At 53.8% G+C, this 70970-nt stretch overlaps 1 pseudogene; it reads right to left on the bottom strand.

Moving 5' to 3' along the window:
• Positions 1–46712: 46712 nt before the first annotated feature.
• Positions 46713–47850, bottom strand: LOC140642179 (glyceraldehyde-3-phosphate dehydrogenase-like; annotated as a pseudogene).
• Between the last annotated feature and the right edge of the window lie 23120 nt (positions 47851–70970).

Here is a 70970-nt window from a genome sequence, read left to right as displayed (position 1 = left end):
CCAGTCTGGTTCTCATCATTCCTCCTGCCCTCTCCTGACTTTCCAGGATGCAGTTTTACTTCTGTCCAAAGTAGATTCTTTACAATGTTCCATTGTAAGGTCAAATGAGAGCAAATCATCCTGAGGTCCTTTATTCTGAAAATGCCTTTTGTTTTGCCTTCATTGTTAAACGAGACTTTTCTGAGCACTCAGTTCTTTTATTTTCCCTGAAACACACTGAAGATATTATTGCCCCCCTTTTTTTGGGTGTCCTCTGTTGCTGTTGAGAAATCAGCCCTCGGTCTGATTGTGGCTACTTTGTAGGGAGTGTTTGCTTTCTTTCTTGATATTTTAATATTTTCTCTCTGGTATTCACCTTGCAGGTTTTGTAGTTTAACTATGTTGTATTTGAATGTGGATTTCTTTAAAAAAAATTCTTGTTGGGTTCTGTTAGATTGCCTGAATCGCAGGACTGGCGCCTTTCTTCTGTTTCTGAGAATTCTTATCCAACATCCCCTGTATTAACTCCTTCTAGAATTCCGATTAGTGTGCCCTCGCCACATTCTTTTCTTCTTAACCTGTGTTTTACATCTGTCATGTCTGTGCTACCTCCGATCTTCCAGCTCAATAATTGTTTCATCAGCTGTGTACACTCTGCTACAACCTGTCCATTGAGGTTTTTATTTCAATGATCGTATCTGTTATTTTTTTCATTTCTAGGACTTCTACTCACTTTCCAAATCCGCACCATTCTTTGCGAGAGTCTCTTGAACTGTGTGCAAATTTAAAAATGTTACTTCTTAAAGCATATTTCACATGCATACATTTTTATTGCAGCTTATGTAAATACGAGAGCTGCCCTCTTTGTGACGCGATCCTGCTGTTTCTGCTAGCTCTCACGCATGCCACCCACCTCTTTGTTTATTTTGTGAATTTTGACCGTAACTCATTTTTCTCTTGACTTTCTGCATGGGAATTACTTGAGGCCTGTGCTGAAGGTGCATTCTGTTGAAGAGAATTTGTATTCAATTCTGTTTGGGAGTTTGGGTTGCTACCAGCTTAGGATGGGATATATATATATATATATATTTTTTTTTTTTTCTTTTTCACATAGTTGGTGTGAATTCAGGCTGCAAAACCACATGGAGACTTGCTTGGGGTTCCAAATTATGAGGGCAGATTTTTATTTTCCATCCATTCAGCAGCACCAAAGTTGAGCCAAGGAAGATTTTTTTTTTAAATCTTTTTCTGAGGTCTTTCTAGGTCACCGTTGTATGGAGGAGGGGCCCTTGGAGGCCCAGCTTCCCGGTGGGGCTGTCTTATGAGACAGCCCCCTCCACTGTGGGCTGGACTCGCCTTGTCCCCAGAGCCCCAGGCCTGTACAGTCATCAGACTGAAAGATCGTGACCTTTGGTGGTTAGCAGACATCACTGAGTTCCAAGTGGGCTCCAGCAATCTTGTTTCATGCGTTGTTTGGTCTCTGAGGGGTTGTTCTTTCTTGCCCACTCAGCAAGGCATTTCTAAAGCGATGTTTAGGGCAATATTTTATTGGGCATGTTTAGTTGTTATGAGAAGGGTTGTTCATTTTATGTATTTGTTATAATTGTGTTTTCCTTCTCTCGTTTTATTGCTGTGCTTCTCTGTTCTTCTCTGTCTCCACTGTCATTCTGGCTCTGAGCCTCGTTAGCACAAACTGCCATAGATGTGATGTGTGTCTTTGCACATGGTAAGATCTCTGCAAAATATCTGGTGTGTTGTGCAAGGATGACTTTCACTTTACAGATGCCATTCAGTCTCTTCATCCCTGCCGCCCCACTCGGCGGTGTGCTTTAAGGACCTGCCCAAGCTGGATGCACCTCTCACTCATCTCTTCTCATTGCTGCTCAGGCCTCCATTAGAGGTGGCCACCTCATGCAGCTCATCCATCCCTATAGGAGAGACACTTGCATAAGATGGTGAAAAGGTCCTTTTGGTATTCTAAACCTGTTTTTTTCAGGGAGGGTGGAAATTGGCTTCGGTGGGTTAGGCCTTAGAAATACAGACACTTGACTCCGTTTCTTTAAGGTTTCTAATTGCTGGTTGAGCTTCTAGGTAGTTGAATGAGTGAGCAATTCTGATGGTGGCTTCCTCCCACGTTCTGAATGCCCATGGGTCTGGTTTGCCTTTCTTTTCTTTTCTTTTTTTTAAAGATTTTATTTATTTATTCATGAGAGACACACAGAGAGAAAGAGAAAGGCAGAGACACAGGCAGAGGGAGAAGCAGGATCCCTGTAGGGAGCCTGATGTGAGACTCGATCCCGGGACTCCAGGATCATGCCCTGGACCGAAAGCAGGCACGAAAACACTGAGCCACCCAGGAATCCCCTGGTTTGCCTTTCTGCTGTGGTGTCAAGTGCTTTCTGTTTCCTGCGGTTCTAGGAAATCCCTAACATAGAGACAGGTGCCCTCCTTTATCTTTCTCCATTTGCATTTGCTGACTTATACTTTAGAGAATACTGAAGTCACTTATGTCTACACAAGCAGGATGAGGCCTGATGGATTGGTGGGTCCAGTGGGGCCCATCGTGCATGGTGATGGGGTGTGCAGCGTGGGGCATCAGGCTGTAGAGGGGTGATGGAGCCTGCCTGCCTCAGCTTCTGCTAAGTTGTGCATGGTAACAACACATCCCCAACGCTGAGCTCATGACAGAAAGGTTTATTTCATGTTATATGTTGGCTGTGGATTGTCGGTGGCTCTGCTCCTTGTATCTTCATTATTCTGGGAACCAGTTAGAAGGAGAAGCTATTAATTTGGGTTTCCCATTCTTAAAACTGAAGGGAAAGAGCAGCAGAGCTGAGGAAACCATGCCATGCCCTTAAAGCTTCTTGCTCACACCTGATTGGCTAAAGCAAGACACAGGGTCCATGGGATAGGGGAAGACACACACATACACACCCCTCCAAGGGACACACTGAAGATCACATGGTGACAGTGAGGACAGAAAATACTTGGAAAACACAACGTACCCACAGAGGACCCCAAAGCTCTGGAAGAGTCATATCCAGAAGCCCCATATCTCTCTGAAGCCCAAGCGCCCCTGTGGCAGGACCCCCCCAATGAACCCTAATCCAGAGTAAGGACTTTCTGCACATGGACAGGAGTGGTATATCAGTGGGGACAGCCGGGAAAGGGCCCCAGGAGGAGATCCTTTGGGCTTAGAGCAACACTCTGTAGGGTTCTTCAGAGGAACAGAACCAATAGGATGTGCATGTATGTGTATATATATGGAGAGATGAAGGGAAAGGCTTATTCCAAGGAACTGGCACATGTGATTACAGAGGCTGGTGAGCCTGAACTCTGCAGGGTGGGCAAGCAGGCTGGAGACCCAGGGAAGAGCCAGCATCGCAGTTCAAGTCTGAAGGCTATCTGCCGGCAGAATTCCTTATTTGGGGGAGGTCATTCTTTGTCCTATTTATCCCTTCAGCTGATTGAATGAAGCCCACCCATTTTATGGAGGGCCATCTGGGTCATCTGCTTTACTCAGTGTTCACCGATTTAAATGTCAACCTCAGACAAAACCACCTTCACAAACGCATCTTAGTGTTGGACCAAATACCTTGCTCAGCTAAGCTGACACACACAATTAACCATCATGTGCTTGGATGCCAAGAAAGGTTGATTGGGGATGGGAGATGCTCTTCAAGGTAGGTGGTGCTTGGAGCTGATGGGACATATAGTCTCCATCCAGGCCTAGCAGTGAGTGCTTGGGGGCATGTCGAGTATCCCATGGTCACTTGTATTCTTGGCTGTCCTCTCTCCAGGCCAAGGTTCCCTAAAAGGCAGAGTGCACTCTTCCAGGAGACCCTGGACGGGTTTGCTCAAGGTCTCAATTGGCATCTTTTGTTAAATGTCCTTGCAGATTTTCTTAGAATCGACTCCGATCTTCCATCTGCTAAGCAAGCTTATTGCCCCCTCTCCCCACCCTGATTCATTATACAGGGATGTGCTGAGCATGCAATCTATGCAGGATGCTCGGCTAGGCCCTGGAGAGGATGAAGGCAGAGCCCAGGTCTTCCTGTTGGGGGGTCAGTATTCAGGGCCTCACTTGCCTCTGGGCAGCCCTGCTTCTCCTCCCTCCTTCCTCTGCACAGGACCAGCTTTGTGATGCAGCAGGAACTGTGCTCCTGGGGGAACCTGTGTGCCCCCCAGGACCGCTCTCTGCTCATTTGCATCTGTTCTGCTTGATGGGAGAGAGGGTGAGAGAGCACACGGGTTTCTTTTTTTTTTTTTTAATTTATTTATTCATGATAGTCACACGGAGAGAGAGAGAGAGGCAGAGACACAGGCAGAGGGAGAAGCAGGCTCCATGCACCAGGAACCTGATGTGGGATTCGATCCTGGGTCTCCAGGATCGCGCCCTGGGCCAAAGGCAGGCGCCAAACCGCTGCGCCACCCAGGGATCCCAGCACATGGGTTTCTGATCAGAATGGCTTTCACAGGACCTTTTGCTTACAGTTTCCCCACGTCTGTTCCCCATGAGGAGTGGAGAAACCTCCATGCTCCTGCCAGCATCAGAGGCTCTCGTGCCAGCCACCCACCTGCCCAGTGTCCCTTGGGTCAGTCTGGTCATCACCCCCATGTCAGCCGAGTGTTACTCTGGGTCTCGGATCTGCTGAGCTTTCCTGCTTTGCCAGGTCTTTCTCAGACTCTTCCCTGGGGCTGGATTCCCTTCTCTTCTTTACCTGGTAAATCTTATTCTTGATTCGCAAGTAAGTCCAGTCTCCTCGAGGAAACCTATGAAAGCCCAGGCGGGACGGAGCGTCCTTCCTCCATAGTAGCTGGCTGTGCTGTGTCTTCACTGTTTACCTGCATTCTCCCCTGTGGGGTCCTGGAGGGTGGGAGCCCAGTCTTGTTCTGTGTTTCCATCCCCACAGTTTGCAGATTGGAGAATGAATAGGCTGTCACGCCCTGTTCCCAAGGGCAGGAGGTGGGCTGCCAAAGCTCTGCCTCTCCCTCTAGGAACAGCCTTCTGGGGTGTAGAGAGCTCGGGAGTCCTGAGCACCAAGGCTGTGAGCACACAGTACCGCCAGGTGGGTTGTTTGCATCATGGCTGTGGGGCCTTGGGAAGATATTTATTTGTCTCATAACCACAGAAATAGAATCTCGTTTCCTCACTTACATTTATGAGTAAAATGTCTTCTTAGGTTGTTCAAAAAGGCAAGTTTTAGACCATTAGCTTTTTTTTATTTTACCTTTTATTGGAGTTTAAATAACAAGGTGAGTGAAGAGCACGGTGCAGGGTGATTATGAAGCCGTAAAGGCGTTTAGAGTGCTCACGGGGCAAGCAGCAAGCCCGAGTGCCAGGGGGAAGAAAGATCGGCTACATTGACTCAAAGCACAGCATTTATCGAACCTTTTCCTTTTAATGGACTAACTTGTAAGAACCAGGGGATCAACGTAAGGAGCCTGCACATTGGCCAGCAGCTGCTGCCCGGGGCTGTCAGTGGTTCTCAGGACAGAGCCAGCACCCGGCAGCGGCCAACACCCCACGTCTTCCGGAAGGTGCAGAATGGAAGCAGCACTGGTTGGTGTCAGGAATCTGGGATTCTAATTCCAGCTTTCCAGGTGTTGGCTGGGTTATTTGGGACAGATTCCCCTGTCCTGAAGGTGTGTCATGACAGGTCAGTAGGATAATGACTGTAACATTGCCTTGACAGTGGAAAAAAATTATACAACTGTCAACTATTACTTACAGAACCTTTTTTAATCACTTTCCTTACCAATACTAACATCTGTTGAATAAGAATACAGAAATGATAGAATTCAGGGCACCTAGATTAAAAATAAAGAATCTTGGATGTTTCCTGTTTTGTCTGCTTTTTCCCTTGTTTGAGAAGTCTTGCAGTTGGAAGTCTTGTTGATGACAACACCTGTGCTGACGTCTTGCCACCTGCAGGCAGCCAAAGTTCCCTTCAGCCTTGGTGGCCAGCTGGAGATGCATTCACTGTCTTTACATTTAGCTTTATGTGCCTCCAAGCGTTTGTCTCCTTTGTGCGTGCTGATGACAGTCCTGGGCAGGATGTCACCACTTGAATGGTGAATGTGGTCCAAGATGTTGGAGCTCCGAGATCCAAGTGGGACTGTGCACAGCAGTTTAAGGACTCTGTCTTACCATGAGATGCCAAGACTACTCAAAGGGGAGATGAGGTCTGGGTGACGGCTCTGAAAGTGAAACATCAAAACTCCAGTGTTCATTATGTCTGGGAAGGTATTGTGATCACAAGAGGGAGGGCTGGATTGCGGGGCCATGGGGGGCGGGTATCCATTTGGCGCGACCCTCGTGTGCAGATGCTAAGATTAGAGTAGGGGTGCGGGGGTGGGATGATGGCAGGAGGTGAGTGGGTTCTCGACCACATGTTTTACACAGATGTGGAGACACATCTCTCTGTGCCAGAGCTCTAGACTAAACCCAGAGAAGTTTGAGAAATCGATGTCTTGGGCATATGGTTGTGGTGGTCAGTTACATGGCAGTTTTTAGCATTCATTCATTTAACAGATAATTGCTGGGTCCTTCCTCCACCTGGTCACTTAGCCAACCAGGATGCAGAGATGAATAACACATGGGTGACACAGATATGTGAGCCAGTAGTTTCAAAAAAATGTGATAAATGCTCCAAACCAGTTCTAAGTGGAGCTAGTGATGTAGGCACAAAGGGAAGAGCTTGTTCACGTGACTCTTACTGAGCACCTACTGTGTGCTAGACACTGGAGCTGAGCAATGGAACAAACAGACACACATCCCTTCCTTCATGAAGTTTACAGTCCTAGTAAAGGAATAAAATCTATAGAAATAGGTTGATATATATTGAGGAGAATGCTGAAGTGAGGAAGGGGGACAGGAGTCAGGTGACTCTTAAGTGAGGTGGCCTCTCTGGAAAGTGGTCTATGAGTAAAATGTCAAGGAAGTGTCGGAGTGAGGCCAGGGGACATCTGGGGGAGAAGTATTCCAGGCAGAGGGAGCAGCAAGTGCAAAGGTCCTGAGGTGGTTGTGTACCTATGGGTTTGAGTCAAACCAAGGAGATCAGTGTGACTGGAATGAGTAAGCAAAGGGAAACGTAGGAGGAGTTAAATTTGGAGAGGTGGTGAAGGGCCGGGTCACACAGGGGATCTTGAGGTGAGGCAAGAAATTTAGGGTTCACATCAAGTGCTTTTGAAACCATTGATGGCTTTGAGCAGAATAATGATGTCATGTAATTTAACCTTTTTTTTTAAAGATTTATTTTTATTATATATATATATATAGAGAGAGAGAGAGAGAGAGAGAAAGAGAGAGAGAGAGAGAGAGAGAGAGAGGCAGAGACACAGGCAGAGGGAGAAGCAGGCTCCATGCCGGGAACCCGATGTGGGACTCGATCCCAGGACTCCAGGATCGCACCCTGGGCCAAAGGCAGGCGCTTAAACTGCTGAGCCACCCAGGGATCCCATAACTTAAACTTTTAAAAATAATACTTTGATTATGGATAAAAATAAATTAAAGGGGAACTGCCATAAGAGCATTGCAAAAATCCCAACAAGAAGTAGATGCGGCCTGGGCCAGAGTGACAAATGGTAGAATGGTGAGAGGTGGTAAGAGGTGGTGAGAGGTGGGTGGATTCCTGGTGTTTTGTGTTGAAGTTAGAGTCCATAGGATTGGCTGATGGATTTAATATGGAGTTTGAAAGATGCAGAGAAGCAAAGGATGTGTCTAAGTGTTTTAGCATGGGGGACCGGAAGAATGGAATGACCATTTATTGAGATGGGAGAACCCGGGAGAGAAGCAGAATTGAGGGTGCTGGATATTGGGATTTGGACAGATGACACTGGGTATGCCAGATTATGGCATCGCGGGTAGGTAGCTGGATACACAAAGCTAAACAAACAAATTTGGACTCATAAGCATGTAGATAGGAGGTAAAACCACGGGACTGGATGAGATCACCCAAGTACTGAGTGTAGACAGAGCAGAGGAGAGAGCTCCAAGAACTGAGCTGTGGGCATCCCAGCACTGAGGGTTCAGGAGCCACAAAGAAGTAGCAGACACTAGAGAAACAGGAGGGAAATGAGGTGATTGTGGACTCCTGGGAGCCAAGGGAGGAAAACGAGTGAAGGAAGCATGAGTGATCGACATTGCACACGCTGCTGAGGGGGCAGGTCCGCGAGGATGAGAACTGCCCACTTGGCTTAGCCACGTGGAGGTCACTGAAGACTTTGCTAAAGGTCATTGTGTTGCAATGATGGGAGTAGTGGAAGCCTTGCTGGGAGAGCATTCAATGGAGAAAGTGGGAGGAGGGAAGTACAGGCAGCAAATAGAGATGCTCTTCCAAGGTGTTTCACTACAAAGGGAAGCTGAAGAGGAAGTGGAGACAAGAGAAACTTCTTTTGTTTTTAATGGGAGAAATAGTAGCATGTTTGTGCGCTGATGGAGACGATCTATATCTAGTAGGACAAGGGAAAATGGCGATCCAGGAGTAAGACTGAAGAAGTGTTGGCGTTGTATCTTTTTAGGTTTGGGTGTGTGGATTCCGGCGGGGGGTGGAGACGTTGCCACAGCCAGGGGCGAGGAGCATGGGCACAGACACCGGGGATAAGGGAGGAGGCCCAGCCGCGGATAAAGGGAATGTTCAGCTTTGGAGGCAGAGCTGATGGCAGGTCTTTTCTGAGTGCTTCTGGTTTCTCAGGGAGGTGCAAAGCAAGGCCATCCACTGAGAGGGAGGACTAGGGGAGGTGTTGGGGGTTTGAGGAGAAAGGAGGAGGTAAAAATCATTGTCTAGGAAAGCAGAAGAGAATGAACAAGGCAAATATGATAGAAATTTGTGGGTAGTTTAAGAGTCCACATACAGTCTGGGTCCAGAATTGAAAGACCTGTCGACAGGATTGCACACTTTGTTCCAGCCACACTCCCTGAGAAAGTGCAGGCGTCAGTAGGTAGATGGTCGGATGTGATCAGAGACATGGTTTGGCCCAAGTGACTAAGGTACAGTGGAAGAGGGACACGGGAGTAGAGGGTATATATTCCAGGGAATGGTTATGGCTGAATCGTGAAATATCATCTGTGTAGACACTGAGACAAGAGCCAAGATCTTTGAGGAGGAAGAGCTGGTGATTGGGGCACAGATAGATAAGGAACAAGGAGAAGTGGCAGGTGGGGGAGTCTGATGAGTGAAATCCACTGGTGTATTTCGCAGAGAAGGGAGAGAGAGTGGCCTGGAAGCTGTAACGACAAGCAAGAACATATCTGCTTCACCTCTAGGCCCGGTGTCACAGGAGGTTATATGTTTTTCCCTGTGTGAAGGGGTAAGCGGCACTGGAGGGAGCTGGATCCTAGCAGAGGAGTCCGAGATCACCAAGTGGACATATAGGATGGCCAGCTTCCTGGGGCAGCCTGGATTTGCTGGAGCATCCTGGGAAGAGCCTGGGCTTTGGGCCCGGTCAGGTTTGGGTCTAAAACCCAGATCTATCAGTTATTATGAATAAATCTGGATAAGTTACTTAGTATCTCTGGCTTTCTGGTTTCTCATCTGAAAAAGGTAAATAATTTCTCCTGCCTACAATTGTTACAGATGGTAAAGAATAATGGGCACTCATTTGGTGGCCAGTAACTATTTTTTGGTAGCTTTTACTTCCTTCTTGGGACCAAGTTTCTTCATCTATAAATGTATGATAATACGTATTTGGGTTGTTGTGTGAATGAGATAATGTACTGTAAATTTTCTGGTGCACGAGTGGAACTTAGTAATTTTTGAAATTAGCATTGGGGCACTTGGGTGGCTCAGTCAGTTAAGCATCTGACTTTTTATTTTGGCTGGGGTCATGACCTCAATATCCTGAGATTGGGCACTGCGTCGGGCTCTGCACTGGGCATGGAGCTTGCTTAAGATTCTCTCTCTCCCTCTCCTGCCTCTCGCCCCACCATTTTCTCTCTCAAAAGTTGAAGTTCGCTTTAACGTTTCTGAAATAAATCACTATAAAACAGGGATAATGCATGTTCCCGTGGAAAGTTCTCCAAAGAAATATTGTTTACCTTGGTGCATTCTCACTTAACTTCACTTTCTTAACTAGCAGGTAGGAGGGAGGGAGGAAGAAAACCCACAAGGCAATTTTGAAACCGGCTATCATAGTTGTGCTCGACCTAATTGCAATAAAATTGGAGTTGATTTAATTATCAGCATTTAGAAAACTAAATTTTGCTCCATACATGTGTGTTACATGGAGATCCAAAAGAACTCCGAGTTTCAGTAAGTGATTAGTTCATTATGTAGACTAATTGCTTTTACAGTTATAAATAAATTCAAAATATCGCAGATTTAAAGTACACACCTGTGCACTAATTGCTTTTCTGAGAGCTGTTTCCATGGCTGCAGAGCAGACATACTGCCTCCCACAGATAGGACGGTACAGGTGGATCCCAGAGATGCACATGAGAGAGGGCACGTTAATGCCGGGGCTTCGGCAACAATGAGCTTCAGCACCACAAGTCTCTGGACACCACCGCCCCCCACCCCTCCAAGATGCCTCAGTGATTCAGAATTCCAGAACATTAATTACGTCTGAAAAGGGTTTAAGGAAAAAAACAACAAAAAACCCCACCCAACTAATGAGGACCCCAGGCCTTAGAGACTTTAAGGAGCATCCTGAATGCCCCACAGCAGATAAAGCAACAATATGGAACTGGCGCCCTGGTTCATTGGATTCCAAATCTTTAGCTCTCTGTACAATGGCAATTGGTGGAAACAATGCTTTCCTGGGAACATTTTTAAAAGAAACTAATGACCAAAACTCTGAATGCTTTAGTTAAATATGTGCATTTTAAAAAGCTTGCTTCTGCCTGAATTTGCATAATGGTCCTTTCCCACAGGCGAAAGTTACCTTTTACTCTGTTTAATAGACTCAATGTTGCATTATTAACAACCATATGCAAAATGATGACCTCAGGAGGCTCTTTCCCCCCCAAATGCCTTCTTCCCTGATTACTCACCTGTGACCTCTGTGGCCGAGTCAGCTTCCTAATGGGGCTGTAGCATTTCCTTGGTCCAGGTGTCTAAATGGAGCCTCGTTGTCAGATGAATCCCCAGGGCTGGGAGAAGAAAGCCTGAATGAAGTGGAATGACCTTCCTTTCCGAGCCTTGTGCACACACAAGCCCTTTCATCAGAGTTTAGCACAAGGAAGGCCATTTCTTTTCTTTTTTTTCTCTTGAAACAATTTCAGACTTACAAAAAAAGTTGCGGAAATAGTCCCCTTCTCTTACAGACCCTATTCCAGTTTCTGCAATTGTCTGAGTGATTTCCTTCAATGACAAAAGAATCCAATCCAGCACCATGCACGGCAGCCTCTTGTCATATCTCGTTAGAACCTCTCCGAACAGTTCCTTAGTCTTTCCTTGACTTGCAGACCTTGATGTTTTCTTCAGATTATAAACTAGTTATTTTATAGAATGTTTGTTAATTTGAGATTGTCTGATATTTCCTCATGATTAGACCCCAGTTGTGTATCTTTGTTGAGGTGTTGCATATGCAATGTTGTGTACCTCTCACTACATCCTATCAGGTGTCATGTGAGGGTGATTTCTACCATTATTCCTCTCATCCCCTTTCCAGTTAACTGCTGCTATGTAACAAACCACCCCAGCACTTAGCAGCATAAAACAACCACTTAATAAACTTTCTGTGTATCAGGAATTCAGAAAAGGCTCAGCTGGCAGTTCAGATCTGGAGTCTCTATGTGGTGGCAGTGAAATTGTGACTGACAATTTTTATCTCTCTCCAGCTATAGTCTTGGGATGTCTCCATGCGGGCCTGTTTGGACTTTTCCAGAGCATGCCATTCCAAGGTTGTTGGACTCCTGACATGGTAGCTGACCTCCCTGGAGAGCGTGTTCTAAGAAAAAAAGGTGGAAATGTGTGACATTTTTATGACCTTGCCTTAGGCATCACTTCCATCATACTTTTGTTAGTCAAGGTAGTCACATAGACCCATCCATGTTCAAAGGGAGGGGATAGACCTCATCACTGAGTGAGAAGAGTGTCAAGGTCATGTAAGAAGAACGTGTGGGATGGGACATATTGTTAGAGGCATCTTTGGAAAATATAATCTGTCACAAATTTCTGATTAAGACATGGTCTGACAGGTTCCTTTTCTGTAAGGTTTCTGTTGGTTTGTTGTTGTAATTTATAAACATTCTGTGGGGAGATACTATGAGGCTATATGAAATACCATTTCCCCATTCTACTTTCACCATGAGTTTTTAGCATTGTATTGATGTTTCTTGCTTGAGTTACTTATCACTATATAGGTTGACAAAAGCTGATTTTCTAATTTTATCATTCTTTCTAAATTTATTATTTGGCAACCTTCTGTAAGAAAGAAATTTCTCTTCTCCTTATTAGTTAATTAATTAAATAATATCATTATAATAGATACTGATGAATACTTGTTATATACTTATTATACAGGCTCAGAAGTTTCAGTGCTATTCAAAGGATTATATGTCACTATTACAATATACTTTGATGTTGACATTGTATCAAATTTGGTCAGTGGGAGCCACTTCAAGCTGGTTTTTGTGATTGATTGTAATAGCTTAATTGAAGTATAATTGAATATTACCAAATGTTATAATTCACAAAATATTATGAATATCCATATCCTTGTATACATCTTTGCATAGATACATGCTTGCATTACCTCTTGGACAAATACCTAGGGGTGGAATGATGGGATCATATGGGTTCAACATTTTCAGAAATGGCCAAACTGTTTTCATAGTTTTGGTTCTAGTTTCTAGAGATTTCCATTCCTCTACAGCATCCTCAGCACTTGGGAAAGTTAGTCTTCTTAATTTTAGCCATTCTAGTATTTGCATAGTAGGATCTCGTTGCGGTTTTTAATCTGCGTTTCCCTGATGACAATGATGCTGAGCATCTTTTCATGTGCTTACTTACCATCTGTATATTTTCTTCCATGAAGTGTTTGTTGTTGACTTCTTAGCATTTTTTAAAATTAGGTTTTTCATTTTCTTGAGTTTTGAGAGTTCTTTATGCATTGTGGATATATGTCTCTTGTCTAATATATGAGTTACAATATTTTCTCCAAGTCTGTGGCTTGTCTTTTCATTCTCTTAAGAGTGTTTTTCAAACAGCAGAAAATTTAATTTAATTTAAATTTTTTTTTTTTTAGATTTTGCTTTCAGTGTTATAGCTAAGAAAACAGCCTAATTTGAAATCACAAAGGATTTTTTTCCTTCAAGAGGTTTTAGAGTTTTCAGTTGTACGTCGTGTTAATGTTTGCATATGGTGAGGGGTATGGATTTAAGTATATTTCTTTTCATATGCATATCCATTTTTTAGCACCACTTGTGAAAAATTGTCTCTTCTTCATTGAATTACTTTTATATCTTTATAAAAAAATCAGCTGTCCACCTAATCATGGGTCCATTGAGCTTATTTCTACATAATTCTGTTCCACTGATCTACTTGTCCAACTTGTCAATACCTTGTCTTGATTACTGCAGCTCTATCTTAAGTCCTGAAATCAGGAAGTTTCAGTTGCCCTACTTTGTCCTTGTTTTGCAAATTTGTTTAGTTGTTCTAAGTCCTTTGAACCCCCATAGAAATTTCAGATACATTTGTCAATTTCTAAAAAAAAGTGGCTGTTTAAAAAAAAATAATTGGCATTGTGTTGAATACATAGATCACTTTGGAGAAAGACTGACATCTTAATATTGAGTCTTTCAGAGAATGAACATTGTATATCTCTCTGTGTTTGTCTTCTTTAATTTCTCTTGGCAATGATTTATAGTTTTCAATTTGTAAATATTTCCTATTAAGTTTATTCCTAGGCATTTCATATTTTATACTACTGTACATGTTATTTTTTTATTTCAAAAAGTGATTGTTACTAATAGGTTTACAATAAATTTTTTTGTGTTGATCTTGTGTCTTTTAATATTGCTCAACTCACTTATTTATACTAGTAGGTATTTTGGGGGTGATATTTCATACAGTTTTCTACATTAGGCAATTATGTCTGGGAAGGAAGATAGTTTACAACTTCCTTTGTAATCTGAGATACATTTTGTTTCTTTGACTTGCCTGATTTCACTAGCTAGTGTCTCCAATAAAATGTTGAATGCAGGCAGTGAGAGCAGAAATCTTCTTGTTAGTCACATACTGCATGAGGACAGGATTCTAGATTGGCAGTTTTTTCTTTCAGTACTTTGGAAATGTTGCTTTTCTGTCTTCTTGCTTCATTTTGAATGGGGGGTACTTGCCTGCATCTTCTGTGAAGAGAAATTTGTTATCATACTCATCTATATTCCTGGGCATGTCTTTTATCTTTGGCTGCATTTAAGATTTTTCTATTTGTTACTGGTTTTGAGCAAATTGATTATGATTTGTCTTCATGTAGTTTTCTTCATTTCACTTAAGCTTGGGGTTCATGGAGCTTCTTGGATGTGTGGGTTTATAGTTATTAGCAAATTTGAACTATTTCTTCAAATATTTTTTCTTTCTTCCCGCCCTCCCCCAACAGTATTCTTCAGGACCTTAGATAACACATCTATTAGGCTGCTTAAAGCTGTCCCATAATGGTTCACTGATGCTCTGTTCATTTTCTGCCTCTGTGCTTTGTTTTGCGTGGTTTCTATTGCTATGTCTTCAAGTTTCCTAACCTTTCCTTCTGCTTCTGATTAAATCTAGTGTATTTTCATCCCACGCTTTGTGGTTTCACCTCTAAATGTTCAATTTGGGACATTTTGTTTCCCATCTTTCATGAGCATATGGAATTACCTTCTTGAACATATGGAATGCAGTCATAATAACTGCTTGATGTCCTTCTCTGCTAATTCGAATATCCATGTCAGTTTTGGGTTAGTTTCAATAGATTATTTCCTCATCCTGGGTCATATTTTCCTATTCTTTGTACACCTGGTAATTTTAGGTTGGATGCCAAGCATTATGAATTTTACCTTGTTTGATGCTGGATATTTTGTAATCCTAGAAATATTCTTGAGCTTCTCTTTCTGGGATGCAGTTAAGTTGCTTGAAATAGTTTGATCCTTTCCAGTCTTGCTTTCTTAAGGTCTGTCAGGTGGGAATTAGAACAGTGTTCAATCCAGAGCTGATTATTCTCCACTACCGAGGCACGACTTCTGAGTATCAACCCAATGTCTGGTGAATAATGAGATTTTTGTCTGGTTGGATGCAGAGCAGGGGGCAGGGAGGCATCATTTCCAGTTCTGTGTGTATGCATTCGATGTTGCTACCTTTAATCCTCTCTCTGTGGTCTCTGTTTCCTCATGTTCATATGATTAATCGAGGGACCCTCTGCAGATCTCTGGAAAGGCCTCTCTGTGCAGTTTTCTCCTCTGCTACTCCATCAATGGAACTCTGGCCACCCTGGTTTCTGCAGACCCTCTGCTCTGTCTCCTGCACTCAGGGAGTCCCTGAGCTCTGCTGGGCTAGCCCTCCAGAATTGTGACCTGGAAACTCCCTCAAAGAGTAAACTGGGGAAATCATGGGGCTTTTCGTTTCCCATCTCTCAGGATCATTTTCTTTTGTTGCCTGATATCTACTGTCTGCAAACCACTGTTTCATACACATCGACCATTTTTTGGATTGTTTTTCGAGGAGGAAGTATAAAATCAGTACCTCATAGCACAAGTGGTTTCTGAGTCTTTCTGACCCATCCGCATCATTCTTTGATCCCTTCCTTAGATTCTAGTCCATCAAGATATTCCAACCTAGACTTGTACATTCCTTGTCCCTGCCCTGAAATCAGCCATTTCTCCCAGGGGTCATACTAATAGAGAATGGTATTCAGACAAGATTTGGGCATGAAGTTTGCACATGGCTCCTGGGATGTCACAGCTGCCATATTCTCTCAATGGGAGAAAGCTTAGAGATTACGTATATTTATGCATTTATGTTTGTTTTCATTTGCATGTCTTTATACATTGGAAACCTCAAGTTCACGATATCTCCATCCCCTTCCGGCACCACCAGGCTCATCCAGAGTCCCTCCTTTCCATATCTATATTCCCTTCTGGATGCCATGTGTATTTTAGAGCACCCTCTTAGACAACATGGAAGGTATTCAGCTGCCCTCAGTGGTATTTGAATCTTTTGGTGATGGCTGGTGTGTAGGAAAGGGGGTTCCAGACAGCAGACCCAGGTTTGAGTTGAGATTGTGGCTGTGTGAGCCAGGAACGCCAGTGATTTGACAGAACTTTTCGTCTGTAAAGCAGAGATAGTAATAGTTCCAACCGTGTCAGGGATTCCTCTGTCTGTGAGAGTGAAGTGCTGCTATGGAGATTAAAAGGGCTGATGGAGGACTGATCTTGAGTGCGGGTGGAGCTCATGGAATCACCAGCTCATCAGGGCCTAGGGAGAAGGGAGGGTGGGGTGCCATGGCTCAGAGTAGTGCCAGGGAGAGCAAGACACCCAAGAGAGGCTCTGAGCCTTCACTTACTTATCCTGCGGACATCCCCTGCCTGTGTGCTCTGCTCCAGTCATTGCGTGGCTCCTGAGGACATCGGTTACTCCTTGTCAGATAGCTTTCCTTTCTGCCGGATAGGAGTGTGCATTGGGGGATGGCGATGGGTGGGTTGGGTGGGGAAGTATGGGGAACCTTGCTTATACAGGCTGAAAGGAATCCTCCCTCTGTGGGGGTGGTGTAACCAGAGGCTGGCATTTAGAATGGCAGTGGGTGGAGAAAGCAGAGTTCAAGAGGGCTGGCTTCTTGTGCCTACCCTGCCAGGACTGGCCATGTAACCTGCCCAGACAGTCACATGCTTCCGTGAGCCTCAGTTTACTTACTTGTAAAATGCTGGCTATGGGGGGAGTAGAGACTCAGGTTGTGGGGAGGGATGCTAGACCAGTTGGACCACAAGAGTGCTTGGAACATTAATGTCCCATGTCTGGTAAAGTGCCCGGCATACTCTGATGAATGAGTGAATGAGTGAATGAATGAATAAATGAACGAATAAATGTATTTTAAAGTCCAAGGTTCCAATCCTAGCCAATCATCTGACTGGTAATGGGCACCCTGGCACCTTCCTTGGGCGAGTCCCGGCACAAGATCCCTGCCGCTCCCGCCTCCTCCGCCATGGTCCTGCACCATGGAGAGTGCTCTAGTCCAAGGGTGAGGGTCTGCCTGCGAAGTTCCCCGCTGACTTTCATCCAGATGCACCACGTAGGGGCCTCACCCGAGCCCTTCAGCCTCACCGCAACAGCCTCGGGAGGTGGCACTAGTTTCATTCCCATTTGGAGCACAGGGAAGGGGAAGCACACAGGGCTAACTAGCTCACCCGGGGCCAGCAGGCCACTTAGCTGGCGAGGGTCAGCTTGAGGGCACGTCTGTAAGTGTCCCCAGCTCCCTGGGCTCCCAGGGCTGCGCTGCCCCCGAGTGACAGGCAGGGGTGAGGAGCAGCAGGGGCAGATCTTATGTGGGCTGATATCAGCATTCAAGCTTTGCAGGGAAGCTTGTCGGGAACTGGGGGGTGGGCAGAAACTCAGTGCTGATCTTGAACCCTTTAGAAATGTAAAGTGCTGTAAATACTAACAGACCCGTTTTCATAATCTCCCATTTTCCATTGTATTGCAAATTCTTGTACATTTTCTTGCTCTGGGAAAGATGAAGGCAGACTGTTTAATAACCATACTATTAGCAAGTTATCAAGTATTTGATTGCATTTTCCAGAAAGCACCTCAGTGGCTGGGGGATCATTTCACATCTGCCTTTTCCACTCACACTCAGCATTTCCAGCCTCACAGCCGGGACTCCTCAGAGTAAAATTGTCTGCGTATCGTGGTTGAGGGAAATTATTTTTTAAAGGGAGGAAAAGAGGATCCAATTTACAGATGTCTTGTGTAATGCACGAAGCAAGAATGACTCTTCCCGGCCCCGAGTGTGGACAGATTTAGCAGGCGTCAACAGAATGCTCGAATGGGTGTCAGATGGGATGCAAGTTCATAAAAGTTCTTAGCAAAACTCACGCAGTTAAATTTCTGTTGCATCGGATTTGGGGCACCGCACGCCCCTCCCTGTTCCTGCCGCCACAGGGGTTCTCAACCCTTTTTGGAACAATCTGTGGGGGGTGGGGGTGGGGGGGCGGGTGACAGCCTGTCCTTTCCTGGATGCCCCGGGTCTGGGGGCTGTTTGGTGCTGGCTCGGCCCCATCTTGTTTTCCTGGTGTAGGGGGTGGAATCGTGTCCACGAAACCTCAGCACGTGCCCTTACTTGGAACTAGGGTCTTTGCAGATGTAATTAGTTAAGGATCTTGAGATAAGGGGCTCATCTGGATTAGGGTGGCTCTGAATCCGATGGCTGTGTCCTTCTAAGAAGAAGAGAGGACACAGAATGAGAAGGCCACGTGGTAACGGAGGGAGACATTGGGGCGATGCTCCTACGAGCCAGAGTGGCAGGGAGCACTGAGCCCACGGGGGTGGGAGGACTCTCCCTCAGAGCTCCAGAAGGAGCAGCCCTGCCCACACCTGCATCTCGGGCTTCTGGCCTCAGGCTGCCAGAGTATAAGTATCTGTTGTTTATTTTATTTTTTAATTTTTTAAAAATATTTTATTTATTTATTCATGAGAGACACACAGAGAGAGAGATGCAGAGACACAGGCAGAGGGAGAAGCAGGCTCCATGCCGGGAGCTCGATGTGGGACTCGATCTCGGGTCTCCAGGATCACGCCCCGGGCCAAGGTGGCGCTAAACCGCTGAGCCACCCGGGCTGTCCTGCACCCTATGTTCTAAGGGTGAGTCCAAGTCCTCTTCAGGGACCCTGGTCCTGATGCTGTCCTGAACCAGCAGCAGTTCATGGCCGAATGTCATGACACCCCCGAGACTGCACAGTCAGGACTCTTGATTCGCCGGGGGCCCCAGGGCCTGTCCACATAATGCTCAATACATCTTTGCAGACTGACCCCCGCGGGCTCCGGGGACCACGGCAGCAGGCTCTGATGTCATGTCGCTTGGGGCCCCTGCAGAATGGACGCCTGAATCTTCAGTTGGCTTCGGAAGTGTTCCCTGACCGGCCCACAGTAAGCTTGTCTCGTTCATCCCAGTGACTGACAAACACATCCTGGCCTCTGCTCGGAGCCAGAGCCGGGGCGCAGCACAGGGTGAGGTGTGGCGGCCCCCGGCCCGCGGTCAGATGGGGCACGATGTGCTGGGGGACAGCTGACACGCCAGGATGCAGCGGGCCGGGGCAGGTGACCTTGGGGGACCCTACCTGCAGGCTCAGGGGGTGTCCCACTCGGGCTCTGTCCCTTTACGGACTTCACTCCTCCGTCTGCTGCGGGACTGGCCACAGCGGGGCGCCCGCCTTCAGGCACAATGATGTGAGCTGCCGGCCGTCTCCAGGGGCGCCCCAGGGCCCGACAGCTGCAGAGGTGCCGTGCCCCCTGTGTCACTTGCTAAGCCCTTTCTTGCGTAAGGCCCTGTGCCTGGTGGGTTGGCGGCCTCCTCCAGGTGTCCCGTCCCAATTTCCGGAGCCTGCTGAACACGTCCTGGAGAAGGGACATGGCACAGGTGGCTGTGCGGGGCTGGCCCTGGGCGGCCCAGTGGCCCGGTGCCCTCACAAGGGCCTTTACAGGGGAGAGGCGGGAGGGCCAAAGAGAGGAGACAAGAGGGTGGAAGCAGAAGTTTGGGGGTGCTGGGGGGTCATGAGCCAGGGGACGCGGGTGGCCTCAGAAGCCGGCAAAGGCAAGAGCCAGACTCTCCCTAGAGCCTCCAGAGGGAACGTGGCCCAGCGGCCAATTTGGGGTTCAGAACCCCCAAGTTGTAGGTTGCTTGGTGCTGACACTGGGTTTGTGGCGACCTGTCACAGCAGCACCAGGAAGGGCGTGCAGGCTCCGGGACCAGGTCGGCTGCTAACCTGTAACCTGTGGACTCACCTCTGTGGCGGGACCGCGGACCCGTCTCTTCGTCCAGCCCACCGAGACACGGGCATCCCTGGGCTCCCTCGCCCGCTCCCTTGGTCCCCTCCGCTCTTCGTGCTTGCCTCAATGACAGCAGGGCTGCCGACAACCCATGGAAGCGGGGCCAGGTCTGGGCTCCCCACCATGGCCTGCTTCTCCGGCACCAGGGCCGCCCTCTCCCTCCCCGACGTGCCGTCCCTGAGGCTCCCCGTCACCAGGTTCTCGCCCTCTGCCTGGAACGTGCTTGTTCCCGGTCCATGGTGGGACACCCGGTTCACCCCCACCTTGGACGGCCTCCTCTGGGGGAAACCTCCTTATCCGTAGGTGGTGTCTCCAAGGCGTAGAGCCCTAGTGGGACCCCTGAGAGCCCAGCGTGTAGGGACTTTGTCGCCGCCGCCGTTCATAACCATGTGGGTCACTGTGCCATGTGTCTGGGTGTCCCTGTCTTTCTGGGTGGATGGCCAGGTCATGAGGACAGGACGTGACCCTGACCCCATGCCCCACGCCATGCTGGCCATGAGGTGGCCCTGCAGATACACTGCTCGAGCGTGAGCATCACCGGCCACCCAGGGGCAGGCCCCATCCCCCAACCCACACACCACCTCCCCGTTCATCCAGACGCTCCAGGCCCAGAAATAGAAACAGGCCCAGAAACAGACCATCTTCCCCCGACTCCTCCTCTGTATCCTGAGCAGCGTGGGGGGCGCCGGGCACCCCCTTGGGCACACACCGTGCCTGAACCCCTGGTCGGGGTGGTGTCCTCAGCTCCTCAGCTGCAGAATTCTCTTACAGTGAATGGATCCTCTCTGCTTGTGGGAAGAGGATGTGCTGTGCATCAGTCCTCTCTCTCATTTTCTCTATTTTCTGATGGGTTGACCTCTTGGGGGACCTTGCTGCATGGGGAGACCCTGCCCCTCCCCGGTTAGCTAGGTCCTACGGGGGTAAGCAACTTGCTTATAACATGCCATTCGTTTGTGAACCCCGCTGCCTCCTTACCTGGCTCACGCCCCAGGCCAGTATCTGCCCCCCCCCGCCCCCTCCCCGCCCCGTGTGGGGCCAGGGACCCGACCACTCGTGCCCTAGGGCCTGCTGGGATCATCCAAGCTCACCAGGCCTCACCTGTTCCTTCCCCCCTGGAGACCCCAGACTAGGTGGGGCCAAGGCCTTCTGGACGCCCCCCCCCCCCCAGCCCCGCAAGCATGCTGGTCGCTTCTGGGGCACCCTGAGTAAATGCTACACTTTCCACATTTCCACTCTTCACCTTTGCAGACAAGGACCAGACACAAATCCTATTATAATACCACGTGGTCTGCGGGCAAAAGCCAAACAGGGGTGAGGGACAGGGCTAAGTTCTTTAGGAAGATCGTCCTGCCCCGAGCAGTCCGTGCCCTCCACGGCGCCTCCCCAAACACCGCCCACCGGCCCTGGGCTGGGCTCTAAGTCCTCCGGGGGCTGCAGACACCCCCCCACCCGCCGCCACCACCATGCTGACTTCACTACGTCTCCGTCGAGACAAGCATCTGCGCTGGAGCTGGAGCCCTTGTGTTCTGGAAGGGAGCCTGTGCCCGAGAGCCGCCAGCCAGCTTCATTTTGTGCCTTAGTCTTCCTGCCTTGCTTATGAAATCAGTGCATCTCATATGATAATAAGTAATCAAAATTCAATGAATAAAATAGTGAACTCTCCTAATAAAATGCAATGTCTGCATCAGCAGAGCCACCAGCCGGGCACGCTGGTATTTGTTCTGAATCCCCGGGGGTGACGGGCCTGGGGAGCCGGCCGCGCCGCCGAGCCGGTGCTTCCTGCCTGGCCCAGAGGTAGTCCATCCCGACGGCTCGCTGGCTGCTCTCACTTTGATGGCTCCGGCTCTCACAGGGTAACCCCATAAAGAAGTCTCTTAAAATGCATCTTTGAAATTCTGGCGCTGTCGCCTCCAATAAAAGCCGTAGAAGGGAAATTTCAATAAGATAACTCAAGAACATTTAATTTTCTGCTCCTTTGGATTTGCTATCTTATTACAGCCATTCAGTTAGCTAATAAATGTCCAATCCTGTCCAATCTTCATAGTGAGCGGAGAGGCTGGGATTTAAATAATTGGATAGAATGTCTAGGGGGCAGCTTTTAGCCGAGCATGCCAACAGAACTGGTGGGTGCTGCACCTAACCCTACCGCGGGCGCCGCCTCCTCCCATCCTGGCCTGTCCGCCCCAGCCCTGCCCCGGCCACTCTGTCTGCATGAGGAGCCTGTGCGGGAGGGAGGCTGGTGGCCGCAGCAGAGGGGCCCTGGTTTCCTGCTCAGACGGGAGGAGGGCCCGGGCTGGGAGCTGAGGTGGTCTGGTGAGAACAGCCAAACCAGAAAGGCTTTGTTTTCTGGTTTTGACACAAAATCCATACCCTCCTGGGCGTGGCAGTGATGGGTGCAGGCTGAGCTGCAGCTACTCACCTGGCACCTGCTCAGCCCGACACAGCAGATGGGCTGAGGTCTTACTGTGAGCAAAGCCAGTCCCTTCCTTGGGGCCTGAATCCAAGACGCCTGCCGCATGTCAGCTGGGCTTTCGGGGTCATGGTGGGGCTTGGGTTTGACCCCGTCCTCTTGCTCCCGACCACCATGCTCAGAGGCTGATCTGAAGGGTCCTTGAGGAGGCCACCGAGGCCAGGTGTCAGCCGCAGCCACTTAGGGGCTCCCTGGAGCACAGGGTGCCCTCCTGGGTCATGAGGCGCTCCCTCCACAGGGCCTCGCTCAGCGCTGGGGGAGCTGGTTTGCAGGGCTGTGTCCACCCATCCCTAGTGTCACTGCAAGGACAGAGGCAGGTGAACTGTGCACGGGGTGAGCACCGTGTTCCCGGCCTCCCATGAGGCGCGTGTACTGTGTTCGCACGAGGGGCTTTTACACTCCAGACCTTGTACCAGGTGGCTTCCGAGGCTGCCGCCAGCCCGGAGGAAGGTCCCTCGGAGGCACTTCGAACACGCCTGCGGTTAAGCTGCACTCAGAGAGTGCTGGATGGGGCTGGGCATGCAGCCAGTGTCACCGATGCCAACAGAGTGACGGGAACGCAGAGGCAGCAAAGGACGGGCTTGGCCTTCGCAGCGCCCGTCCTGGCACGTGGGCCTCGGCAGCCCCGCGGGACTGGTTATTGCACAGGCCCGAGAACTCGGGGCTTGGCGGTCCCCACCCCCTGCCACGGCCCCCCTGCCTGTGAGGCCAAGACTTCACTCCAATGCTGCGGTCGGGAGCCCTTGGCCCTCATGGCGGGGAGAATGGTCAAGGCAGAACGTGGATCTGCACCCACACCCTCGATGTCCAAGTCCCGGGCTCACTGCGCAGGGCTGCGGCTGTGAACCCGCGTGGATGTGAGAACCCGGGGAGTAAAGCCCAGGCTGGGGCTCTGGAGCTTGACACCTCTGGGTCTGCGGTGTCGCAGTGGGTGATGCAGGACGACACCCTGCTGTGCGGGCTGTACGTGCACCGTGGCCGGGGCTGGGCTGAGGGCTCCTGGGGATTTGTTCTCAGCAGACTGGCCAGTGGGATGGACGCAGGACCTGAGCCGGGCACCTGCTTCCAGACCCCAACTCTGTGTCTTCACGACGTGCTCACCCCGGTCAGGCGGTGTGGCCAGGCCGGTGTGTGTGCCACCTGCTGCCCTCGGGGGCCTTCCCCAAGCTCTCCCGGGGTCCTGAGTTGGAGGGGGACCCCAAAGGCCACAGGGAGCATCTGGTGGCCCTCCCGGGTGGGTGGGCCCCTGGTGGCCGCAGGACTCCCTGGAGCTCGCCATCTTGTGCCACTCTTAGGACACTTCCAGGATCCAAGGGCCGGGCACCGCCCCTGCGTGGGCAGAGAGGGGGCACCTGGGGCCACGGGCGGGCTGTAGGGCTGCGACTGATGCTGCAGATCCCGAGTCTGGTCACCGCTGCCCAAGTGTGCGAAGCCAGGCGTGTGCATGCATGGGCTCTAGCGGGCGTGTGCGGTCTCCTCTGTGTGCAGACCTTGGGTGCTCATCACACACGCGCCCCTCCGAGCATGCACAGGCTGGTGGGTCCGGTTTCTGTTGTTGGGTCGTCAGTGAATTCAGGTGTCGGCCTGAAGTGACGCCGACCCGCCAGCCGCCCTCGTGCAGGTTAGCGGCCTGGCATCTCCTGCGTTCTCTGCTCAGGGTCTCACAGGGCTGAAATCAAGGAGGCGCCGGGCCAGGCGGCCGTCCCGAGGCGTGAGGGAAGGCGCGCTCCGGAGCTGGGTTAGCAGCTGCCTGCGGCTGCAGGTGGGAAGTCCCGCCCCACGCTGGCTGCCAGGCCCAGCTCCTCACGCCGTGGAGGCCACCTGCGTGTCCTTGCACGAGGCCCTCCACAGCCAGAGACAGTGCACTGGCTCCTTCCCCTGCTCCCGGATCTCTTTGCTGTCGGCCCTCAGCCAGAGGAAGCGCTCTGCTCTTAGGGCCTCGCCTGGTTAGACCAGGCCCACCCAGCAATCTCCTTATCTCAAGGTCACTGGTGGTGGATGACATAACAGCATCCCGGGAGTGATACTGCATCATCCTCAGGGGTTCTGGGGATCAGGGGGCTCTTCTTTGGGGCTGCGTGTTATAAATTTTCCCTCCCACCACGTGCTATGCTTGCACACCTTCCATCCACAAGCCCACATGCCTCGATGGGCCAGGCCCATGTGCCAGGGGCACCAGAGGAGGGAGGCACTGCCCTGCCTTCTGTGGCCAAGCCTCACAGCCCAGCGGGGACACAGGCAGATGAGCAAAACCTTCTCAGGGCGAATGGGCTTGTACATAGGGGCTGGGAGGAAGGCAGGGGAGGAAATGGCTGAGCTGGGCCGGGAGGGCGGCTGTCCAGCTGGGTCTTGAGGGAGGGATAGGAGTTTGCCTGTGCGGGGTCTGCAGAGAGGGCACATTCGTGCAGGTGCCTGGGAGCTCACAGCCCCCTGCAGGAGACCCCAGCGGGGCACAGGGTGAGGGATGGGGCCGAAAGTGCTCAGAGGCCAGAGCCGGCCACCTGGGAGGGCAGGGGGACCCGGGAGTCTCAACCATCCCCCACTTAACAGACACCTGTGCCGAGGTGCGTCTGGGCCCACGTTCTGGGATTGGTGACCTGAAAGCCCCAGTCCTTCTCCAGAACCTCTCTGGCCCCCCCAGCTGTCGGTAGAACTGCAGCATGAATGGGGCTGAATGGTGCCCCCAACCCCCAACGATGTTCCCAGAACCTGTGGACGTCACCTTATACAGCACAGGGGCTGACAGACATGAGGGAGCCGGGGTCCTCAGACGGGAGACGGTCCTGGCTTATCTGGGTGCGTCCTGTGTCGGCCCCGGGGGCCCTAGGGTGGGGAACAGAAGCTGGTGGATGCCAGCAGAGAAGGAAGCAGTGCGCTGGGCATGGCGGGGAATGTGGAGGCCGGTGCTGGGCCTCTGAAGGTGGAAGAAGGGGGGACGCCCGGGGAGCTCAGCGGTTGAGCAGCTGCCTTCAGCTCAGGGCGTGACCCCGGGGTCCTGGGATCGAGCCCCACATCAGACTCCCCACAAGGAGCCTGCTTCTCCCTCTGCCTATGTCTCTGTCTCTCTCTCTCTGTGTCTTTCATGAATAAATAAATTAATTAAAAAAAATAAAAAGAGGTGGAGGAAGGGGGTGTGAGCCAGGGGTTGCCAGGAGCACCCTCTTGGAGCTGGGACCACGTAGACACGGGGTGTCTCCGAGGACTTTCGGCGGGGCTGGCTCTGCCCACACCTCCACTTTAACCCAGAGGCACAGGTGTCAGGCTTCGGGCCTCCAGAACCAGAAGAAAATAGATCTGTGTCCGTAAAGCCGCTAAGTTGGTGGTAATGGGTGGCAGCGGCCGCAGGAAACACAGCTGCATCCCCCTATGGCCAGCAGAGCCATCCTGGTTGGCTTGGGATCAATCTGTCCCACAGCTGAGGGATGTCCCCAAAGGAGAGAATGTCAGGGTGAGAGGCACCCGCCCCCCCACCCCAGGGCATCTGTGGGGTGAGGGAAGGAGCTGGGCCCGGGGAACCTGGCAGGTGCGAGATGCTGGGGCAGGCTGTGTGGGAGTCGGGGGCCAGAGGTGAGTGGGGCAGGGCAGGGAGAGCGGGTGGAGAGAGGCTGGCTGTGCAGGTGTGTTTGCACACGTGCGGATGTGTGTACCCTCCTTGGGCTCAGGCACCTGCGTATTTAATTTGTCCACCTGCCCATCGATTGTTTGTTTCATGTGCCAAGCCCTGGGCCACTGCAGGGGGCTCAGAGACGGACCCTGGGGGTCCTGCGAGGGTGAAGGCAGACCAACGAGGAGCCCTGGGAAGTATGAGTGCTGTGCCACGGGAGGGTGAGTGCGGGAGTGTCTACACCTGTATGCACAATGTTCCCACGTGCCTGCTGGGGCCGTGCTGGGCCGGGCCGGGCGGGGGACGCTCCTCTGTGGCTCTGGTTTGGGCCTGAAGCGCTGCCGGCAGGTGCACCAGCCCCTCCATGTGGATGAGGCTGTCAGCTGTGGTCGTGGTGTTCACACGTAGAAACCAAGGCTCAGGATGGGGACCGGCCTCGACAGCAGGGGGAGTGGGGCCCCGGTCTGACTGCCCACCCGGGCTCCACAGGCATCTCCCACCATTCCCAGGACCAGGGCATAGACCAGAAATCCCCTCCTGGGGACCAGTTGCAAAAACGCAGCTACATCCGTTTGGTCAGATTTTCCAATAACCAACCATGTAAACACGTAAACACCCTGATGCATTAAACCCACATCGACGCGTTTCCGCCCCGCAAAGGATGCTTAATGCCCTGCCATAACTCCTGCTATCTGTTTGGGCCAGGAGAGAGATGGCTTTATTTCCCCCATAACTCTCGGTGGCACCATCCCATTGTTTACTTTGTGACATACACAGGCCGTCATTAATCACTGGGGGAGATGGATGGGGGTGGGCGGCTGGTTTGCAAAGCGGGCGAGGAGTCCAGGAATGTCCCCATGGTGGCGTGGCTGAGGGCCTGGGGCACATCCCCGTCCCTCCACTCTGCGAGCAGAATTCCGCTAAGTTCCGGGGGTCAGCCCAGAGCCGCCCCCGAAGGCCTCCGCCACCCTTGGCCCCGGGAAAATAGATAACCATTAATTTGCAAGACTCTAACGTGCGGTGGAGGCATTACTGCTAATTGGCAATAAGAAATGCTAAATGAAGCAAAGTTTCATATTAATGAGCCGTTTATCAATACTAAACGGCCGGCTGGCTCCCTCCGTCACTTGATTGGCATTGGCTTTACTTATGTCACAGATGTTTTCCCGATTATCGAGCTGCTGGGTGATCTTCCCCGCCCTCTGCGGCCCTCCGCGGCCCCGTCCTCTCCTGCTTTGTTTTAAACCTCTGGGGCCAGCAGCAGCCCTGCCGGGGCATCGCCTGCTCCACAGGCCCCCTTTAGCCTTCTCACTTCGACCCCGCGGGGGGCTCTGCCTGCCTGGGCCCTGCGTCCGAGAAGCTCGGGGATTATGGATCAAAAGGCCGTGTGCCCACCTGCCAGTCTCTAGACCTCACGCAGGAGGCGGGATCCAGGGTGTCTGGAAAGGGCCCCTGTTCTCTTACTGGTTTCCGGGAAGGCCCAGGCCAGGCTGTGCTGGTTCTCCGTGGGGGATGGTCACTCCAGTGACCTCGGACGGTGAATCAGGTTACAGGCATTTACTCTCTCCTAGTTCTGGAGCTAGAAGTCTGCAGGGCCGTGCTCCCTCTGGAGGCTCTAGGGGAGGCCCCCTTCTTTTCTCTCCTGCCTCCCTCATTGTGTGGCCTCCGCTCTTCCCACCAGCATGTCTTCTCCTCTCCTGCCTTTTCTAAGGACACTTGCTAGACTTAGGGTTCACGTGGATAATCCAGGGTGATCTCCTCTCAGCATCCTTCCCCTGATCACATCTGTGAAGACTCTGTCCCAAGTATAGTCACCGACTGTGCAGGTTCTGGAACGTGGATGTATCTTTTGGGTGGGGAGGGAATGGGAGCCCTCTGTTCTTGAAAATCACCCACCGGGCAACTGAGGCAGGTCTCAACGGCAGTGGGTGCCCCAGGCCCCATCAGGGGTCCATCCATTCCTGAGTCTGGTCATGTCTGCATTTGCGAGAAGCTTCGGAGGAGCAGGCAGGGTGTCTGTCCCTGGTGCCTGGCGAAGGAGAATGGATAATGATGTGAGATCACAGCTCCTTGCTGCCTGACGCTGGAGACCCCACCACCCGCAGTGTACCAGCTTCGTTCATGTGACCCCCCCAGCATTAAAGAAGCACCTTGCTTCCCCCAGTTTCTGCAGAGGAGGACCTCCAAGGGGGGCCTGGAAAGCGTCGGCCGTTGGCAAGGTGCTGGAGTCCAGGGAAGCGAGAACAGGTCGGAGAGAACCAGGCCGACTGGGACTCTGGTGCCGGCTAGGGCCTCCCACCCGGCGGCCGCTCGTGGACTGTGTAGAGCTGCTGCGTATGGCTTTATCCCTTTGATGAATTTCCTCATCTGGATGAGAACAATGACCCTGCTCCATCCTGCTGGAGTCCGACTGTGAAGCCGGAGCGAGAGAGTGGGGATGATGTGTAGTGTTAACCTTAAAAATAAAACTGCCAGCTATTTTACAGCAGAAGATGAGTTGAGTCGGGAAGAGCAGAGAATTGCGATCCAGGACAGGTAAGCTACAGCAAAACCACAGGCAGCAGCAGGGAGAGGATGCCGGGTTACACCAGAATGGGGGACTTGGGACCCACTGATGGGAACAGAAAGTCCATTGGAGTAAACTGAGAGCTGGAAGTGTCGTGCCTTCTCATTGGCTGAGCTGTGGCTGTCTCTCATTGATTGGCCGGGCTGTTGCTGGGGCAGGAGGAAAGCAGTAGCCTGGTGAGCAAGCTGTGTCTCATCCTGCTGGCTCTGCAGCTGACAACTGTACTGGGCCCCGGGGCTCCCCTGCCCTACTCCTGACTCCAATCTCAATGAAATTTGTAGTTAATTTTCACCCTGCCATGTGCCTAGCTCAGAGCCTGGTGTGCATGCAGCAGGTGCTCAATAGGTGCTAGCTGTCTTTTTCTGGGATGGGGGTGGTCTATGGGTGATAACCATATTATTGCAGGACTGAGGAGCCACCTGGGGCCCTTAGCATGATAGGCAGAGATGTACTGTCCTGCCAGGCCCTGCTCCAGGTCCTGATCCAGAGCTATGAGCAAGTAGAACAGTTTGCTTTGTGCTTTTTGGATTTGGGATTTAAGTTTGGGGTAGCTTATTATGTAGCAATAGAATGTCAGAGCTTGCAGGGGTCAGGGAAGATGCTTTGAGTCCGGCCTGCCTTTCTGTCTGTCATCGCTGGTCAGGTGGCTTGGTTTCTCCTCCTGTGAGGTGCAGTCCTGGCTGACACAGAATAGTCTGCAGCAGGGACAGTAGCAGGGATGCTGGTGGGCATCCACCGAGAGTGCCGTGGGCACCCAGGCCCCGTGGTGAGCACCGGACACTGGATGGCAGCTCGGGGAACCTCTCAGACACCCTGAGCAGCAGTAGTCCGTGCACACAGAGGGGACTGGGAGTCTGCCCAAGCTCACGGGCTGCCACTTGAAGGGCTCTGTTCCTCATATGCCAGAGCTCGAGCTCTGTCCCTCTTGTGACACCAACAACCTTGATACGGTTTCCCAGGATGGTCTCCCCTGGGGGTCAAGCACCATGTCCCTGAGCTCCCCCCTGGAGGTGCTGCCTCAGTGGGGGTAACAGACCAGAGATGGGGAGGGTGTGTGGTACATGTGCATATGTGTGTGGGGTGTGTGTGCGTATGTCTGTGGTGTGCATGTGAGTATGTGCGTAGGTGTGGTGTGTGTGGTATGTGTGAGTGTGTGGTGTGTGGTATGTATATGGGGTGTGTATGCATGGTGTACGTGGGGTGTGTGTGTACATGTGTGGCATTGGTGTGTGGTGTGTATACGTGTGTGTGGTATGTGTATGTGTACATGGTGTGTATGTGCATATTGTATATGTGCGTATGCACGTGGCTGTGTGTATGTCCCACGTGAGACACAAGAGCTGGCATGGGGAGGCTCCACATGGCTCTGGGTAGTGGGAGGGTGACCCGGTCTGTGTGGGCGGGGGGGCCTGTTCCTCCGACGGGTCCTGGCCCTACGGTCCAAGGCTGCTGCGTGTCATCAGGGCAGAGACCAGGACCCTGAGCAGCAGCACTGTGTCAGGATGGGTGCACCGGCATCTCCATGGTGGGGACATTGAGGCCCAGGGGAGGGGGCCCCTGTGGGGCCTCAGCCAGCCCACAGCCCCCCTCCCGTAGCAGCTGGCGGGGCCACGAGCCGGTGTCCGGGACATGCGAGTGCAGGCTGCGTGAGCAGTGTGCTGTCATGTGTCTCCGAAGCTGTCACATGTCCCCGAAGCTGTCACACGCTGAGACCGAGTATTTCACGCAGGCACGTGAGCCTCAAAGATCCGATGCCTTGAAGTCTGGCCTGGTGGGGTTTGGGGGGCGGTGCTCGCTGCCTATCCAGGGCGGGGTTCTGTGCCGAAGCTCCCAGGGGAGACAGAGGCCATCTTGCTGTGGATAAAGCAAGTGCTGGACAGAAGGAGGAGAAACCTAGAGGCCTTCCTGGAGGAGACGGCACTGAGCTGGACTGTGAAAGCTGCCTGGAGACTGTGTGGAGCATGTAGGGGGCTCAGGAAGGCAAAGAGGCCTGTGGTGAGACGAGGGCCTCAGTTTGGGAAGGGCCTGGGGCTGCAGAGCAGGGCGGGGAGGCTGGCCAGAGTCTGGCCCCTGGGCCCCCTGTGAAGGGGGCATGTGCGGAGCGGCCACCCCAGAAGATGCAGCTGCAGTTTGCTGGTCTAGGTGACGGGACACGTGCACGGACACCAAGGTCGGAGGGAGCGAGCCTTGACTGATGGCCACGGGTGTCCGCAGCGAAGCCCGGAGTACCTTCTGGATGTTTCCATCCTCCGCCTTGCCGGTGTGCTGTTGCCCGGAGCTCCGAATTCACGGTCTCAATCGGGTGTGTTTTATGTCTTTGGGCTGTAATTAACCACGTTCTCCATTATCGCTCCGCATATTAAAGAAATATTTTCCCCAGCCCGGCAGAGGCAGAGCTCAATTTATGAAGAATTGTCCTCACAAAACACCTGGTGAGGTTTTTATGTTGTTTAGCAGAGAAAGGATGGATGGGGGATGCCACTCTGCTTGCTTTTCTCATGCAAAATACTAATCATCTCCGGAGCCTCCAGCGTGGGCGGCAGGGGGGCAGGGTGGAGGGGGTCAGGGGGTGGGGAGGGAGGGCTGAGGGCTGGCAACAGGCCTGAAAGACCTGGGTGCAGTGGAGCAGGGGAGGGGCACCCCAGGGGCCGACCAGCACCATGGCAGGTGGGGGAGCGATGGCCCCGGGGGCAGAGGTATATCCACGTTCTCGCCCCCCTCCCCTCGGGAAGGCGAAGGATGGTCCCCAAAGGTGCCCACCCAGTGCCCGGCCTGAGACAATGTGAGCTTGTGTGGCTGGCAGGAGGGGCCTGGTGGGTGGCCCTGAGTTACCCCAGGTGTCTGGGTGGGCCCCACATCACCACCCGGCCGGGTGAGAGGGAGATGGAGGGCCAGGGAGGGGGAACATGTGCCCTCTGGGGAACTTAGGCCAGGAGCTCCCGCCTGCTGCCCCCCCAGGGCCCTGGGCGCACGCCCTGAATGACTGGAGTCCATGGCAGGCTGAGGTCGGGCATTCCAGAAGGACCCCTCCTTCCCGCCAGCCAGGTCCCAGGGCCTGGGGGCCTGGGTCACGGTCTCAGCTGATTCCCACTGCAGTGTTTTTACCAGCTGGCTTTCCCGTGTCGGTCGGGGAGGACAGGAGCATGGGTGACTTGCCCCGGGTCCCAGGGGCCCCCGAACCCCAGGGCACTGCCTGCACCCTTAGCCGTCTGTGTTCAGCCTCAGTGTGGGAGGCCTGGAGCCCTGGCTGATGGGGCCCCGTGGAGGCGGCCAGCCGCAGGCCCACTGGTGCTTCTGACTCTGCGGCCCCGAGCGTGACCCTCTCTTGTCCCCCCCCACCCCCCCCCACCGGCTTTAGCTCAGACTCAGTTTCCACAGAGCTGCGGGAGCCACGAGCCACGAGCACCTGCTGCTACCTGTGGACGAGATGCTGAGCAGGGAGGCGGTGGAGGGTCTGCAGGGGGAGGCCGACTTAGGGAGAAGGGACATTTGGGAAGAGAGGGCGGCAAAAATAATCCGGGTGCGATGGTCACCGTCAAACACCGCGCAGCCACGTGCACGCCCTGGGCAGGCCCTGGGGTGCCGGTCGGGGCTCTGGGCAGCAGAGCCTGGGCCCCACTTACTGATGGGTGTGTCTATCCTTCACTGGGTCGGTCCTCGGGCCCAGGCGAACTGTGCGCCCAGCAGGGGGACCCAGGACCCCAGACCCGGACCCCAGGGGGCCGCTCTGCCCCGGCCAGCCAGCTCGGAGTGAGGCCAGTCCCCGCCCCAGATGACCCTCCCGCCCCCCGTGCCCTGCGACCTGGCCTCCCAGAGCCTCCCCCTGCTGCATGGAGCCCAAGAGCGTGGCTGGTATGTTCTGGAATCCGGAATGGGGACTCGGCTGAGGCCTCAGGGTTTGCCCGCGCCTCCCCCAGGACTCTGCTTTTGGGCCCCACGCTCCCCGGCCTGCTAAATGCGATGCTTTGCCTCCTCTGCTGCCCAGGACGCTGGGCCTGCCCCTGAGTCATGGCGAGGACTTGGTGGGGATGTGGGGACACTGGCCCAGTACCTGGGTCCCGCCCTCAGCTGAGCCCCCAGCTCTCACTCTGCGAGGGTTGGTGGAACCCTGCTCCCTGGCCTGGGCAGCAGCCCTGGGAAGCCCCCTGCAGGTCCTTCCCCAGCCCCCCAAGAAAGGCCACAGGGAGTCCCACAGGAGTCTGCTGTCACCCCTGAGGCCTGAGGGCCCTGGGGGCCTGCTGGCGTCTGCTGGGGGTGTTCTGATGTCTCCCCGGGTGAGAGGGGCCCTGGTGACTCTCCGTCTGCACCCCAGCTTTGCCCTGCTCTGTGTCCTGGAAAGTCCCGGCAGGAGCGGCACGGGGTGTCGTCCTCTCTGCCCTGCTCTGCCCCGCGGCTCCTGCACCCACCGTGGCTCCCACTTGCCCTCCCCCTGGAGATGGCCTCAGCTCCTGCTGCCTCTGGGCTCGGGGCTCGGGTCTTCGGGGCGGCTCCCAGTCCTGCTCTTGTTTCTGTAAATAGCTCTCTCATTAATTTCCCCAGTTGAATTCCTTGAGTGGAATTCTGGTTTCTGCTGGGAACCTGAGTTTTCCAAAGTGGCATCATGATTAATTTGATGTATTTAATTACTAAAAGGACATCATCTCTCTTCCACTTTGCTCACCGAGCCCTCCTGTCGGGCTGACTTCGGTCTCTATCACCGTAGAAAGCACTTCTTGCCCACGCTGCCCACACCGGGTGGATCCCCGGCTGGGACCCCTGTGCTGTGACTGGGGCTGCTCGGGGACCTGTGAAGGCCCCTAGCCACAAAGCTCCTCACTGCTTGTCGCCCGGCAGGGCCACCAGCCTCCTTGCTGCACTGCCCCTTGCTGAGCCCATGCCACCGTCCTTGGGCCCATCTTGTCCTCTGGGACCCACCTGCCTCGTTGTGCAGGGGTTCTGTGGGGGCTGGAGACGTTTGTCCCAAATACCCGGGACCCCACGATTGTGCTCTCCTGGACTCGGCTGCAAGTGCAAAGGGACCCATGCCTCCTATGGCAGGCGCTGTGGTCCCAACGTGCACCCAGGCCGCTCGCTCCCCAGGGCGGGCCCTGCACCGACATATGGCTGAGGTCAAAGCTGCTCCCAGGTTGGAACGAGTCTCCTCCCATTCTGGGTTCCCTGGGATGTGGATTCTGGACCTGATCACAGGGTATCTCTTGTGGACCGGGAGCCTTGATGGTGTGTGTGTGTGTGCATGTGTGTGCGTGTAAATCCCCTTCCCCTCCTTCCAATCGCCAGGCCAAGTGGCAGCCCAAGGAGGGACTGTGTCTCTGGGCTGAGTGGATTTACGCAGCAGCCCTCCGTTCAGCGTGCTGTTGTCCAGGGGATGGGACAGGAGCCAATGTCTTTGCTTGAATATCATAAAATAACGACCATTTTGTGAGGTGCTTCCAACAGAGGACATCTCATGTCCCCTGTCCACCCCCGGGGGCAGTGCCGTGTGGACACGCGTTCCCCTGCAGGGACCACTGAGCTGTGTGGGCTTCGGAGGGTTTCCTTCTGCTCCCCACGGCCCTGTCCTGTGCAGTCTGGGCAGCGAGGCAGCCAGTCAACCACGCTAGCCTGATGTGCCTCCTCCACGTTCTTCTTCTTCTTCTTCTTCTTCTTCTTCTTCTTCTTCTTCTTCTTCTTCTTCTTCTTCTTCTTCTTCTTCTTCTTCTTCTTCTTTTTTTTTTTTTTAAGGATTTTATTTATTTATTCATGAGAGACACAGAGAGAGAGAGAGGCAGAGACACAGGCAGAGGGAGAAGCAGGCTCCCTGCAGGGAGCCCAATGGGGGGACTCGATCCCAGGTCCCCGGGATCATGCCCCGGGCTGAATCAGATCACGTTCTGATTGACGGTGACACCCAAACCCCACGTCGTCAGTTGGCGGATGGAGGGTGATGGGGTCAACCGGCCTCCTTCCGCAAGCTCGGAGTCATTATTTGGAGCCTGGTCTGGGAGCTCTGGAGCCAGTGGGGGTGGCCACGCCAACAGGGAGGCTATTTTGAGTTATACACACCGTACATTTGCTCTCGTTGCCCCCCGGCCCTCGGATCAGTGTGAAAGGGTAGTTGTGAGTCACCGTGCACATGGCCTCCCGCGGGCAAGGTCCCCGCCTGGTTCTGGCCCATTTTCCCCGTCGGCGTCATCAGTCATATGCCTTCTTTCCAGGCAAAGTGCAACCGAGAGTCTTGCAGAATGGATAATCAATTTCAATAATAAGTTAAATGGGTTTGCTTTTGTTCCCAGAAAGCCTCCCACTGGGAGAGGGATTTTTTAAGAGACTCCTGGGTGGAGTTTTACTTCTGAACTTGGGCTTCCAACTGCTTCTGAGCTAATTGAGTATAGAGCATGAATAAACATGGGCAGGAGCAACTTCTCAGCGCCCACTCGGTCGTGCAGGGCAACAAACACTCCGGATAACACCGCGGGGTCTGCTGGGACAAGCCCCGGCAAGGGTCTCGGTGGCCCCTGTTGCGAAGGCCCTGTGGTGGTGTCAGCCGCTCTCTGGCCCTGTGTTTGAGTGTCACATGGGAGCCAGATTGCTTCTCTCGGAAATAGGATGCACGGCTTCCAAGACGCGGGGATGATGTTTGTCAGACGCACCAGACCTAAGCCGTCTAGATGAATGTCTCCCAGCCAAGCCCAGAATCTTGCTTCATTCAGCCTGGGCCTAACCCAGGGTTTGCAGCCATCTGGAACATTCTTGTGTCTATTACTGTGAGTGTGAGTCTTGTTTATCCTTTTGCCTTCGGGCTTAGAACAGAACAGGGTACATAGTGTTTGATAAGTGTTTGCTGGATGAATGAACGAAGGGAGTGGTCGCATCCTGATCGTTTGGGGCTCTAGTGTAGGACATAATTTGGGGGAAAATCAGTAAGATCGTGAGGGCAAGCTCAGGCTGGGCATACAGGTGCCATTTTCGTGTTAGCATACTTCCTATACATCACTCACGCTCGATAAATACCAATGGAAAACACACCGATCATGTGCTATAGTCAGAGAGCTCCTTATGTGGGATTTAAATTCTTTGTGATGACAGAAATCCTGAATCAGCCAGTCTTCTTTTGATAATTCCTCAAAGCACCTACAAACATCTTTGCAGTGTGATCTCTCGGAGAGCTCACAGCACTCTACCTGGTGGGTATCTCTTTGTTTGAGAGCTAGATAAAGTCATTGGCTTGTGTGAGGGGCTGTTTTGTATTAAAACACTATCTCAAAGTGCTGAATGCACACATGGCTAATGAGTTGCTCATATTGTAAGGGATGTGCATGAATTGGAAAAAAGGTGATTTTTATCTCTTGTGTCTTGCTCACTCAAGGAGCAGAAAGGCAGGAAAATAAACCATACCACCTGAGTTCTTTCATTTTATTTCTCTTTGAGCCACGAAAGTAGAGGTGAAGTGATGTAAATTAAATTCCTATATGGCGTGTCTCCACTCTAAATGCTCCATTCAGACCCGCTCATTGATGTGGGGAGGAAGTTTCCTACTAGATATGAGAATCAAAATTTTGTCATTTAGGAAGAAAACCAGCTGATCCATCCATCCACTCACCCATTCACCTGACAACTAACCAACCAACCGACCAACCAAAACAAACTCAAAACCAACCATCCAACCATCCAACCCAAAACAAATCAACTAACTCAAAACCAAACAACTGCCCAACCCAAAACAAACTGACTAACTCAAAATCAACCAACCAACCAACCAACCAACCAACAGCAAACCAACTAATTCAAAACCAACCATCCAACCAACCAACCCAAAACAAGCCAACTGACTCAAAATCAACTAACTAACCTAAAACGAACCAACTGACTCAAAACCAACCAACCAACCAATCCAAAACAAACTAACTCAAAACCAACCAATCAACCAACTAAGCAGTCAACTAACACAACTTGCCTGGTCTGGCTACCCAGCAAGGGCTTGGATCCCTGTGTGGAGCCATGAGAAGGGGGTGCATTTCTAAGAGAAAAAATGCTGTGGGCGGCCTGTGCCAGTAAACGAGGGCCTGTGCCCTCGTAGAGAAGGTGGGTAGCAGTGGGTGCTGCGGATGCTCCCTTTTTTCTCCACATGTGGCTTCTGTGATCACATGTCCTCTTGCTTCTTCACCTCCTTCTCTGGTTGCTTATTCTCAGTGCCATTTTCCAAGTCTTTCCCCTGGTGCACACCCCACAGTAGTGGCCTGCGGCATGTCTCCCAGCGATCTTACCCTTTTCTCTGGGTTCCACAGTGTTTGCAGTGGCACTGATGCCATTGTCTGATGTGACGAGAGCCAGGCAAGAGTGGTTGAGGAAGGATGTCGATCCATTGCAGTAGGGACATGAGCTTGGTGTGTCCTGGTGTGCATGTGGGCGTCCATGCTTGGAGTGCCCAGTGCATGGGGAGCTGGCCTTGGCTTAGAGTTAGGAGGCACCGGTCTGAGCCCCAGAGGAGGCCACATGGCAGCTGTGTGGTTTTGAGCAATTTCTCAGTCTCCACTTCCTCATCTGTAGAAGGGGACAAATCATGCATATGTTAAATGACCCTATGAGGCAATTTGAAAAGTTCTAGCAAGTGGTCAGATGCCCGGGGATGTTCATTCCTTGAGGCCCCTTCTCTTCGTGTTTGTCCTCTTGAGTCTGCTCTTGAATTCAGATCATGCTGCGTCCATGCAGCCTCAACCACATTCCCGGAGTGTGTGACGTGTTGGGGAGATGCAGAAGAATGGGCTCTGCCCTAGGCAGAGCGGCAGGTGCAGGTGGGAAGTGCTGGCGCTGCACGGCAAATGGTGAGCACCTTCCTCCTCCCTCCTGCCCGCCATCTGTGATGTGGTCCGTGCGGTCCTGGCTTCTCTTTGGGGTGTTGGGATCTGCCATAGAGGAAGAGGCGACTCTTTGGCCTCGCCAGTCCCCGGATGAGCACATCTCAGCCCCTGAAAGATAGATTTCGGTGTTCTCCCCTGAGCTGGCTAACTCTGCCCGGGTTCAAGCCCCACCCTCCCTGCCACGCTCTTGCTGCTTTAACCATGTGCAGCCTCCCAGCAGTCCTGGCCATGCCCGGAGGTTGCAGGTCCGCGCCTGGGTTTCAGTTCCTACCACCCATCTTCCGAGGGCTTGCCGACTTCCCACTCCTCCTGGAAGATTCTACATGGTCTTAATCGCTGTCCACCAAGCTCCTGGCTGCTCCCACTCTTTCTCTGTTCCTTCAGACTCATCATGGAACGTGGAGACTTGTGCATGCCCCCAAGCCAACAGGCTGTGGCTCCTTGGGGACAGGGACCTCGCGCCGTGCAGTCTTGCAGGGAGAGTGGGAGGCCAGGCAGGATGAGTCATCTGTGACGGGGCCCCGGCCGGGGCAGCAGGGTCACTGGCGTCTGTCTCCTCGAATAGCATGAGCCCTTGAAGGGCAGGAAGGCACTGCTGTGCCTTTAACGTCCTTGGGGAACATAAGATTTGCACAGCGAGGCTCAGCAACCACAAGCTGGATGATGCATTCATCCAAATGATCCAGCATGTGACGAATGGTCTTGCTCTGAACCAAACCTGTCTCCAAGATTTTTTTCTAGCTTAAGTGCTCCAAATCTTTTCTCCGTCTTGGGAGGCTGGCCAGGAGCAGACGGGGACGCTTCCCTGCAGAGGGCTGAGCTCCTAACCTTCTGCCGCACGCTCCCACCAGCACGTGTTGGTGGGATTGTTCAGGGGCCCCGCTAGGCGCGGTCCATCCCTGGCCGTCTCCCGGCTGGCGCGTCGCCCCCTCGCCCTGAGGGATTCAGTTGCTCCCACAGCCTCGAGAGCTCTAGCTTGTTCCTCTCCGCACCTTGACTTTATTCAGCAGCAACATCTGCCGGGGGCTGTCCGATGAGCCCCCGTGTTATACAGGGATCTTCGTTGTAGGCAATGGAGAACCCGCTCGTCCTCAGGTCTCCGATCTGTGCCTGCTGGCAGGGGTCAGCGCAGGACTGCAGGGTCCGAGGTCTGCCCCCTTCAGCGCCAGCGGCAGCTCTGTGCACCCTCGGTGCCCTTGCCCCTTCCCCTCCGCAGAAGGGAGCAAGGGGCACATTGTCATCTGTGTGGCAGCCGCTTCCAGGAGTCGCTGTCCTGACATGGTCCATCTTGCTATCTGCAGCCTGTGAGCCAGCATTGACCCACTGCCTGTGAGGTGGCACAGGTGAAGGAGGTGATAAGGGGTGGGACCAAGTGGGGGCTGATGGGAAATTCCTTTCTCCATCACCTGTTCTGTATGTGTCCCTAGCCAGCATGCAGTCACATAGGTTCCTCATCTTGTAGGGGGACCTCCACCTTTATTCCTCAGCGATGTGAGCCCTCGAGGGTCCCAGAGGGGTCCCCCGTCTGGCTTCTGTCCCTGTCCCCGGGGTCCCCTGTGGTCTCCACAGAGGATGTGTGGTTGCCGATGTGCTCTTACCTGTCACTGTTGTATAGTGACACGGTGCGCTCCCTGCACGGTCAGGATACACCTCCCCTGACGACACAATGACCTCCCACCTCTGCCCGCCCTGCGACATGCGGGGCCCGAAGCAGCCAGTCGGCAGCCTCAACCTTTACATCAACCTTTAAACCTTTACAACCTTTACAACCTTTACCTTTACATCTTACTGGGTCTCGTATGGGGACCAACATGTCGGAATCACAAGAGCCCAGAGCTGCACAGACCAGCAAGTGCACATTTAAAAGAAAGGGTGAGCATTGTCACTGTCCCTTACGCCCCCTGAACCCTGAGTTGGCTCCTGCTGTGACAAATGACCACATACTTGCAGGCTTAAGACCACATCCGTTTGTTACGGCACCGTGTCCGCAGGTTAGAAGTCTGTGCAGGGCTGAGCTGGGCTCTTTGCTCAGGGGTCTCACAAAGCTGGAATCCAGATGTTGCCCAGCCTGCATTCCTTCATAACTTGGGGTTCTCTTTCAAGCTCACGTGATTGTCTGCAGAATTCAGTATTTTGCAACAGCAGGTCTGAGGCCCCTGATTTTATTATTACTATTATTATTATTATTATTATTATTTTTTATTTTTATTTTTTTCCCTGGCTGCTCTCAACTCTCAGCCTCCTCATTTCCTTGCTCTCTGACCCACCCAGGAAGGACCTGGTCACTTTTGAGGACTCCCCTGATTAAGCCAGGCCCACCCAGGATGATCTTCTTTTTGTTTAACTGTAAGCCCACAGATTGGGGACGGCAGTCGCCCGTGCGGGTCTCTTCCGCCGCGTGCCGCGCCGTGCTCACAGGACTGCCATCCCGTCACATCCCTAAGTGCTGCCCACACTCGGGAGGCTGTCTACACCAGGGACTGGAGACCTCAGGGCCGTGTCAGCACGCTGCCTGCTGCCGTGCCCTAGTGGAGCACGCTGCCTGCTGCCGTGCCCTAGTGGAGCCCGTGGTTCCGAGCAGAGAAGCATGTGGTCTCATTAGGGGTTATTTCTGGGCAGAGCCACCCGTGAGTCTGCAGCTCGGCACTCCACGCTTCTGTGACCCAATGCACTTTTGTTGATGGTGTGCACGACCAGAAAGGATCATGGGAATCAGCCTATTATTTTATTTTATTTTTTTTGCCCCCTTCCACCCAAAGCAGTTCCTTGACAGAAGCAAAGTTGGAGCTGAGTCCATAACAATGAACAAAGTATTTGGAAAAGCCGCACCTGACGTTCTTGGGAAGGTGATGCAGGCAGGCCAGGCCCTTACGCAGCTGGACTTAGCGTCTACTTCTCCGAGGGCAGATTTCTGCCCCCTGCCCCTGAGAAGGTGCGATACCCCCCACCTGCCGACGGTTGCTGGCATCCCGGGTGATTGGTGTCAGGTCAGGGCCTTAGAGTTGGCCACTGCTGACAGTGAGATCTGGGCTCTCTGCAGACGTGGCCTTCAGCCCCTCACGGGGCCAGCTTTGCCTCCAAGATCATGCACCCCTAACCCGCTGGGAAGCATAGGGGGGGTGCCTGGGGGAGGGAGAGTCTCAGGCTCATCCCTGCAGACCATGCCCACCGGGACCCACATATTCTCATCACCTTCCCCTGAACATTCTGTCCCCAGCCTTCCCTCTTGTTCCTTGGGGTCCTCAGATGCCCAGTCAAACCATTAGCCACATGAGTATCCACCCTTCTGGGTCTGTCCCCTTCCCAGTGGACCGTGACGTGTGCCCCTGCACACCCTGCCCACCGCCGATTCCCGTTCTCTGCTCCCCGAGCTGCTCGCCGGGCGGGCTGCTGATGCCTGCGTGGCCTTCTGTGGGCTCAGGTGGGCTACAGAGCAGGGCGGTTAGCGGGCCAGACGGTCATTTTATCTCAGCTGCTTGCAGGGAGGCCTGACACTTGACCTCGGCAAATCCCAACCCCGTCAGTGTCTCCGAGGGACCTGTGTCTCCTTCATTCATTTGACGGATGTGTGCTGGGTGCCTACCTCGCGTCCAGGCCTTGACCCCTCACTGCTAAGCACAGAACGGGGACGTCGCTGCTGTCCTAGCCCTGGAGGAGCCAGGGAGGGAGCCATTGAAAAGAATAATAAAGTCGAGCTATGTCATCAATTACTATTGTGGGGCGCCGGGGTGGCTCCGTTGGTTGAGCCTCCGACTCTTGATCTCAGCTCAGGTCCTGATCTCAGGGTCGTGAGTTCAAGCCCTGCGTCTCCTTAATCGATTAGCCCCGTGACAGCGGAGGAAGGGAGGGTGCTCGCTCTTACTGAGGAGCATTCCCTGTGCATGGGGCGTGCAAGCCAGGCACCGGGTCCCTTCTCCTTGTCCTGCCCTGTCACCGCTGTGCGACGTGGCCAGTGTGTCACGGCACCCCCTCCAACCGCACAGCTTTGGCCTGCGGCGTGTCTCCCTAGGGCGCAGAGATGCCCATGTGTCTCCCTGCTTCTCGTTTTACCCTTCCCGTCACGTTCTTTCCAGGCAGCCAGAAGGGAGTTCGGGAAACTGCAAATCTGCTCCCGTCCTTGGTCTGCTGGAGCGCTCATCTCTCCGAGTGCCTCCCGGAGGTGGCTGCAGCCCCTGGCATGCTTGAGAGGCCGCCGTCCCCGCCCTCCTTGCCGCCCTCGTGGCATCCCTGGCATCCCGCGCTCCACCCACACCAGGCCCCCTGCAGCCCCCGACCGCCCCGTGCTGCTTGCAGCCTGCGCTTTCGGAAGGCTGCCCTCCGCCTGCAGCGCGCTCTCCCCCCAGCCCCGGACCTGAACAGCCCATATTCAGGCATCACCCTCTGCGCCAAGGCTCTTTTGAAAACCCCAAATAGAGATAATCACTCCTCTTTCGAGTTCTTTCCATGCCTCCCACATCCTGTTGCCACTACACACATCACTTTGGACATAATTACCTGTTTACAGTGGAGTTGTATATTGTAAAGAGTTTGGTTCTGAAGTCACCTAAGAGGTGAAAATTGCTCATAATCCGAATTACTCCTAAAATTCCCTCCACTTGCCCCTAAAAGGCAATGCCCATGGTTTTGTGTCAATAGCATTCCCCAGCTCCCCTGGCCTGGTTCATCAGGGCTTCGCTGAGACACTCAAGAACTTTCCATTTTTTTCATGGGTGTTGAGGGAGAGTCTTCACTGGCCTCCTTGTCTGCCTCTGTCAACAATTGCAGAAAATCTGGGATCCTGTGTTCTCTACAGGGGGCTCGCTGGTGGGCTTTGGCCAGCCCAGGCTTGTCCTGGCTGTGGTCCGTGCTCTGTGGCCTTCACGTCCTGTGGCCTTCACCTCCGATGGCCTTCACATCTGTGACCTTCACGTCTGTGGCCTATACCACCCGTGGCCTTCACGTCCCGTGGCCTTCACATCCTGTGGCCTATACTTCCTGCGGCATTCATGTCCCATGGCCTTCACCTCCCGTGGCCTTCACCTCCCATGGCCTTCTTGTCCCATGTCCTTCACCTGCTGTGGCCTTCACATCCTGCAGCCTTCACCTCCCACAGCCTTCATGTACTATGGCCTATACCTCCCACGGCATTCATGTCCTGTGGCCTTCACGTCCCGCAGCCTATACGTCCTGCGGCCTACATGTCCCATATGGCTTTCACACCCTGTGGCCTTCGTGTTCTGCACCCCTCACATCCTGTTGCTTATACCTCCCGTGGCCCTCACATTCCGTGGCCTTCACATCCTGCCACCTATACCTCCTGCGGCATTCATGTCCCGTGGTCTTCATATCCCATGGCCTTCACCTCCCATGACCTTCACATCCCATGGCCTTCACCTCCCATGACCTTCATGTCCCGTGGCCTTCACCTGCTGTGGCCTTCACCTGCTGTGGCCTTCACCTCCTGTGGCGTCCATGTCCCGCAGCCTTCATGTCCCGTGGCCTATACGTTCCGTGGCCTACGTGTCCCAGGCCTTCATATCCCATGGCCTATACTTCCTGTGGCCTTCACCTCCCATGGCCTTCATGTCTCATGGGCTTCACGTCCCATGGCCTTCACGTCCCGTGGCCAATATGTCCCATGGCCTTCATGTCCCCTGGTCTTCACATCCTACAGCCTTCACATCCCATGGCCTTCACGTCCCACAGCCTATATGTCCCATGGCCTTCATGTCCCTTGGCTTTCATGTCCCATGACCTATACATCCATCCTGTGGCCTTCACGTTCCACGGCCTTCACGTCCTGCAGCCTTCACCTCCTGTGGCCTTCACGTCCCATGGCCTGCACTCACTAAGCATCACGGTGGCTGGGCCTCCCCTCTCCCTCCCTGGCCCCCTCCTCCAGTGGGTAGGTTCAAGGAGCACCTGACGTGGACCCACATGGGTACCTTGTGCCCCCACTAGACTATAAGTTCCCCGAGAGCAGAAACAACGTGTTGCTCATTGTCAGCGGCCCCGCAGCAAGCCACTGAGGACACAGTACCTATATCAGGGCTTGTCTTTGCTGCCTGATAAGGGGGGAACTCTTGGGTTGTTAATTAATACGCCTGAGACCAAGCTGCATTCCCGCCTGCTGAGCTTCTGCAGAGCTGTGAGTGATGGTAGCTCAGAAGGGGCAGTATTTCTCTCCCGTTTGTCCCCTCTTTCTTTACGGCTGTGTTATATTGCTCTGTGTGGTTGTTATTAGGATGCACTCTCTTTATTACTCCAAAGTCCAACCTTTCAAAGTCTGCGCGGTGCTCACGGATTAAACGATAAATTTCACCGTAATAATCTCATTTAATTTCCTTATAAACCAGCATTTCCTGATACATGCTTATTGACGTGTGCTATAAATATGCTTTCTATACATTTTTCAAATCCCACTGCTTAAGCTTTTGAGAAAATGACCCTGAACCCAGGGAGAAACAGGAGGAGGAGGAGAGTTACACCAAATCATTAGTAACTGGGGTGTTTGCTCCAAGGTGAGGATCGAGACACTTTCTACACCACCTCTGCCCAGCACCCGATTTCTGCAAAAACAGATGGCTTCCTGTCTTCAAATCTGTGAACCGGGAGGTGTGGCGTGGAGATTTGCATTAAACATTTTGAGATGCAAGGCAACGGATGTTGTAAATAGACACCAAGAAGCTCAATCTATACTCAGCCCAAACATTTATTTCTGATTATATGGCTCTTCCGATCTGAAGACGCAGTTGATGGATGACCTGCTCCGTCAGGACCCTCCCCTCCCCCATTGCAGGTCTCTACCCTGGTTAATGTACCATTCGGGCCATGACACACTTGCTGACTCGATAGACCTCTGTGCAGCATTTGTCTTTGGTGGTGACAGCAGCAGTCAACGAGGAGGGAGCTCTTTTGTTTTCTGTTAATGTGCTTGGGTGAAAGCTGCTCTGAGAGGCAGCCTACGTTTTGTCCATCCAGCAGAGCCATCTAGGGATAACGCGTGCTCCCTCTTGTCTCAGAACTCTGGGATTTAGAGTCTTCGCTGGTGTTGTTCGGTGTAGAACGCTAGGCTCAAAGTCATTCTCCTCCTGCAGGGTTGTTTTTTAAAAGATTTTATTTATTTATTCATGGGAGACGGAGAGAGAGGCAGAGACGCAGGCAGAGGGAGAAGCAGGCTCCACGCAGGGAGCCCAGTGCAGGACTCGATCCCGGGACCCTGGGATCACGCCCTGAGCTGAAGGCAGATGCTCAACCACTGAGCCATGCAGGCGTCCCACCTGAAGGATTTTGAAGATACAACACGCCGCCTTCCCCAAAGTCACTGTGGATGAGAAACTGTCAGCCCTCCTCTCTGCCCATTCCTCCTCCTTTTCCTCTCCTCCTCCCCTCTTCCTCCATCCCCCCGCCCCCCTGCCCTGCCCCACTCAGTTGGTAATCTGTATTTTGTCTTTGGTTGCCCTAACGATGCTTCATTTGCTTTTTTTTGTTGTTGTTGTTGTTGTTCACATTGCCTGATGTCAGGTCCAGGTGTGCATTTAGTTTTAATTATCCCATTTACGACTAGATGAGCCCCTTCAGCTTGATGACTGGGGCCTTTTCAGTTCTGGAAATCACTTAGCCATTATCATCTACCTTATTCTCCTTCTGCTTGCCATCTGGAGTTCATTAGACCTGCACCACGTCAGAATCACGTTAGTCTCATGGTTCCCTAGGGCTCCACGGTCATATTTTCACACCCCTTGCCTCTCTGTGCTCGTTCTAGATGATTTCCTCACTTCGATCTTCCAGTCTGAGAATTCTCTTTTCAGCTGCTTTGATCTACCATTTGAGTGATTAATTGACTTTTCACATTCAATGATCCTATTTTTCCTTCTGAGAAATTCTGTGTGGCTGCATTTCTCAAACCTGGTTGTTCTTTTTAGAATCTCATTCTTTTCCCTGTGATTTCTGGCTGTATTTCATCTCCTCAACCATTTTTAAACTAATGATTTTATGGTTTTACCCGATTCTGATATTTTATGTCCTTGGGATGCTGTTTCTAATTATTCTCTGGATTCTGTAAGAGGGTTATGCATCCCTGCTACAGCCAGGTGATGTGTGATGCTTCCCATCCTACTGACATCAGCTCAGGAATCACTTTGGCTAAATGCATGTGAGCAGAAGTGCTGCATTTCAGCAGCAAGCTTAGGCACCGCTGCATACAGGGACCATCAAATGGTTTCCTCTCTTCCGTGAGAACACATCTCAAATGAGGCTGTTCATACAGCCTGGAGGTTAGAATGGGCACACAGAACAGAGCCAAGCCACCCCACAGCTGCTGCTCCTGAGAAATTATATGAGAGAGGAGAGTTATTTCTCTAGATCATGGGATTTGGGGGTTGTTTGTTACACAACACAACCTAGCCTAAGCTGGTTAATACAGGCGGTGGGCCCCTGGGTGGCTCAGTGGTTGAATGTCTGCCTCCAGCTCAGGTCATGACCCCAGGGTCCTAGGATCAAGTCCCACATCGGGGTCCCCACAGGAACCCTGCTTCTCCCTCTGCCTGTGTCTCTGCCTTTCTCTCTGTGTCTCTCATGAGTAAATAAATAAAATCTTAAAAAAAATAAAACATGTGCTAAGTTTGCCTTTGTGGTATCTGTTCACACTCACTTCTGGTGGATTACTTACTCATATGGTTTGTAATTGTTTATTGTGAGTTTATATTCACTGTGAACTATTTTGTTTTTAGCTATGAGGTGTCATGGACTCTGGGTAGTAGGTGTGTCCCCACCAAAAATGTTTTCTTTCTTTCCTTTCTTCTGCCACAGGACCCCCAGTTGTCATTGGTCTGAGATTTTTTTTTTTTTTAATTTAAGGACCTTTATTCCACATTGATCTTGTAAGTTCAGACCTCACATCTGTATATGGCCAAAGCTTATGTGTTTAATGTTCAGGAGATCTTTGTTTCTGACTGGAGCTGGATGCAGACGTGGCCTCCCTTGTCAGTCTCTATTTTGCGGGCATTTCTGTCCACCTCTCAGGGTAGATCAGCCCATCTTGGGCCCTACCCTCTGTAGGTGTGTCAGTGTCTGTGTCCTGCCCCAGTTCAAGGCCATGTCCTCCGCCCTGTATGGGCACGCATGCCCTAGCCTCTAGCTGCTGGGGCTAACATTTGCTCAGCTACCCCTGCAATGCACTGGCTTCAGGTTCCTGGGTCCTTTTCTTTCAATATTGATTATATTTGTAGCTTTTTTTTTTTTTTTTAGGTGGGCACAGTATACTTTATTGATGGTACCTGACAAGGTAGGGCTCCCCAAGTCCCTCCCCTTCCTTGGGGTCTAGGATGTAAATTGGAGGTCAGGAAATTCTCAGTGTGCTGGGGGATTAAGTTGGGGCAGGGACTTCCCAGCAGCTTAGGGCCTCTCTCTTCCTCTTGTTCTTGCTGGGGCTGGTGGTCCAGGAGGCTCTTTCTCCTTGGAGGCCATGTGGATCATGAGGTCCACCACCCAGTTGCTGTAGCCGAATTCATTGTCATACCAGGAAATGAGCTTGACGAAGTGGTCATTGAGGGCAATGCCAGCCCCGGCATTGAAGGTGGAAGAGTGGATTGTCACTGTTGAAGTTGCAGGAGACAACCTGGTCCTCAGTGTAGCCCAGGATGCTCTTGAGGGGGCCCTCTGATGCCTGCTTCACCACCTTTTTGATGTTGTCATATTTGGAAGCTTTCTCCAGGTGGCAGGTCAGATCCACAAGTGACACATTGGGGGTGGGGTCACAGAAGGCCACGCCAGTGAGCTTCCTGTTCAGCTCAGAGATGACCTTGCCCACAGCCTTGGCGGCGCCGGTGGAAGCAGGGATGATGTTCTGGGCAGCCCCTTGGCCGTCACGCCATAGCTTCCCAGAGTGGCCGTCCACGGTCTTCTGGGTGGCAGTGACGGCATGGATGGTGGTCATGAGGCCCTCCACGATGCCGAAGTGGTCATGGATGACTTTGGCCAGAGAAGCCAAGCAGTTGGTGGTGCAGGAGGCATTGCTGACAATATTGAGGGAGTTGTCATACTTCTTGTGGTTCACGCCCATCACAAACATGGGGGCATCAGCAGAAGGAGCAGAGATGATGACCCTCTTGGCCCCGCTCTTCAAGTGAGCCCCAGCCTTCTCCATGGTGGTGAAGACTCCAGTGGATTCCACAACATACTCAGCACCAGCATCACCCCATTTGATGTTAGTGGGATCTCATTCCCGAAGATGGAGATGGACTTCCCATTGATGGCAAGTTTCCCATTCTCAGCCTTGACCGTGCCGTGGAATTTGCCGTGGGTAGAATCATACTGGAACATGTACACCATGAAGTTGAGGTCAATGAAGGGGTCATTGATGGCGACAATATCCACTTTGCCAGAGTTAAAAGCAGCCCTCATGACCAGGGGCCCAATCCTGAATGGCCAAATCCGTTCATTCTGACCTTCACCATCGTGTCTCGGGGACACGGCTGGCACTGCACCAGAAGATGCGGCTGTCTGTTGAACAGGGAGGAGCAGAGAGCCATAACTTTTAAAAATTAAGCTTTACCCAGGTTTCCTTTGTTTTGTACTGGGGGAGCAAGGGAGCTGCCCGCGTCAGCACTTCCTGCCCACCTAATTGTTTACCTGCCCCCTGAGAGTCAAACCCCACAAGGACAGGGACCATTCACATCCTACTTACTGTCATCCTTGGTGTCTAGGACAGTGCCCAGGACATGGAGAGTTTCATCAGATATTTGCCAATTGATTCAGTAGATGAGAATTTAAAAAAAGGTAGAAAGGGACAAGCAGAGGGTGGCCAATGGCTGCTGTGTCATGACCCTGCTCCTCCATCCTTCCCATCACTTGGGTTGTCACAGAATGGTTTGTGCAGCAGTTGGGAAAGGATTGGAAAAATGCCATGAGGAACGAAGGGTTTTTTTTTCCCCTTCTTTCCAGGGGCTAGCCTGGGGTGTTTCTACTTGTTATCGTGGGAGCCAGAGCAAACCCTGACCCCCGTGGAGTGGTTCCCACTGCCATGGATGAGGGACGTGCAGATGGGTAATTACAGCCTCGTTTGGTAAGGGCTATGACAGAGGGGAGAGTGGGGAGTTAGAGACGGGAGGGAGGATGTGCCCAGGAAGAGTTCCTAGAGGAGGCAGCACCGTGACTTGAGTCGAGACAGATTCTGGGCATTTGTCAGGTGGTTACAGACAGGTGAGGACGGGAGAGGGCATCCCTGATGGGGATGTGACACATGGCAGGCTTTGTGGGTAAGAGCATGGGGTGTGTTCTAGGAATCATCAGGCTGGGCAGAGTTTTAATATTTTCAGGCCATGCAAGCCTCCCTTTCCACATGTAGGTATTAATTTTCTCAGATTAGGGACGCCTGGGTGGCTCAGCAGTGGAGTGTCTGCCTTTGACCCAGGGCGTGATCCTGGAGTCCTGGGATCGAGTCCCGCATCGGGCTCCCCGCAGGGAGCCTGCTTCTCCCTCTGCCTGTGTCTCTGCCTCTCCCTGTGTCTCTCATGAATAAATAAATAAAAAATCTTAAAAAATTTTTTTCTCAGATTACTCTCATTCAACCTCTTTAAAAAATGCAGATTCTCTTTTCAGAAGTGCTGCATTTGCTCCGTGTCCAGCATGAAGAGAAGGGGAGTGACTTACGAGGCCGGGTTCATGAGGAGAAGATGGATGGTTTCCAGGTGTCCCTAGAACTTTCTGGGCCGGCTCTGCTGCAGGCCACCCCACCCCCCACCCCTGGGACATCTGTAGTGGAGGCTTTCGGGCAAGTGGTCCTTGAGGTCTGAGAGGGTGAAGCTGGCTCCGGGCAGACACGGGCCCCATCTCAGCCTGGCCCCGTGGTGCTCGGTGGCCAAGGGCCGTGGTCAGCCCCCTTCGGGGCTGATGGTTTTTTTTAAAAGACTTTATTTATTTATTCATGAGAGACACCGAGAGAGAGGCAGAGACACAGGCAGAGGGAGAAGCAGGCTCCACACAGGGAGCTCGACTTGGGACTCGATCCTGGGTCTCCAGGATCAGGCCCTGGGCCGAAGGCAGGCGCTAAACCACTGAGCCATTGGGGCTGCCCGACGGGGTTGTTTTAAATGCCACGGAGCACGTGGATGGCACTGGCTACATCTAAGTTTTTGTGTTATTATCATTGATATAGTTTGAACCAAGTTTCTCTTCTTTCCCATCCTTGACCTGTTAACATTTTATTTAATTTTATTGGCACCTGCCTGTGAGGGTCCAGGGAGAGGCCACTGGCCGGGTCTCCCCTCTCCAGAGGCTCTCAGGGCAGATGAGGTGGCTGCACTTTCAGCAGCCGCGGAGCCCCTGCCTGGGGGTGGGGGGCACCCACCATCCTGCCCACGGGGAGGACGTGGTGAGGACTGCCAGGTAATCCAGCCCGTGCACCACTTATTAACTTTGACTTGTAAATTAAAACACCCAGTGGTACAATTAGGGATGAGTGAAGGGAAATGAGAATCTGCCTTTCTTTTTCCCAGCCTCGAGTCAGAACCCCGACAACCCTAAATAAAAGTTGAAAAAATTCAATTACTATGCAGATGGATTTTACGTATCTCCCTCTTCTGTCATTTTCCTTCTAAATCCAACGTGAGGAGCCTCGGCTGCACCTGCTAGAGGGACTTTTGGCCTGTGTCTGAGATGAGCCACCCATGGTCCCCAGGGCGCCCCAAGCTGCGCCAGAGGCCCGGGGCAGAGGGACACCCCATGCTCCCCGACCACACTCTGCGTCCCACTTTCTGCATCTCCGAGCCTGGCGGCCAGGATGTGCTTGGGCCTTGCTCGGGAGACTGACCCCCACCAAACGCACCTGCGCGAAGGCTGCTGCCCCGCGAGTCCGGGGGCGCCCAGATCCAGATGGACGCCGCGCTTCTGCAGTTGGTGCCAGCGTGCGCCCGGGCTTGGGCAGCAGATCGCCAAGGGGCTGGAACCAAGAGAAAGGGAGAAGAGCCTCTCCTCCAGGAAGCCCTCCCTGCGTCCCCGGTGGGATCAGACAGAGCCACCCCTTCTCCTTGCCTCACTCTGGTGCCCACCTCGTGTCTTGTCCCGCGTGAGACTGTGGTTTTCCTCCCCTTGCCCTGTCTCAGACCTGCTGGGCAAAGGGTGGAGGTGCCACCAGCCGAGGACCCTGTCCGACCGCGGAAGGGGTGGGTTTCTGGTCAGATGCGAGCCGGAGCTTCTCACTTCTTATTTCCCCAAAGTGACGGGAATGTTTGATCTGAAGTGTTGCTGCAGGGGCCGGGACTGGGGCCTCCTTTCCCATGCACCCCGCAAGGCGCTTAGAGCCCTCGGTGAGGCTGACGACCCTGGTGTCCCAGGGGTTGGTCTGGGGGAGGACCTGGTGGCTGTCACTGTCCCCGACGTGAGGACAGCCCTCTGCTTGGCTGAGCGAGCTCGCGCGTCTCTGAGCCGTGGTAGGTGGCATCTGAGTCCCGGCTGAGGCCACTTGTCCCCTGCTCTGGTCCAGGGGCGGCTGGGATGCCCCCGCGATCCTGCTCCCGCGGGTCACCTCCAAGTGCTCACGGGCACCCTGACAGGCTGGCGGCCTTTGTGGGACGTGCCGGACGCGCCCGGGCTCCCGCTTCTTGAATACGTGCAGAGAGTGAAAGTGCAAGGAGATCAGAAGTGGACGGAGGGGAGGGTTAGCTGCACAGTTCCCGGGGGGGCCGGTGACGGAAACGTGTGGGATGGACGGGAAGGGACACATCCCTGGAGGTGAGGGACACACTGCTCTATGGGGAGGAAGTGCCCAGGGTGCGATGGGAAGACGTGGGGCTGGCCGCGCTGGCGGGAGAGACCCACCTTCCCCATCACATCCCGCCGCTGCCCTGCCTTGCTCATCCCACAAAAATTCAGGCATATTCTAGAAAATCGGGGCACATTCCCACCCTCCTCCTGCTTTTTATTACCGTGCAGTGAGCGCTCAGCCTGTCTCACCTGCGTCCCCAGCACTCGTGTCTCCGCCCCGGAATGCCAGGCCCTGCGAGTGTCCCTGAGGCTCGCCCTGGCAGCAGGCAGGGATGGGGGCCTGTAGGTTGGGCCACAAGCTTGCCCATGGGTGACACTGGCAGGCGAGTGTCTGGAGCTCCACAGAGGGTCCTGTGGGATGCTTGTGGCTCACCTGTCTTCCCGTCGGCCCCCAGGCTGGCTCTGGCCTCCAGGAGCTCTCCACCTCCTGGGTCCCCTGGGTTTTCTCCAGGGACTCACAGGGATGAGCCTCACGGGCCCCCAGGGGGCGTGAGATGATGTGTGAGGCACAGCCCTGTGCGTGGGGCCCAGGGGGGCCCACCAAGGCTGAGTGCACCCCGCTGTGGGGCTCTGGGCTCTTCTACTCTTGCATTCACTCCTGCGTGTCTGCACTCTGGAGCTCCTCACCTGCTCTCGATGCTCCCACTGCTATGCTCGCCCTCTGGGGCCCACCCTCCCAGGGTCTGAGTACTGAGCCCGCTCCCGGGGCACCCCCGCCGCCTTCTCAAACTGCATGCTGTGCGGTCTTCACCGCACCTGCTCGTCTGGCCCCGCCCTCTGCGGGGAGGGTGCTCGCGGGCCTCTGCGGGTTCCTGGAAGGTGAGCTTTCTGGTGCGGCGCAAACCTTGGCCAGATCGGGTGCCACAGATCAACTACATGATGGAATCTGACCAATGAAATGGCCCTGGACGGCTCAGAACGGCAGCTGTCCTGGGAGCACAGCGACCCAGCTCCACCTGCCCCCCAGGGACCTGCCGTGGGGTTTGCACGGGCGCTGATGTCCATGGGGCCTGAGCAGGCCCAGAGCAGTGCCCGAGCTGGCGGGTGCTGCTGGGAAGAGCCGGTCACCGCGTGCTCAGGAATCCTCGTGGCGCAGTCCCCACCACGGAGACCTGCCTGCTGGACCTTCCCTGCACATCCTGGCCGGGGACCGCGGGGCTTCCAGCGGGAGGCTTCCTTCTCTTCCTCCTGTGTCCCGTATCTGTGAGCGCCTCCTTCCCAATCCCTCCCTACGTCACCCTGTCGCCCCTCCGCACCTGGGGCCCGCTCGTCTCTCACCGCCCGTCCCCGGCCCACCTGGCTCTGCAGCGGCCTTTCCAGGGAACGCGGGGCGGGAGGCAGACTTGACATCAAGCAGAAGGCGCCCCGGGCTCGGCCCCCACATGTTCTTCCTCCACATGATCAGGGCATTCAGGGTGCTCGCGAGGCTCCAGGACAGGTGGACCCACTGAATGCATGTCCCCTGTCCAGGCAGGACAGCCCGTGGGCCCTTTGCGCGGCCTGTGTATGCATCTGCTCCTCCACCACACGCCCTGCTGTGGACGGGCCCCTGGGGCTGCCCTCAGAGCCCCAGTCCTTGTCCCCCGTACACCCGGGGTCATCCCTTCCCTGCACAGCTGCAGCCGTGCTGGTGGTGCCGCCTCCTCCAGGCAGAAACCACTTGGGGTGTGAGGTTTGTCTCCTTCGCTCTTCGTTACGTCACCAGACACGATCATGTCTGTGCCTTACGGGTCTGTACCGTGTAGTGTGAGTCAGTATTGATCACGTGGTCTGTGGGACACTGTTAACGTGCTGTTCAGTTGTATGATCACTCCCATGGGGTGTGTGTGTGTGTGTCTGTGATTACTCCTGGGATGTGTGTGTGTGATCACTCCCATGGTGTGTGTGTGTGTGTGTGTGTGTGTGTGTCTGTGTGAGATCACTCCCATGGGGTGTGTGTGTGTGATCACTCCATGGCTGGATGTTGTCACCTCCGCTCTCATGGCTGCTGTTATTACAAAGATCCTTCTAGCTCAGGTCTCAGCAGGTCTGGCATTTCTCCATCAGGCCTCGTTTATATTCTCACCCTGAGGTTTGGAAAAAATATCGAATCAATTGTTTTTAATTATGTCCATCTTGTATACGTTACCTCACGGGAGCGGCTCAATAACACTTTACAATCCAAATAGCCGTAGGAGCGTTGCTCAATACCCCAGAATGGAATACTAGAGTTTTCTTTCTGTTTAACTCGTAAACTATTCTTAAAAGTGCCATATCTTCCGGATTCAGTGGTTGCTTCCCCTTTATGGCCGTGTTCATGGCCCTGTGCGTGGAGCGAAGCCCTAATAGTTGCTCACAGTGGTGTTCAGCTGGTTGCCTGCAGACCCGCTTGCACGCAGATGGCTGGCTGTGGCCACTGGAAGCAAGGCAGCTGGTTGGGGTCTTCCCTCACCCGCCTCCCCGCCGTGTGTCCCTGGGCTCTGGCCCAGCGTGTCTGAGCTCAGGCAGTTGTTTTGTGAAGGGACAAAGTGGGGCTGGCTGGGGTGTGGTGAGCAAACCCCCAATGAGCAGGCTTGGGCCAGCAATCAAGACAAGACACGGCTCGGTGGGCTTAGACACAGTGGGGACAAAACCCAGCTCGGCCTCCTAGTTGGGTGACCATGTGCAGGCCACCCCGGTTATCTGAGCTTGGCCACCATTTGCAAAACTGGCAAAGTTAAAAAAAAAAAAATCCCCATTCCTTAGGGCTGTGGATGGACAAGATAAAGGGACCTGCATGCACTGTCATGCACGATGTAGATGCACGGGGCCCCTCTGGGAGCTCACTATTGCTGGACTGGGCCGACTCCGGGGCCCGGAGAGACCATCTGTATCTTCAACTTGTTAGAATTGCTCTGTTGCCTGAATTCGCCAAGAGTTCCCTTGGACCTTGACTCTGTGAAACACAGTTCATGGCACCTGCCCGCGCAGGGGTGAGGATGCTGCTGGAGTCGGTGCCCCTGGGTGGGGGGGGGTTGGGGGGGTGCCCCAAGGCCCAGGCCCTCCTCGCCCATCCCGGGAGAGCTCTCGCTGTCCTGTGTGAGGGCTGCCCCCGGGGGTCCTGCAGACACGGGGGTGGGGGACACACGCTCACTCCCAGGCGTCGGGACGCGGCCCCCGCTGGAGGCACATGCGCCAGGACGGCCCCGGGAGGGCACTCTGTCCCTGGAAGCGCACTTCGCCAACAGCCTTGGCAGCTCCTGGAGACTGGTGGGCCAGGCTCTCATTTCAGGGATGAAAAATGCCTCCGCAGCTTATAAAAAGGCCCAGCAGACCCCTGCCGCGGGGGCCCGGTGTTCAAAGGGAAGAAGGATGCTTCCTGAGAGTGCCGGGCGCACACGCTGGCTTAAACCCCGCCGCTCCACGTACGTGCTTCCCAATAAGCACCGACGCCGGGCACAGGGCAGAGAAAATAATCCATCTCAGCCTGCAGGAGCAGCAGCAGGAGAGCCGGCCGCGCGGTCGTTATTTATTTATTTACTTATTTGTTTGGAAAGGAGGTCCTGCGACGAAATGTGAAATTCACGGCCTGCCGCCTCCCTCCCCGGCCGTGGAAACCGATGACACGCTGTGTTCCTTTCTCGCGGTGACCTCCAGGTCCTTCCCCAGGCTGGGGGACAGGGCATGGATGTGACCCCGGGTCCTTCCCTGGGGCTGGGGGCATGGATGTGACCCCCAGGTCCTTCCTGGGCTGGGGGACGGGGCAGTGGGCCGTGCAGGGTGGAGGCAGCCCGGCCAGGTTCATGGAGCTCAGCACACGGAGGGAACGGAGAGCTGCAGGTTCTGGATCCGTGCAGAGTGGGGTGGGGGTGAGGAAAGTGAAGGTCACCTGTGCCCCAGCCACACTGAGTCTCCCTGGTGGGGCTTCCTGGGGTCCCCCAGGCCCCTGGAGGCTGCCAGCCTGGAGTGGCCGTGCCTCCCAGCACCTGTCCCCACCTCCACTCCTGTCTCCAGCATCCCAGGCTCCCCAATGCCAATACTTCCCTCAGCGTCTGCTTATTTGCCTCTTCCTTGGTGACACCTCCCCCCGCATCCTCCCTCTGCACCTTCACACGCTAGTCAGAATTAGCTTGTCTTGCTCTGTGCTCCCAGCATCCTCTGCATGTCTCTTACAGCCTTTATCTACTGACCCTCCAGCACAGGGACCCGGTCTTGTCCCAACGTCCCTTCCTCAGTCACCCCTCATTGAAAAGAAAATATTTGTTGACTTTTTTCTCAATATTTTATTTATTCATTTGAGAGAGAGAGAGAGAGAGAGCATAAGTGGGATGAGGAGGGGGAGAAGCAGAGGCAGAGGGAGAAGCAGACTACCCCCCAGGCAGGGAGCTGGACTCGGGGCTCAATCCCAGGACCCCGGGATCATGACCCAAGCTGAAGGCAGACGCTTTGGCATCTGAGCCACGCGGGTGCCCTGATCCTTGTTGACTTTGTAGCAAAACTCTTTGCTTTGTGTGCTGCATGCACAGCCCCTCGCAGTGAAGGTCAGGGCTTCACTGTACACTTGGCCTAACAGGGGGCTCCCCAGGGCTCCCCCAGGGTCCTTGACACAGGGTGGGTGGCTCCCCAGAGACAGAGACAGAGGGAGAGACACAAGCAAGGAGAGACAGAGATGGAGAGATGGGGAGACAGTTCACTTGTCTCACCGACCGCCTGCCGGAGGGGCCCCCACCTCTTCTTCCCCACCTACTCCAGGGGCCCAGCCGGTGTGAGGACCCCCAGCCCTTGAATGGCCACGACATCCCCCTCTCTTTCTCTCTCGCATCCTGACTCTGGGACCCCCTTCAATCCCGGAAGACATACCTGCGACCCCAGAAGGATGAGAAGCCCCGTGACCCATCCTGGCCCATCCTGGCACATAGTAGGTGCTCTGCAAACGTGAGCCCCCCCACCCCCCACCCCCGCCGGCTGGGCTGCCGTCCAGGTGGGCTCACATCAGGGAGGACACGCACGGCCCGGAGACGAGGTGAGCGGCCCTCAGGATGCGCGTCCCCGTCACCTCTCTGTGCTGGCTTTGCCATTGGAAGAAAAGCTATGGGAAGATAATTTGAATTTATAAATCCGATTCCAATGGGGTTATTGATGTGCAAAGAAAAGAATACATAAGCGTGTGGCAAGGTGTACACTCGATTAGCTCCTTGATTATTTATTTATCCCTACGAAGTGCTTACCGGAGGATGACAAACATTTGTTTTATAGATGGAGCCCAGAGGACTGACCCTGCCGAGAGAAATCGGATTATTACTGCTCCGACAATTGAGTTTACACAAACTTTTACTTCCAGTTATTAAGAAAAGCAGTGAATTTATATTCATATGGCGCCACGGTGCCGAGGCACAGCCCCGGGCCCAGGGTCCCGCTGGTGAGTGCCGAGCAAGGCGTGCAGAGCAGGGCAGGGGCCGGGTCCCCCCACTCGGGGGCATTCCTGTCCCTTCCCTCTGGCCCCCCGGCGGGGTGGGCATCATCCCATCGCCGCTGTTTCTGGAGGGCCGGCCTCCTGCTGGGGACAGCGACACCCCCATGCGCCCCAGGTGAGCCGGAAGGCGGGACATACGGTCCCCTCCCCAGCCGGGCACGGTGCCCACCGCGGGGCAGGCGCCCGACCAGCAGCGGGTGTGCGGGTGGGAGGACATGGGGCCTGCTCCGCCAGGGCCACTCGCTGTCCCTTCCCCCCGCCGAACGCCTGACGAGCCGGCCCTGGTGGGTGACCTCGGCCTCAGAGCCATCCCTTCCCCCGTTCACAGACTCCAGGCCTCCTGTGGCCTCTCCTGACCCCGTCGCCCCCGAGTGCCCACGGCGGCCATGCAGGTTGGCGCTGGGCCTTCATCCCGCGCACCCACCGCCCCCTGTGGGAGCACTGTCGTCTCCCCGTTCATTCCTGGGCGCAGGGAGGTGGCCGCACAGACCGTCCTCCTGCCCCTTCCCCGCCCTGTGCCCTGCACCTGGGGCCCAGCTGCGTCCTTGCAGGCAGGTGTAGGGGGGACGCTGGCCAGCGGAGGCCCCGGGGCTGCTGGGTGGGCCGGAGCCTCAAGGACGTGTGCCCAGGGCCGCAGGTTGGATGTGGGGGGGCCTGCTGCACGTCGGCTCCAGAATGAGCGGAGAGTGGATCTGGAGTCTCGCCCACACCCACAGACCCGAGAGCGGGGGGCTCAGGGTTCATGGGAGACGTTTCCACGAATGCATCTCGGGGCTTCAGGCGTGTTTCTGAGCTTAAAGGGCAGTGCGGGAGGCCGGGCAGGAAAGGGGGCAGCCCTTCTGAGGTTTTACCGTTCCCCACTCACTTCGCTGGCCCGCCCGCTGTTTGCAGCCAGCCAGCGTCCCGAGGAAAGTGGTGCTGCCGCGGTGCAGAGGGCCCTGGGCCCCGGGGTAGGGCCCCCCCACGAGGCTCGGGTACCCGGCTCCCGCTGCCCCACCCGCCTCACTTCTGGAGGCCTCTTGGCCCCTCTGCCCAGCTCATCTCCGCTCTATTTCTCCCACCTTGTAAAATCTGTCATTTGCTTTTAAATGTTGTTTATAGTATTTTGGCAAGGATAAAATTTTTTTATTTTTATGTAGTTAAATGCTAAAAATCTATCAATCTTCCTCTTCCTGGCGCTTTCCCTGGTTTTGGTGTGCGGGTGGGGTCTCCCCCACCGACCCGAGGCCAGAGAATCAGGCATCAGGGTTTCCTCCGGGCTGGGACCGTGTCTGCCCCCCTCCCCGGATTCTGCTGGGGCATCTAGTCGGCAAACGGGTGGGGTAGGAGTCAGGCCAGCAACGCCCCCCAGGGTTGGACGACCCCACAGCCCCTTGATGGCCGTGGGTGCCCGCGAGGCCGTGGGTTCAGGCCCCGGCCCTGGCCTGTGCCCGCTCCTGCTCCCACTCCGGCTGGCGGCCTAGTCATTGTTTCCGTGGTTTCCAAGTGCGGTAGTTAGGACCGCCTTACACAACCACCTCTCTCTCTCTCTCTTTCTCTCTCTCAAAGAAAGAACAGGGAATAAATTGTGGGACCAACGCCCATGCACCTGCCAGGGGAATGAACAAGTGTGGACAGGAGCCAGTGTCCCTGAGACACACTAAGGGACACACAGACCCTTTGGGATAAACTGACGTCTCCCGTGCATCTTCTCCTTGGCCCCACCCCTCTGTTTCTCGCTGGCCTCGCTCACTATTGTGAACTCTGTGTGCGTTTCACAAGCGACATCTTGTACGTTTGTTCCCGATATGTGCAGGTGTGGCGATCATGATGCAGTTTTGAGACCTGTCATCGTATTTTCTTTACTTTTTAATTAATTAATTAATTAATTTATTTATGACAGTCACACAGAGAGAGAGAGAGAGAGGCAGAGACACAGGCAGAGGGAGAAGCAGGCTCCATGCACCGAGAGCCTGACGTGGGATTCGATCCCGGGTCTCCAGGATCGCGCCCTGGGCCAAAGGCAGGCGCCAAACCGCTGTGCCACCCAGGGATCCCCACTTTTTAATTTTTTTTTAACCTGTATTCCGAGATCTTGGTACCATGACGGCGTCCTCATGACGCCGCGAGATCGAGTGCGTTTATCTGTTTCGTTGTGATTGACGGTGAAGGTGTCTTTAGTTTTCCAGCCAAGCGATGCTGCCCGCGGTGGACATCTGCGTGATGCGGCCGGTGCGGAGGGCAGAGGCGCCCTGGCTGCCGCCTGGGAAGGGAGCGTTGTCGGCCCCGTGCGATGCCGTCCTGCGCGTCCCCCGGGCGGTTGCGACAGTTCATCTGTACCGGGAGTTATGGCTCTACTTCCTTCCCGAAACCCCGGTGTCGCTGGAATCGGGGGTGTCTGTGTGCCGCGCCGCACGGTGTCATTCTCGTTCCCCTGGTCACCAGAGTGGCCCTCTCCTTAATCTCACCAACAGCCTGGGGCTTCGTCTTCTGCGAAGCGCCCCTTTGTGCTCTGTGGTCTTGCCATTGGGCACTCTCCCCTCTCATTGATTTGTACAAGATCTTTACCTATTCAGGATAACAATCTTTGGCTGGTCTCAAAGAAAACAACATCTTTTCCTAAATTGCTGTTTTGTACTTTTGCTACAAATGTCATATTCACAGACCACCTGCTGCCTTTTCTGCATATCTCGGAGATTTATCTTGAGGCTGATTCTGAGAGGGATCGCTCATGTGGTGTAACTGCCGTGGGCTTCCAGCTTAGACATAAGCCACGATCGACTCCCTCGTTTTCTTCTTTTTTTGGTGCACTTTTCATTTGGGTCAGTGTTTTTCCATCCCAGCAATGGTTCCGTTCATGCATGTCTCCTCGTGCAAGAGCACGTGTGTGGTTGCCCGTGTGTGTGTATCTAGAGGAGCAGTTTCTACGTCTGAAGACACAGATACTATTGCCTTTGCTATTGGTGACTTGGTCTACGAGGTGTTCCGACGGAGGCTGGCTGAGATGCGCATCTCTGTGTGTGTGCCTGGGTCCTTCTCCCTCGGAGAAGCTCGGAACCAGCTTGTAGGCCCGTCCTTATCATTGGGCTTTCTCGGGGGCCCGTTCTTGGTTTTGTTGATTGACTACCTGTGCTTTCTGCTTGTGAATTGGGTTCATTACCTTCTTTGTTTCTTTCCTTCCGCGTCTCGGGTTCACTCTGGCTCTTCCAGCTCCTACAGTGGAGCCCTGAGGCCCTGTGTCCTTGACCCGGCCTATATCCTGCAGCCCCCAAGGCCATGCACACACTCCCCTTGTCACCTTGTGCCCTGCCTTCTCCCTGTTGAATAGACACTTGGGTTCTTCTTTCCCTTTGAGCTCTCACTCGTTTACACGGTTTCCTTCTTTCTCCCTTCTCGGGTTCACCAGCTCTCCTCCAGCCCCTGCAGTAGGACATTCGCTGATGGATTTCCATCCTTTCCTATTTGCATGCCTTTCTCTGTGGTTGGCATTCAGGGCCTCACTCAGACCTGCCTCCAGGGCCAGCAGGCTTCCTGTGTGGAGCCACGGGCTCCCCCCACCTTTCCCACTCTTCAGGCCCAGACACCCCAGCTGTCTGGGGAATCTCTCACTCCGTGGTCACATGCCCTGAGTAGAAGCGGTTGTTACTGCGTCTACCTGTGTGTTCACTGCAGTGCGCTTCTCCCGCCAGGTGAAGCACCAGGAAGGCCAGAGCCTCTGCTGTCTGGCTCGCCCACGTGTCTCCCACGCTTAGTGTGCATCTTAAGGCCTCCCTCCTTGGCCCTCAACAGTTCTGGTGAGTGATCGCGCGGCGGGTACCCTGCACCCACACGTTGGGCTGCTGTCTCGCAAATGATAGTAATGATGAGACTTCCTCACTTAAATAAAACCTTTGAAATGCTTTAATTTTCTTTTTATTGTGGTGAAACAGGACATAAAATTTACCTTTTTTATTTTGCCATTTTTAAGTGTATAATCCATTAACTACTTTTACAGCATCTGCTGCTGTCACCATTATCTCATCCCAGAGCTTTTCCATCTTCCCGAGGGAAGCCCTGTCCCGTTGGATGGCACCCCCGCCCCTCCCCAGGCACCAGCCCTCGCCGTCTCACCTGCTGCCCCCGGGGACCCTCTGTACGTGTCATTGTCAAAGTGTTTGTCCCTTTGTGTCTGGCTTACTGTGTCAAGCATAATGTGTCGATTTATCCACGTCTATCCATGTACCAGAGCTTCATGCCTCCTTCTGATCAAGTAATATTCCGTGGTGTGGACGTGGTGCTTTTTGCGTATCCGTCCATCTGTTGATGGGCGCTGGGGTTGCTTCTGCCTCTGGGCAGTTGCGTGTACTCTACTCAGCACCTGATGGTGAGAAGCCAGCCTTGACTTTGGGAAGGGCCGCCTGGGTTATCACTGTTTCTGCTTCCCAGCTGAGGAGTTAGATCCCGGGGGGCAGGGGTGGGTGGGGAGTGTGGGACAGCACCACACTGGACCCCAATAGAAGGTTTACTCTGTGGGCTCAGGGACTTGTCTGCTCATTCATCCTGCATGCCTAGTTCTAGAAGAGTCCTCATGCCTCAAAAAGGCCCGTGGACTGGCTGTGTGGCTGACCTAGGAGCCCCTGCTGACCCCTGCTCCAGAACCTTCTGCTGAGCCATGCTCTTCCCCGGTGTATCTCTGCGGCAGGGGCTCCTTGACCTGCCCATGCAGAGCTCGGCCGTGGACATGGCTGGGCCTCACCAATTCTCCTTGTGCATCGAGTGGCTCCAGCCAGGCTGCCCGGCTCAGTGCCCGGTGAAGGGCTGCCTTCTGCCTCCCTGGGGCGTGACTATTAATTAGATCTGGACGCCAGGCCCCCAGCGCCCGGGGACGAGCGCCTGTGCACATTTACAGGCCTCTGGTTACCGATAGAGTTTCGCGATCCCTCCTCCCCACTACACCCCGCCCCGGGGGGTAACTGTTTATTTAAATAAACTCAATAAACTCAGAAAAGGTGACAGACTCTGGTCAAACTTACAGCCGATTTTGCGCCCACCACCCGGTGGAGGCTAAAGAGACGTGCTGGTTTCTATGGCAACCACCTGGCGACGTCACGTTTATGAAATGCCACGATGAGCAGAAACGGGGGCACAGCCAGGCAGCCGCAGGCCCGCGGGCAGCCTCGGTGGGAGCAGCCGACTCTCCGTGCTCCGAGGCTCCTTTTGTTCTGCTTCCCTCCCCATCAGTCAAAACAAGGACATTCCAGCCAGACGGCGCCCAGACAGGCAGTGCTGCTTCCCCGGGGCCTCCAGGTTGGAGCAATCTTGTCTTGCAGCCTGAGAGTGGCCGGGGATTTTTCACTGTGCGCAGGGGTTCCTGCTTTCCTGGAGGCCAGAAATCTGGGAAGGTGGAAAGTGGGGTGAAGCCGAAGGTCACTGCAGTGCATCCACCCCTGATGCCCACGAGTCTCACCTGCGGTGTAGACCGCTGTCTCTGAGATCAAGTCTACACGCGGCTCCGGGGGCGCACTTACTCCAGCTCGGCCTCTCCCTCCCCGCACGTGCCTCGCTCCCTGGCGGGCTGCTTCTGCAGCAGGCTCTCGGGTGCTCGGGGAGTCCAGCCACGTGTGCTTCACCCGCTCTTCTCCCTACATCTTCACCCTGGTCCTCCCACCTGGCCCCCGACAGTCCTCCCCTCTCAGGTGCTCTGGCTCTGATGCATTCTGACCTGTGCCCTTCCCCTGCTCCTCAGTCCATCAAGACTACCTACCTCAGGGCGGATGCCTTCCCGGCCCTTTGCGCCGATTAAGTTCTGGCCGCACAGATTCTTTTTTTTTTTTTTTAAGAATTTATTTATTTATTCACAGAGAGAGAGAGAGACACACACACACACAGAGGCAGAGACCCAGGCAGAGGGAGAAGCAGGGAGCCAGATGCGGGACTCGATCCCAGGACCCCGGGGTCATGCCCTGAGCCAAAGGCAGACACTCAGCCCATGAGCCCCCCAGGTGCCCCTCGCCGCACAGATTCCTAAGGCTGGCTCCTGCCCGTGTTCAGGGCTGCTGGAAAACATCACCTCATGCTGACCACCCCCCCATGGCAGCCCTGCCGCAGCCCTGCCTCCCCCAGGCCCTAGATCTGTGCGGTCAGTAAGGTGGCTAAGGACCCCGTGCACCTGCTGGGTGTGAGCAATGCGGCTGGTCTGCCGTGAGGCCTGCTGTGGGTGCAAACATGCTTGTTTGGGGAAAAAAAAAGGTGAAGTAAATGACTCATTTTTCATATTGGTTCTGTATTTCTGTATTGAAATAATAATATTTTGGATCATTTGGGTTTAATGCACTCTATTATTAAAATGAATTTCACTTTTTTTTTTTTACTTTTTAAAATGTGGCTGCTCCAAAATGTAAAATTGCACACGTGGCTCAGGCTGCGGCTGGCTGCGGCCTCCCTGGGCAGTGCCACTCCCGAGCCGCCAGCCAGTCTGCAGGTGCTCAGCTGAAAGTCGCCAGCGGGTGCCCTCCCTGCCCGGCCTCGGTTTCCTCCTCTGTCCTGGGAGGAGGGAAGGAAGGTGTGGAGCCCTCGCAGCAGAGCTGAGCACCTGGCCGTTGGGGGCAGAAGGCTGCGTCCATGTGGAAACCATGATGTGAAAACAGGGCGGACAGGGAAGAGCTTTTGTCATTACCAACAACTGGTGCATTTTCCAAAGCAAACAAACAAAGAAACCCAAGTCCTTCGTGAGAACTACAGGGCTGACCCGCAGGAGAGGCTGCTTCTGGAAAACCCGAGCCCGGCTGACACCTGCAGCACCTGCACAGCCAGACTCCGTCCCCTGCAGCCCTCCCCTGGCACCCCTGCACCCGGGCCCCTTGTACCCCTCCCCCAGTCCCCCGCACCCCTCTGACAGCCCCCCGTGCCCCTCCCCTGGCCTCACATCTCCCCATTCCCCTCCCCTGGACCCCTGTACTCCTCCCCCAGTCCACTGCACCCCTCTGACAGCCCCCCGCCCCTCCCCTGGCCCCCCATAACCCCACTCCCCTCCTCCAACCCTCATCCCTCCCCCGCCCCCCCGCCCCCCAGTCCCTTCCCCTGGCCCCCACCCTCTGTACTGCTTGGTGTCCCTCCCACCCCTCTGTGGCGTGCCCCCTTCATCTCCCTCTGGGCTGGGGTCACCAATCCAGGTGCCTTCACTGTTGAGGAAGAGGCCCCATCCAGGCCCGCGCACTTTGGGGTTCCTTTGATGGGGTTCAGGACACACTACCCTAAAACATGGCTCCTGGCATATTGACTATTTTAGGATGAAGGCGTTTGAGAAAGGAGCTGAAGCAGGGAAGTCACTCTGGCCTGCCCCCCATACTCCCACATCCTCCTGTGGAGGCGGCCCCCCACACCGGGAGGAGCTGCTTCCCCGGGTCACCGCGCTGACCCCATCCCCTCCACCTGCTGTGTTGGGCCCTGGCCGTGCGCACTCCCACCGCACCCGGCATTGAGCACACACATCTATCAGGTTCTTTGGGTCTTCGTTTCCCTGCGGAGGCTCCTGTGCCACGTAAAACTCAGAAGAAAGAAATGTGGGCGCTTTTCTCTGTTCATTTATCTGGTTAATTTCTGGACTCAGCCAGGAGCCTGCGAGGGTGGAGGAAAACCACCTCCTCCCCAACCTCTTGCAGCTGCCTCCCCCTGGAGTCACCCCGGGGGACCCACTGCCTGTTCCCTCCCGGGAGGACGGTGGATGACCTACTAGGAACACGCACGGCTGTGTAGTTCACGTTTGGTGAGCGTGTCCTGCGTCCGGGGTGGAGGCCAGGCTCTATTTCCGTGATCTCGGGCGGTTGGTGGTACCGTGGTTGCTGTTACTGAGATCACCTGTCTCTCAGGTGAGGCACGGGACACACGGAGAACCAGGGACGTGGGTGGGTGAGGAGCGGGGCCCACGGGTGGGGGCACAGGCCCTCATTGTAGCCAGGGGCAGCCCGCCCGCAGCAGTGGAGGCAGGGTGAGGTGCCAGTGTGGATGACAGGGCGGGGGGAGGCCTCTGCGGGGTGAAGCCGTGGGGACCCCTGGAGTAGGCAGCCAAGGCCGTGGCCCCCTCTGGGCGCCTCTCTCCCACCTGCTCTCTGCCCTGACAAGGCCCAGGTGCCACTTTCCATCCAACAGCATCTGAGTAGCGTTCCTTCCACCGGCCGCACAACACGACAGGCCAGGCTGCCGCCTCCGACAAGCAAACTCCATCCGATCCCACTGACTTGGCAGGTGCGCCTGCCCTGGGGTTGCCACTGCCTCCGTCCCATGCTGAGTGCCCCCCAGTGGTTGTGCCCCGGGCCACCTTGCTGTGTTCGAGATGTTCAGTCTCTTGCCACAGCTGCGGTGGGGGACATGGGGGACGTTGGAGGGCCGTGGGGCAGAAGCAGGAGGCCGCCTTGGCAAGGCCCACTCGGTTCTTACATCACAGACTGCATATGCCTGGCCCAGAAGCCTCAGGAAGAAGGCAAGTCAGGCCTCGCCCTCTGAGGACTTGAGGAGCCACCTGCCGTGCTTGGGGACAGCCTTGGTGTGAGCTCCCCAGGCTCCCCTGTCCGTGCCCCGCCCGGCCTCAGCTTCACCACGTGCGGAGTGCCGCTGGCCTCAGTTCCTCCCGAACTCCCAGGCCGTGGAGGTATTACCGGCTGCTGGACCATGACGTGACGGTCAAATCGCTGCTGAATCTGAGTGTCCCCTTGGCCCCTATACAGTGAATGGTGGGGCTGGGGGCTGTTGTCGTTTACAGATGGGAGGTGAGGCCCAGAGAGGTGCAGGGCCTGCCCCAGGTCCCACAGCCACTCACGGCTGGCGGCCCAGCCTGCGCGCCCTGGGCGCCCTCCCCCCGCTGGCCTCCTTATCGGCCGCCCGACAGATGAGCGCCGAGGCTCCGGCTCTGCTATCACACCAGGCCGGCGTCTGACCCTGGAGCCCAGCCACTTCTCCCTGTAACTCCATCAGAGTCCTTTATTCCTTCTGAGCTGTGACCCAGAAAAACCCCATTTGTGGAGCACAAAGCTTGCTGCCTGCTTGGAATTCACGAGCAATAATCGCTCCCTTCGGATGCCTGGCGGCTTCAGGGGAGGAGGGGGAGGTGGAGCCAGCAGGAGCCAGGCCCACGCTGGCTGGAGGTGCTCGCGCTCTCGGCCCAGGCCCTCGGCACCCCGGGCTCTCAGAGGCCCTGGAGCCTGGGGACAGGCAGGCCTTGCTTCCCTGCTCTGAATAAATAAAAGAGCATTTGGAAGAACAGTGCCCACAGGAGGATGTGCCTTGTCGCTGAGCTTCTGGGGACAGCCTGGTGGCTGGGCGGGGCAGGGCCAGAGGGCTCCCCGGGGACAGGCAGAGGTGCTGGGGGATCAGCAGAGGCCAGCTGGGCGTCCATGCTCACCTGGTAGAGGTAGAGACCTCCAGGGAAGTAGGCGCCGACTTGGTGCCTGGAGGAAAGGGTTCCCGCAGGTACCGAGGGCCCACAGAATGTCAGGAAAATCCAAAGTCCAAGCTTGTAACCCCCCAGACACAGCCGTGGGTTCTCAGGAGCTCGGTGCTCTTGCTCAGTGGCTTCTTCTGCAGCCCCAGCCTCCACCTGAGAACCCGTGGGGCCGCAGGGGCAGGTGGCTTGTAGCCACGTAGGTGTGTGTGAGATCACGGGACACCCCCCAGTGCAAACAAAGCAGGTACAATTGATTCTCCATGGACACCAAAGACCAGAAGTTCATCCAGTAACCCCTTCCTGACAGCAAGGCCCCAAGACCGCTTTAGGGGGGCAGGGCAGTGGTGTCGGAAGGCCCATTTGGTGATTCACCTGCGGGGCCTTTAGCAGCTGGCAGCGATTACGAACCGCTTCCCTGTAGCCTGTTCACAGAAAACCAATGTCTGACTTGCAAGGCACACGGGGAGTGTTTGAGTGAACCTCCCTCACTGGGCAGGTGCGGAAACTATGTACAAAAAGCAGGCATTGACTTGGGGGATGTCCCACAGACAGCGAGGACCTGCAGTGGGGCAGGATCTGGGCGCCCTGCTCCAGGTCAGGCATCACTCCGCCCCCTGCCGCTTCCCAGGACGTGGCTGTGCAGACAGAGCCCAGGATCCGAGGTCACACAGACCCAGCTCTGAATCCCACTTGCTTCCTGTGTGATCCTGGGTTGATTCTGTAACGTCTCTAAGCCTCAGTTTCCTTATTTGTACATTGGAGATGATGATACTTCTCTGGCGGAGTATTAAGTATCAAGCACATCCCTTTTGGTCCTCTTATTTTTTACTTTCTAAAGATTTCATTTATTTATTAATGAGATACAGAGAGACAGAGAGGCAGAGACACATGTAGACAGAGAAGCAGGCTCCCTGCAGGGAGCCTGATATGGGACTTGATCCCGGGACCCCAGGATCATGGCCTGAGTCGAAGGCAGATGCTCAACCTCTGAGTCATGCAGGTGCCCCTAGGAAAATACTCTGAAAACTGTGCTTTGGGAAGTAGGGGCAAGCACTCTGCAAACAAAGGCAGGAATAGAAGGTCTTGGCTGAGAAATAAAAGGTATAAAGAAGAACCAAATGGGAGTTTCTCAACTGGAGAACATGGCAACTGAAGTAAAAGCTTTGCAAAGGTCGTCGGCAGCAGACTGGAGACAACGGAGGAACCTTGATGAGCTGGGAGATGCTTCACCAGAAACGATCTGTCCTGCATCTCAGAGAGAAAACATGTTGACCCACACTGAACGGAACATCCCAGACCTATGAGATGTTAGTAAAGGTCTAATGCCCACGTCCTCAGAGTCCCAGAAAGAAGGAACAGAATGCAGAGAAACAATTTTGAAAAAGTATTGGCTAAGGACTCCCCAAATGTGGGGAAAGACACAGGCTTGCAGATTTAAGAGCCTCCAAAGAGGTAAACTCAAAGGCAACCTTGACCAGACAAATAATAATGAAACTGCTCAAAATTAAAGACAAAGAAAAAAAGGAGGAAGCCAGAGCAAGGCATGACGTGGTGTGTCGGGGAGCCCTGGTTCCAGCTGCCACGTGTTCCTCGGAAAACACGAGGCCAGAAGGAGCAGACATCATATGTTTAAAGTACTGAAAGGAGAGAACCTTAGACCTGGAATTTTATATTCAGCAAAATATATCTTTCAAGAGTAGAGGCGAAAAAGACAGATAAAGGAGTCCTAGGAGAATTTGTTGCAGACAGACTTGCTCTCATAGAAATGCTGAAGGAGGTTTTTCAGGAAAAAGTGGAAATTATACCAAAGGGAAATCTGGATCACTGGGGGTGAAGGAAGAACAAAGGGAATGATGAATATCTGGGCAAAAAAGACTCTTCCCCTCTTCAATTCTTTATGGTAAGAACAGTGGTAGCAAACACAATGGCACCATCCAGGGGGATTTTCAGTGTGTGTGGACGGGACACCTCCAGGGGCTGGGCCATCGTGGGTGCGAGAGACCTAGTGACACTAAGATTTAGTGCCAAGACATCTCCAAGAGGAAAGATGTTAATTTTACATGGACAGCAGCCGCAAAAGACACAGTCAAAAACTCAGGAGATAAAATACGTGAAATACTACTTAAAAAATACAATAATGAAACCAGAAAATGGGAAATACAAAAGAAAAACTAATGTCTTCTAAACATGTCTATGAAAAGGCTGAGGTTGGAGATCAGTCATAAATACCACATGTTGTGTGTGAAATGCACAGAGGTGGAGTGTGAGTGAGCGGGGTCGCAGGGCCGGGCTGGGGGATGGGGACAGACTGACAGTGAGCTTGGAGTTTCTTTCAGGGGTGTTGGAAATCCCCTAAAATTAGTTTGCCACGGTGGCTATACACTCTGGGAATATACAAGAACCAAATAACTGCATACTTGAAACAAGTGAGTTTTGTGTGTTTGAAATATGTTTCGATAATGCTGTAAAAGTCAATGAACTGGAAAATAAAAATTAGTATAATCAATAAATTGCATCTCCTAGAAAAGACGATCAGAACTGATAAAAAGACACAAGGATGCGCCGTTTCAAAACCACGCTGTAAATATGCAGGTAGAGACGGGTCAAAGGTAAGACACGGGGCGGAGGATGAGCTGTGTGCGCTCCTGTGGGAAGAAACCTCGAAGGGCTGTATTAGCACCAGGCCACACAGACTTCAAAGCAAAGAAAATGATCAGGGACAGAGAAGGGTATTATACTAGAGACAAGAATAAAAGACCAATTTTCCAAGAAGATATGATAGTCCTGAAAACTGAAGCCTCAAAATAAAGGAAACAAGCACCGATGGAACTGAAAGGAGAGGTGGACCACTTGGCGATGACATCTGTGGACTCCAGCGCTCTCTCAGCAACAGAAAGCCAGGGGGACGTGTAAGTCTGAAGAACCTCATCAGCCACATGGATCGACATGACGTTTATGTAATATTTCCACCAAGATCAGGAGAGGAGGTGTCCTTTTCAAGAGTGTGGTGCATAGTCACTGAAATGGGTCACATCGTGGTAGTAAAATGAGCCTCAGTCAGTTTAAAGTGATTGAAATCATGCAAGGCCTATTTTCTGAACAAAATGGGGTAAAATAAAAATACGAAATCTGGCAGCACCAAGTGCTGGTGATGATGTAGTGCAACTGGGACACACGTGTGCTCTGCCGGCGGGCATCCAACGTCATCCGACTGGTCCTTGTAACGTAAAACAATCTATAAAAGTAGGACAATCGATGACCCAGGAATTCCCTTCCTAGGTATTTATTAGAGAGAAAGGAAAGCTGCCCACGACAGGAATGTGCATACCACCAGAAAGGGGAAACGACCCAAGGGTCCTCGAGCTGGTGAGTGTGGAAGCAAACTGTAGCATATCCATACGGAGAGATACTGTAGTATGGCAAATAGTGTGAGAGACAAGGGTGACTCTCCAGGGCACTCTGCTGTGGGAAGGGACCCGAACTCATCGTACGATCCCATTTATGTCATCTTTTGGGAAGACCAGACCAGAAAGACAAAAGATGGGTTCGTGGCTTCCTGGGGTTTGGGTGCTCTGCGGGCGTGTGAGGGTGACAAAGCTTTCTCTACCCTGATTTCGTTGAGGTTACGTGCATCGATACTGTGTTAAATCTCATATAACTATTAATTGAAAAAAAAGCCTATTTTACTGTATGTTAATTCCTAGAATTAAAAATTTTAAAGTGATATAATGTCATAAAAATGCTTGGCCATAGGGGTACATAATATCTGTTGATGTCGTTTTTCTTTATATCAATTAAAAACTGTAGAAAAGTTTCTATATTGTCAGGTTATGAGAACAGTTTGGTAGTGCACAGTGCGGGCGACCCTGGTCTCCATGACCATAGGGGTCACCCCTATGACACCAGAAGGACTCCCTGGGGTCCACCCTAGCTTCAAAAGGGCCTCCTTAAATTCAGTTGATATTGGTCACAACTCAGCCTCGTGGAGACTCGGGGGTGACACGGTCCAAAGCGATCTGACCCCTATCCCCAGTTCTTAGTCTAGACTTCTCTTTTCACTTCCTCTGTCCCTGTGACTTACCCCCCCATCGCCCCCCACCCCAGACTAGGAGCCCCGAGGGGAGGGGAAGGTCTGTGTCTGAGTCACGTCTGTGTCCCCAAGGCCTGGCCAGACAAGGCAGACCATGCTCAGCAAAACACAGCCCTGCTGGAGCTGCAGGTGCCCTCAGACCCCAGAGGAGAGCCCTTGAGGTTGGAGACAATGTCCCCCTGGCCGCGTAAGCCCCAGTGGGTTCCATTCAGGGTTGGCCGTGGTGGTACATGGGACACTGGGGTCTGCTCTGGGCTGGAGTTGGAAGGTCAATGGGAGGCCGAGGGTGAGGCCGTCTGTCCTTCCGGCATGGAGGGGCCACGTGTTGGTGCCAGACCTGGGCTTGCTCCTCCTCCAGGCCCTACTAATGAAGTGCCCTCGTGCATCCTGGTGACTCTTCAATAAGCAGGAGTTAGAGAACAAATCAGCGCAAAATAATATTTTTACTAAATTTCTGCTCTCCAGCCTGTGCAGTTGTATCAACTTGTTAGTGGGCCTCTGGGAGCACCGTGCTGCATACTGATGCTGGTTCATGCCAATTATGAGGCTGAGTGATGAAATAGCCTTGTATCATTTCACCAGTGCATGGGAACAGCAGGTGAATGCTATAGTTTATGATTTTCAATTATAAATCAAATAGACTGAGTTCTCGCTTCTCTTAATAAAGGCTGTAAAAGCGTTGAAGTGTGGACAGGCTTCTGCTTGGGAAAGAAAAAAAAACAGGTTGGGTTTCTAAGTGATAACTCGTGTGGTGTTTTTGTTTTGGCTGCTGTCTGGTGTGTTTAGCATTCGGAAGAACATTTTAGAATATGCACACCCAGCGGAACCTGGGACAGAGGGTCCTGTGAATTACCCTGGGTGTGCGCAGACTCACTCCCGGCAGGCAGCGAGCTCA

This window comes from Canis lupus, chromosome 11 (assembly GCF_048164855.1).
Source record: "Canis lupus baileyi chromosome 11, mCanLup2.hap1, whole genome shotgun sequence".
In the NCBI taxonomy this organism is placed as follows: Eukaryota; Metazoa; Chordata; class Mammalia; order Carnivora; family Canidae; genus Canis; species Canis lupus.
This window is presented reverse-complemented; position numbering and strand designations above follow the sequence as displayed.